Consider the following 72,089-nt stretch of genomic DNA (forward strand, 5'->3'; position numbering starts at 1 on the left):
TTGTTTTTTATTTCAAATTTTAATAATTGTACACTATTCTTGAACAATTTGACATTTCCATTTACTTAATTTTAATCTTCTTTGACGAGAATTTTACAAGTATATTCCTTTCTTTAAGGAAAATGGACGGTGGTTGCCTTAGGCTCTAGGAAAGGCACAAGAGGTTAGTAGGAGCTGATGTGGTTGCCAACCAAGACCTGCTCCTTACACTTTAATTATAGTGTGTTTTCTGAGAGTAGGCTTGAAAAATGAAGAGAACTTGAGTTTTAGTGAAGGGTTGAAGCAACCATACCATTTCATTTAGCAAAGCTTTCATTTTAAGGCAATTTGTTAAGATCAATCTAGACTATCAACCACTAATAATTGTTACAATTTGAAGAAGAAATGGCAAAAGCAATAGTTAGACTACCTAAGACTACTGGGAAGAGACAATAAAGGCAAGAGTAGTAATAAGTTGCAGAGAATGCCCAAGAGAAATAAAGCAACATAAATAGAGAATAATTTCTATAAAAGTGTTTTTTGTATGTCTTTTCATTGTATCAATGGTACAATTTATACATAAAAAATGTAATATGTAAGGAAACAAATAAATACAAATAACTACACAATCAACACATAAATGGAAACAATATTTTGTTACTAATAATATTGTGATCTTGATCACTCCAAATCTTGATGCTGATTCAACATTCCATCATCTAGTTGTCAACACTCCCCCTCAAGCTCATGGTTTATAAATGTCATAAACACTAAGCTTGCCCAATAGATGTGAATGCTGCCTTTGACATAGTAGCTTTGAAAAGATATCCGCTAGTTGGTCTGTGGTCTGGATATGTTCTGTTTTGATCACACCTTCTTGTATTTTATCTCTGACAAAATGACAGTCAATCTCTATATGCTTCGTTCATTCATGAAAGACTGAATTGATGACAATGTCATTTACTGCTTTGTTATCACAATATAGCCTGATTGATGTTTCCACTTGCAAATTTAGATCTTTTACTAAGCCAAGGATCCATGTAATCTCACATGTGGTTTTAGCCATCGCCCTATATTCTGCCTCTGGTGATGAGAGAGAAATTGTGGTTTGTTTCTTGGTTTTCCATGAGATGAGAGACTTTCCAAGCTTGATGCAAAAACCTATGGGCGATCTTCTTGTCGTAGGACATGAACCCTAATCTGAATCACATTATGCAGTGATGTTAAGATCTCATTTTCTTGGTAGAAGAAGTCCCAACCTTAGACAACCTTTTAAGTACTTAAGTACTTTTACTGCTGCATCCATGTGGGATTGCTTTGGAGCATGCATAAATTGGCTGAGAATTTGAACTGCGTAGCTGATGTCTGGTTGGGTCATTGTGAGGTATATGAGTCTTCCAACCAGTCGCTTGTAACTAGTGCTGTCTTTTAGTAAATGATCTGTCTCTGATTTCTGCATCTTTTCATCATACTCACGTGTGATGAGTTTAACATTCTGTTCTACAAGAATAACACTTGGTTTGCATGTAGCTAATTCGAAGTCTGATATGAGTTCAAATACATATTTTCGCTGATTGAGGGATATTCATTCTGGAGAACATGCAATTTTAATGCCAAGGAAGTACTTTGGTGCCTCTAGATCCTTGATATGGAATGTCTTATGAAGATACTCCTTTAGTAGTTTGATTGCATTCTCATCATTTTCTGTAATGAGGATGTCATCAACATAGACTATTAGACTAAGGAAAGACTCACCCTGATGCCTAGAGAAGAGGGCGTAATCATGTTTGGATTGAATGAATCCAATAGTTGTGAGAGCTTCAGTGAACTTTGCATTCCATTGGCAGGATGCCTATTTTAGACCATATAAGGACTTTTGCAATCTACATACAAGATTCTCCCCTTGATTGCGAAGTTCGAGTGGTAGATCGATATAAATCTCCTTATCAAGGTCTCTATTGAGGAAGACATTATGGACATCCATTTGATGTAATTGCCAGTTGCGGTGGGAGGCAACAGAGAGAAAGGCTCGAACGATAACATGTTTAGCGACTGGGGAGAAGGTTTCCTGATAATCAAAACCATGGTTGTTAGTATCCTACGATACCCGATACTTATCATACGATACGATTTGATACAAGTCACCAACGATACGTATCAGAGAGTGTATCATAAACCTTTCGATACGTTGATATCTATCCTACGATACGATACGTATTCTTAAAAATATCGATATAAATCGATACGACTTTATTAATTTGGGCTAAAGGTCCAAAGAAAATTTGGGCCGAAACCGGGTCACCCAACCCGATTCACTAAAACCTGTCCAAATTTACCCATTTTGCATGAAGAAAGTGAAGAGGAATATGTATTGCCTATTTTACATGATAATAATAATATAAGTAGAGATATAGATATTGACATTGATCTTGGAATTTTGTGATTAATTTTGATTATGTGATACCGTAATCTAAAGCCAATAATACCACAAAATTCTTTAATTAATCTTAGGGATGATATTAATTTTTAGAAAATTTTGATTATTTTATTAATATTTTTGAAAAAGGCATATCTTACGATACGATACGATACGCGATACACGATTCAAAAAATTAGGTTTTCGATACACGATACGATACACGATTTGATAACCATGATCAAAACCTTCTTGCTGGGTGAAGCCTTTAGCAACAAAACGGGCCTTATACCTCTCAATGGACCCAGCATCCCGATGCTTGATTTTGTAGACACATTTACAACCAATGAGTTTCCGGTAAGCGGGGCGAGAAACAAGGTGCAAAGTGTGATTACTGACAAGGGCATTGAGTTCAGCTTCCATTGCTTACACTAACAAGCATGTTGGATGGCATCAGAAAAGGTGGACGACTCCCGGTTAGTAGATATATTGGTCAAACAAGATTTGTGCTCAGAAGACAAACAGTTAAAACTGATATAATCAGAGATAGGGTAAGAGATATCTTCCACAGATGAACATATGTAGTCCAACGTCCAGACATGAGGTCGACTAACCCGAGAAGACTGTGGGAGGGGAGTTGGATGGGGTAATGGTCCCACATCCAAAGATGGAGAATCATCTGGAGAGAGATGATTTGTGTTGGATTATGTATGTCGATTGAGTGGAAATTGTGAACTGTCTGGAGGAGCAGGATCTGATTGATCAACATGAATTGGAACTATGGTGAGAGGAGTGTCGGATGATGGTAAATGATCCAGTGGGATGAGACGGGGAGTGTTAGAGGGAGGCTCACTTTCAGAAAAGGGAAAAACTTCCTCATGAAAAATAACATCTCTGTTGGCAAAAAATTTGTTAGTTTGTGGATTATATAATTGGTACCCTTTCTGTAGCAAGGGGTAGCCCATGAAGATACATTTGGTGGCACGAGTAGCAAATTTGTCACAGGGCCCTACAATAGTTAAGTAACAAAGGCATCCAAAAACTCGTAAATGAGAGTTATCAGGTTTCTTTTGAAATAACAATTCAAAAGGAGTTTTACCTCCAAGAACCTGTGTAGGCATGCGATTAATGAGATAAGTAGTAGTGATCACACATTTGCCCCAAAAGGTGGCAAGGATGTGGGCTTGGTGTTTGAGGGCTTGGGCCATTTCAAGGAGGTGACGATGTTTTCTTTCAACAACCCCATTTTGTTGAGGGGTATAAGTACAAGAGCTTTCATGGAGAATCCCATGGGAAAAATAGATATGTACACTGTTTATTGAAAAAATTCTAAGGCATTGTCATAACCAACTCTTTGGACTGGTTTTTGGAATTGTGTGTGGACCATTGAGAGAAAATTTTTGATGTGGGCGAAGGCTTGGGTTTTGTTTGCATGAGGAAGATCCAAGTTCCTCTAGAGAAATCATCGACTATGGTGAGGAAGAACCTGAATCCATCATTATTGGGAGTAGAATAGGGGCCCCAGATATCAAGGTGAACAAGTGAAAAAAGTTCTTTTGTGGATGATGAGCTTGTGGGAAAACTTATCCTAGATTGTTTAGCAATAGGGCAAATTGGGCAATTTTGCTAAGGGATCAAAGCACTGTGACCCAAGCAATTATGGAAAACAAGAGATTTATTATTAATACTGGCATTACAATAATAATTATTATTTTTGGTATTGAAATCTCTAAGGAAAACATCAGAAAATGGCTCCTAGTTGTAGAGCTCACGATGGGCCTTACCTAAGCATATCTGTTTGCCAGTCGAAGGGTCCTAAAATGTACACACGTTAGGAAGGAATTGTAAGGAACAATTGTTATCAATGCAAAATTTGGACATTGATATGAGGTGAAATTGGAATGTGGGAACAAATAGGACATTTCTTAGTATGATGGAATCACTGAGTTTAACTATCCTTGTATGAGTGGCTGGGGTAATATTCCCGTTTGGCAATTTAACATAAATGTGTGACGTGGATTGTGTGTGTCTGGAAATATTTAGGGTCACATATGATGCGATCACTAGCTCTTAAATTAATAATCTATAAATCACAAGAAATCGAATTGCTAAAACAAAAAGAAATACCGGCATAACTGATGGAAGCATTGTTGGTAGGAAGTTGGTTCAGCATCTGGATGAGTTGACTGATCTGTTTAGGTTTGATCATGTTTGATGTAGCTTCATTTCCTGTGGCAGTAACATTATCAATTTTGTCTTTTGGATGACCATGGAGTTTCCAACACACATCCTGGTTATGATTTCTCCGTTTACAATAGTCACAATACATTTTGTTACTTGATAATGTATTTTCTCTTCCTAATCGAAATTTGATGAGTAGATATCGTTCTATTTATTTATTTTACTACGGAACCCAAACATATAAAAGATTTCAAGCACTAATCTGATAAATATATGTCGACGACCGCCAACAAAGGCATCGAATTTGTAATCTTAATCTTCTAGAATCGAATTCAACCCATCATGGTGGGGCAAAACTTTGACTGGCAAAGCAACTTGTTAGATGACGTACCCTCCGCCGCTGTGCAACCATCAATTTCGAAGACTGATTTTATATTTGCTTTTTCCTCTTTGCTTAAGATTGGATGGTTATCCAGAGCTTAATACGTTATCCTAAATTTAAACTTACATATACATTTTACGTCATAATATTACGTCTCATAGCATTTGTTTTAAGTCGGAGCTGGAGACTGGAGTTCTCTTAAAAGTGTTCAGAATTCATACGCAAGTGATGTTTTAATTCTCATGTGATATTTGTGTTTATTTAAGGAATTGATTTTATAGATATCTGGTTGGAGCTGGTGCCTAAAAACCACCAAAAAAAAATAAAAAATAAAAAAATTCCAAACTTTTGCAAAAAATGATGTAGTAAGGTAACTACCTTTGAATGACTGAGTGGTTTGATATAGACTCTTGAGTGTATTATTCAATAGGTTGTGAGTTCGAATCCCTCTTCGATTGTTAATAGGGGTAGCTACTGAAGTTCTTATCCGATCAATAATTTCAGGATTCTGAGGATTACTTTAAGTATGCGTAAATTTATTTAGACACCCTCAATCTTTAAAAAAAAATAATAATAATAATAATAATAATGTAGCAAGACTTGTAGTCCACTAATTAGCTGCCCCTTAATCAAACTCCCAATTCAATAACTCCAATCTACAGCTTCAATTTATACCTCTTCTTTCTAGTCATTAACTATTGTACTATAATCCAAACTGCAAATGTATTTCATTCAAAACTAAATTAACAACTATTAAATATTATTAATATTGCGTAAGATGATCCATCGAATTTTCATTTGTTTCATATACAAAAGTAATAGCCATGAGGAGAAAATAAACATAGAAATCACAGTTGCTTCAACTTCTAACAGCACTCACTTTAACTACGGAGGCAAATTTTAATTTTAGAGCGACGAAGTCTCCCATATCTTCTGCAACTGCGAGCAGCTGGCCTTGGGAGATTCTTACCGCACACAATAGTCTCAAGCAAATTGGCCTGCCATGGCGGACACATTAATTCTTGCCGTCTCTTGCCACTTTTTTCTTTGGGGAGGCATGTTGAAATGGCTTTCTACTGTATGTGGATTAATCATAATGTTAAGTTAAAATGTTTACTCTAGGCAATCTATTGAATTANAGTAGGAAATATTGGATAAGTTCCCGTTTGCTTTTATTTAAAACTTGTTTAAATAAAGTCCACCCATGATGAAGGGACGTGAGAAGTGGAAACTGCCAAAGGCAGTTTCTCACGAACCGCTCCCATATAAAAGGAAAACTTTTTCCTTTTAGAAATACTTACTTACAATGTCACTCTCAAAAAACGCAAAAAGAAAATACGCTCTCTCTCTCTAGAATTTGGAAAACAGAAATACAATTCGTGGTTTTTCTTCTAGATTACTTTTGTTGCTTTAGAGATAAGGAAATGAGGTATTTATGTTGTGTTAATTCATTGTAGTTCATTTATATACAAATGTGATTGCAATGGCGACAATGATCTTGGGATTATGTTAGAATATATGTTATTCTATTTTATTTCCAACACATACTTACCTATTCAACACCCCCCGCAAGCTTTAAGCTGTATTTTTATGACTAAACCGAAGCTAGAATTCACAACAGACCCTGATGCACCTGCTGCCACCTTGACAAAGTTTGATACATTTATCATCCCCATGTTGCTTCTGAAGATCATCTTTCCTGCAAAGAATATGCCAGCAACCAGAAAGTGTAATGCCTGCAAATCCAAGGAAAAGAATATGCAGGCTAAGAAACAAAAAAGTCGTTTATAATGTCTGCAAGGATCTTCACATTGGGTTAACGTTCTTGGCGGTACATTCGTGGAATCTCGATTCATTTGTGTTCTACTTTTCTCTAGTTCATTGTACTCACACCAGTTCTCGTATTGTTGGGTTTTAGTTCTCAAGTATTTGAGTCCTTTTATACACAACGCAACCAAATTAAGTATGGTGGCTAACAAGGAGACGGTAAAGAGGAACCAGCGTCTGAGCATCTGAGAGATGTTACCCCATTGCAAATTGCTGTCAGTATAACGCCTTGAAACACAAAGTAGTAGTTTGCAAGCTGGAAAGCAGTTGATTGAAGATTTTGAAGACGCCCTTCATTCTCTTTAATTGTGGCTTTCAGTTCCTCAAGCCTCTTTTCGTTTTCTCCGCGATCCATGGCAAAAAAGAGGAAGGAAAATTTTGGAGAATTAAACGATTGTTTATGAAGTAAGTTAAAATCTGTCAAAGTGTATATAGGAATTTATAGACCAATTAAAAGAGATTTTCCTCTCAAAACGGACAATATCTTGATAATGGACCCAAATGTTACATTAAAAACTTTACAAATTGTAGTTGGACTAAAATTACTTGGTTTTAAGATTTTTTGTGGAGTAGAGCTTAGCATGGGCATGCAGTGGCTGCGCGGAAGATTGGCATACCGGTCGGTCTGATTCTTTTGTCGATTTACTAGTAGACTAGTAGAATTCCTGGATTTATTTGCTGGACGAATTTGCACCAAGGATGTTTCTTATACATATCTTGTAATCAGGATGGTCTTACGTATTGCTAGCTGTTGTAATCATGTTATCGTCAGTTGATTGAACCTCTAGTCTTAGTTTTCAAGAACCAATTTCATTAATATATATCGATTAATTGATAGGATAATGAAAAGTTAATAAAATAAGATTCCATTTTCATTCTATTCTTTTCGGACATAAGAATTAGTTACTGCATTAACCTCAACCGCATGGCCTAGCCTGTTAGCAGATATTTGTTTAATTTCTGCTTATGCATTAGCACCGTATGGAATTCTATGGAATTCTGTGTTGGATATGGGGTATACTTCCCTTAGTCTTGACGAATTGTCTGTCTACGACGACTCACTCGAGGGTTTAGAGTTAGTTTACTAATATTTAGGTTTGAATCGGGTTAGATTCCAATAAACTCAAATAGGGTTAGGGTTCTATTATGTATTCTATGTAATAGTGAAAAACCTAATGTATGAAAAGAATAGAGAATGAGAGTGAGCTGTCATGATAATTGCATCAAGTTTTGATATTTAATAAACTTCTCTTTTTTAATGTCGAATGTAGTTCTTTAATTAGAACGAATCAGGTAAATCATTGTGTTATATTATTATTTTATACTTTACTTGTGACATGTTACAACATTTTGCAGCATTATACAATATATATGCTAACTAGGGAGTCTAAAAATCATATTATTAATATTTCCTAATATTGTCGAAGATTTTGATTATTTTAATGATTGAAGATTTTATTGAAGACTTAATATATATAATGTGGAAACATGATACTAGAATATAAAATAACCAAAGTCAATAAGTAAAGTTAACCCAAGCATTTATGATGAATGGCATTAAATAGAAAATTTCCAAGCTCCGGAATTTCACGAGAGCTTCATCTACTGACTAGTTCTTAATTGACAATTCAGTAGTAGTCAACATAGCGTGTGGAATGCTAACATATCTTTACTGTTAATTCTGGCCAATATATCTTGATGATCAGTTTGCCACTTTCCTACCAAGTTCAATCGTCATTTTCTCCTCTTGATGTTACCGTTCACGACAGAGTTATAATTTAATGCCATTTGTCGGCATTCAGGTTAGATTTGACACCGGAGAAGAATAACACACTTATCTTCATTCACAGTCACAGGCATTATTGAATAATCTCGATTGGTATATCGATCGACAGTGAAAGAAAAAGAATAAAAATACACAAGATATTCCAGCACGAATGTTTTCTGTGTATATTGTTAAGAATCTAGGCTTGTAGCTGGTTGGAATAGTCAAGTGTAGGATAAAGTTTCGAGGATGCTTCCTCTTGAAAGGGCCCGAGACTGAGTTATGTATAAAGAGCTTGGTTCGGCTGCAGTGTGTGGTGTAACCAAAGCACTCTTAAGCAAACAGTGTGAGGTGTAATTCTGGCGGTTTAATTCCAGGGGCAGCCTGTTGATTTCTTCTCTGCTTCTATTTGAAGTAAGCATTTTTGAAAATAAATTTTATTAGAAATATTAATAGTCAGAGGTCAGCTGTAAAAAGTGTGCTGCTCCATGCAGTTGCTAAAACTTTTCTTCAGTTTTGTTTACTTTAATCTGAGTTAGTACAAATTCGGAGGAGGTTGTGATGGGAGAGGGAAAATCAAAGCTAGATGAACTCAGTAACAGCTATAACGAATTGAATTCCATCAATGAAAAACAAGAGAAGAGAGTTAGATATCTCGAAACAAGGGCGATAAATTTGGTAACCTCCTATTGTTTCTACCAAGCTATCATTTTCATTTCTATTTCTCACTCATCTAACGTTTTGTGCAATAAACGGTGGATTCCATTTTTCCTTTCCTTGTTGATCGCTATTATTGCTGGCCCTACCTTCATAAGCACCCTTATCAACTGGGCAGAAACTCAGTATCATTACGAGTCGAACTTAATAGAGTTGGAGATTTTACACTACCAGATGGTCATAGTCCAAAATAACCACACGCAGATTAGAGATAGATATCAGCAGCAACAGCAACAACAGGAGCTGAAACCAGATATGTTCAAAGTGTACCAGCGGTATGCTTATCTTTTTGCTATCTCATTTGCCTTGGTTGCCTATACAGTTGTGATACTACATGCCAATTGGACTATTCCATGCATTCGTTGATGCCCCAAAACGGCAGGAAGTGGTTGAGCTTTTCCAGACAATCCTATAATACATATTATATATCTAGGTTTTATGAATTTGATCGTCCACTTTTCCAGTCCTAGTTTTGTAATAGTTTGTCTACGTCTCTCAAGAGATAAGTTTCATCTTAAATCTGTTAGTTATAACAATAAGGCAATAAGGAGCCAGCGTTGGCAAGACTGATGCGCATACACATATATATAAACGATATAACTGGGCTCTAGGTCTAGGTCTTGTGTATTTTACAGCTTTGTATGAGTACTGGATGTTTGTGCCACCGCCGCCGCCGTAGTTAGAAGTCAGGAGTATTTATAATGTATTTTGCTAGTTTGATATTGTTAGTTATGCAAATAATAAAATTTCTGTAGGCTTTCGTATGACTTTGGGATTTGTTTAATTGATGGTTTTTTCGGGTCTTTCGGATTTTTTGTTTTAGCATTTGTTATTGTTAATCTCACATTGCAACTTGCAAACTAGTCATTTTCACTTGTAATTAAACTACACTCAAATATCTTCTCTTAAAAGCATCTCTAAATGATTCTTTGTATAATCTAAACTCTTTATTATAAAGAGTTTATCCATAAAAACAAGAGTTTAACATACTCTTTTTCTTTAAAATATAAATTAGAGGGTGAGTTTGACCCTCCATATTTAGAGAGTTAAATTTCACTCTCTATCCGAATTTTAATTAATAAACTACATGTTCCTATGCATTTTATTTATTAATTCTCCCTCTTAAAAATAAAGAACATCTTCATTAAATTTAAAGAGTCTATTGAATTTGAATAAAAATTATGTTATTTATATTTTAAAATTAATGAAGATACTCTTTATTTATATGAAAGATATTCTTCAAAATAAAGAGCACCATTGGAGATGCTCTAATAGCAAATTTGTGCAAGGAAAACGTCCTCTACATACCAAACGTCATCTAAGATTGTGTTAATCAATAAATTGAATTCAAAGTTTACAGCAAAGTAAGGATTAAAAAAAAAAAAAAAATACAAAATTTCAACAAAGCAGAAAATTAATACATGATAGATATATCCAATCTAGTGGCCGATCGTATTGCAACACAATTACAACAAAAACCTGCAAGATGAGTAAAAATATGTCTCAATATCCCATATGTTGGGTCATGTCTTTTGATGGAGATAATTACTGGTTCTAATTCCTTATATGCTGATCAAATACTTAGCTTGTTTGGGCCTAACTCTGATAGTATGATAGAATTTGAGGTGGGTTTAACTCTTCACCTAATAAGGTCTTTTTGAATGGAGGAGTTACACTCTCTTATAAATTAATAGGTTTGAGCGTGTCTAGACAATATAGAATTCCAACAAAGTGTATATATGATGTAGGATAAGAAAAATAGGTGCAATTACAACTTAATAAAGAAAAATATTTTTTATTAATCATGAGGTTTCTGTCAAAGAATATAACTACTAATACCTATATATATATAATGAAAGGAAGATGTAATATATACTTAGTTCGTGGTTTGGAATAGATTAATACAGGTTGTCTAATGGACTTATAATCCAATTGAATTTCATTTTTGAACAGCTAAATAAAACAAGAATTTACAGTACTTAAATTTCTCATACAGAATAGCACATATTCAGTATATACAAATACAGATTAACATATTTACACCACGTACAATAACCCTTATTCTGGCATGCCTGAATGTTTTATATAAACAATACGTATATACATGTATCTTTGTTTCGTTCCAATAGGATATCAAGGTACCGATGCAGGCTTCTTGCGTATTACCCTATATTTTTATATTTATATACAGTCCATATATACAGTACAAGTAACATGTTTTAGACAATATCTTCCCCTTGGCCGCCATGTTCATCATTTCCGATCAGAAAGCACAAGCCACTGATCAAACTACCTACAAGCCTGACAAACATATGTTAAAAAAAATTTAATATCATCCAAGAAAAGATATTCATATTCTATATAGTTATGATCATCAGTGCATTCTGATATTGTCCTCAACTCAATTGGAAAGAAAAATTAATCAAAATACCTGGTTCTGCGAAACTGATCACTCCGTGTTGCTCTAACACCTCTAACAATCACTTTTTCGTCTTCAACTGCTATAAACGATATTCGAAAATAATCAATAAAGTTTTGAGGAGTTAGAACCTTATCAAACAAATCGACACCATCAACAAATATTCTGATCACAGTCGGTCTTGCTGCTAGTTTGGTGCGTCGGTGAAACATAGTGGCACCGATCTTCTTTTGCTGAAAACGATCTAGGCGGATTGTATATGAATAAAGACCATGAGGGGCAAAACGGCGGCTCTCTTTGAGTTCTATCACGCGGTCGGTCTCATTCTTTAGCCAGACAACTCTACCGAATAAATGCCCCATTTTACTCTGTTCACTGATAAGACAACCACAAAGTTGTGCGTATATATATATATATATATATTTTTTTTTTTTGGCTATTTCATCTTGCAGTTTAATTTCTTTAATTATTCAAAATTTTGAATTCTTCTTTTACGTAGAGACAAATAATACAAATAATACAAGCACAATTTTCTTCGGGAAGTTCCAGGTCAAATTTCGTTTTCAAGAATGATAACAAGTTGAAATCAAAGATTCCAGTAGCGTTGTCCCACTAATAACAGACTCCAATGGACTCGGACAAAATAATAGACTCATAATGTCGACACTTGTGACAGTAATACCAATTTATCAAACACAAGTTAACTCGACGCCAAAAATAAGTGGCTGTTGAATGTCAGTTGATCCAAATGGATGGGATAACGTACATTTCGTTTTCTTAGTGTGTACGATTAATAAATGCGACGATGATTATTCTTTGATACGAAAGGGCATTAACGTTGTTCAACACATGAAAGGTCGTTAACGTAGTTTGTAGATGCAAAAATCTTCCTTTGTGGATAGAGGGACTGGTCTCGTGAGGTTGAGGTCATTAGCGATCTGCTGCATTTGCACACGTAAAAAAACAAGCGTGAAACAAACGGAAAACACCGGGATGGTGTTTGTTGTACGCACTCCGACGCTCAAGTCAGCAAGGCTGAGTGAGGCTAGTTTAGTAAGGGTTAGGGAGAGGAAATATTACCGGAAGTCTAGTCGGGGACTGTGACTACGGCTGTATTGCGAAGTTCTCAAGTGGGAACTCCAGGGTCTGAAAGTGCAATGTTTCTGTGCTTGGTGAGAGGGCTGACCTTTGTTTATATAGTGACTGCATGGTCTTCGAATCCTGGTGGGACTGGGAGTCCTTGCAACAGTCGTCCTCCCAAAGAGTAGAGCCTTTGACTTCTTTATCTCAATAGGAAAGGGAGTCCTAGCGTGCCTAGGATACGGACCTTAGAGGAATTGGGATAGTAATTGACTTCCTTAGTAGAGTTCAAGTAGTAGTGTAGTTCGTAGGCGACTGTGGGCTCCGAGTTGACTGTAAGCCTAGAAGGCGTTCCAGGATCAGGAGGCCTGGGTCCAGATGGTGAGGAGCTGCGAAAGCATACTGAATGGGCCTCATCTATAGAACTCTAATTTGGGCCCCATCAAAATTGGGCCTGAGCTTTCATCTTTGTTAGAGGTGTCTCCGCCTTTGGGCCTATTTGGGCCGGGAACATTTTTTGGCCCTAACAGTTTGCCCCCCACTCTTTGAGTTAAGGAATGCTTAGCTTAGATAGTAGGCATTGCTTGGAGGTGTATCTAGTCGGTCTTCACTGTTAACCGACTGAACATGTGAATGTGTTTCTCTATTGTTAGTGAGACCTTCGGTATGCCAGACCGGGCTGATGGAGGCGAAACGTGGTCATGAACGCACTCGGTGCCTTTGATCGAGTGGGAGTGTGAATTCGACTCATGAAGGTGTCGTTAGTCGGTGTATAGAGCTGAGTGGCTCGGTACTCTTCATCTTTGTCGATGCTTGTTTCGGGGCTAAAAATAGGGTTAACAGTTCTAAGCTGGCCGCTCGGTTGGGAGGACATCCTGAATGGGTGAAATATCAAAATGCGTTGGCTCTGCCATGGATAATCGGTATGCTTGAATGTGCCAGCTCGAGTAGGTAGGCCGTGCGATCCAGCTTGGCACTTGCGCTGGAGCACGATTTCCTAGCGCGTGCGGATCCACTCCACATGTGTGGTGGAGATTTTTCCTTCATTTTGGGCATAAAAAATGAAGGGTCACTCTGCCCCATAACCAGTGGAGGGCTGCCACGTGTCTCATTCTGTCAGGCTTCGTCCATAAAACCGAGGGGACGATGGTACAACTTTATTTCGCGTCCCCTTTGGTTTTCTTTGCTTTTCCTTCTTCATTTCGAGTTTTCTTCAGTGGCGATGGTTTTCTTTTGCATATTGCGGCCCTCTTCACGGTAAACACTGCATTCTTACACCGTTTTTTGTTTGTTTTGTTCTTCTTTTTGTTTGTGTCGAGTTCCTGGAGGATTTTTGAGTTGGATTCAGTTGATTTCTAAAAGATTTTGGAAAAACATTTGGAGAGGAGGTTTTGTTTTGAAGAGGCTTGAATTTCCGATTGAACGGAGAAGGTAACAAAGTCTCTTTTGTCGGCGATCAAGGATTCTGGGTTTGGGGAGAGTGGAAGATGAGTCTAGCTTATATGGGTTACCCACTCGACTCGAATCGGTCTATTTGACCGAGTCGAGTGCGGTGTTTGGCTGGGGAGTTTGATGTTTAGCAATCCTTTTAGGTCGACCGGTTTTCCAGACCAAGTGGTCGAAGGGACTAGGTTGGTTCTCGGTCATCCATACAGAGTCAAAGGTCGAATTCGAGTTGTGGACTTTGGTATTTGAGGATCAGGTGGTCGGTGGCTCAAGGCGAGTGGGTATTAGTCGGTTGTGATTGAATAGGCAATCGGTCATGGTTTCAATCGAGCAGGGAGAAGACGGTGTTTTGTTTTGGAGTGGTAATCGGTCGATAGTACGGGGCAAATAAGAATTTAAAAGGTGTAGGTTCTAAATTGGAGAGGTTGGTCGCCCGGGGCGAGTGGGTAGATTGTTCAATGTCTAGGTTAGGATCAAGCGGTTCGAGTGGCACTGAAGTAGTAGTTGGGGATGAGTACGAGAATGCCTCGACAATGGTGATAATGTCGGAAGGTGGGGGCATTTTGATCGGTATACTGATCAGGGTGAACTTGGCTACCTCTAGACTGAGTGGGGCTACCCCGAGTGATGATGAGTCGGACAGGCAAGGGGGGTGGGGAAGACTCCGATAGAGTTGATGATTCTAGGGCTTTACCTTCCACTGGTGGTGGCTCTGAGGATGGTTCGAGTTGGCCTGATGATGGGATATTGAGCCAGGATTACCTGCCCTTGCTGAAAGATAATGATGTGTGGCGGATCTGGACGATGTATCATATTCTGGATTCCGTCGAGATCAAGGCACCACAGTCGTATAAGCGGGTCGATTGGGAGGCGAAGGGGTGGGTGAGTGCTTACGAGAAATGGTTCCATGATAGGCTGAGGCTTCCCATCCCTCGCCTTGTATGGGAGGTCCTGAACCATTTGATGATCGCTTTATCCCAACTTATGTCGAATGGATAGAGGTTACTAATGGCTCTGGAGGACCTTTGTGTGCGGAACCAGGTGATGTTTGGGCTGTACGAGTTGCTGTATTCGTAATTTCTAAAAGAGAACGACTAGGACAAAGGTCAATATCGGATAAACCTTAGGCATGATCGGGCTCACCTCGTGACCAACCTCTTGCCGAGTGACAAGAATTGGAAAGATCGGTACTTTTTTATGAGAGGTGATGCGGTCTTTAGGGAGAGAGGCCAGGGCGAGATTCCGAGCACTTGGCAAGCCACTGGTGAGAAACGTTGTGTTTACCTTGGATTTTGATTACTAAAATCTTATTGTGTTTCTTCTTTGCAGATCTTGAATTCAACCGAGCCGGGTAGAGTGGGGACGGCTTGGACGTGTATACCTAGAAGATTATGGTCATTCCAAAAGCGTAGAGGGATTGGCAAGTGGTGTTGGAGGAAGCTAAACCTCAGGACGAGTCATCTTTGGGCTGAAGTAGGAGCAATCCAGCGAGGTATCCCATTCCCTTCACTAAAGCAAACCTAGAGTGTGCTGCTAACTCGTTATTACAATCATACCTTGTATGGTAAGTCGAGGCTGAACCCACTAACTGTTGAAGAGTTTGCGATTGCAAAAAAGCTAATGAAGAAGCTGACCGTCCCAAGTGCGAGAGAGTTTATCTTGAGGCGTTACGAGAAACAGAAGAGGGAATCCTTGGCTAGAGAGGAGAGGAGGGGAAAGGAGAGCAGAAGATGTGGTGGCGACTTCACCAAGTCGTCAGCCTGCGGCCGGGGCTGGGTCATCTAAGACCGTAGTCTTGGATGAGGAGATTGAGATGATTACATTTAACATCTCGGCTTACTCAGTCACGACTTCCATGAGCCAGTTGGCTGACTCTTTCTTATTCTCAGCAGACGAGACTTGTTTGAACCAGATGGGTGCGATCGCGACCGCTGACTAGAGGGTTTCTCGTGCTTTCCAGGTATGAGCCGGAGTCTTACCTTATTGTGTTTATTGTGGTTGTATACTGATCAAGTTGTTTTGTTATGCAGAGCAGTGTTAGTGTATATTAGTGTATGCCCTAGAAACCATTCTTATTGTCAGTTTCAAAGCATTTTGTCTTGTATCAATATATATCATAAATAATATAAGAAAGAGTTCTTCAATTCATATATATAAATTGCTTCCTTTATTCAATCATGCATTTAAAATAAAGTATGTATATGAATTGTCCAGATAATTCATTTAATCGGTAAATGAATTATCAAAAGGGGTTTCCTACGGAAGCAATATAATTTGGGCAATTATATTGCATAGTAGGCATACTAGATGCTTCCGAAAGTTATCATGAGTTGATATAAGTACGGATGACGATAATAGTCATGTCACTGGGGCATTAGTATGGATTAGCAGTTGGTGAACTGTTTTTCGAATGTGATCGAATAACGACAAATTACTTGGAAAAGCATATAGTCAATGATTTATCGTTTGGTTATATAAGTGCACAATGTAGTATTTTGACTTGAGATATTGTGGTTGGATCTGATACGGATGTGTGCGGTTCATACGGTGTATAAGTACAAGACTAGTCATGTTTCGTATGATAAAGTCTATTTGGTCATGCGTGGTTCATATGCAGAAACGAACAATGGTCAAGAAGGGATCCATTGACTCGAAAATATAGGATCAGGAGTACCGCCGACTCTATCCGGATTCGAGTTCCTGGATGAACATCGATAAATGTCAGAAATCAGAATCTCTGGCCAGAGTCTATTATTAGTCATACAAAAGCAAGTTCGTGATGACGAGTTTCGAACATATTGATCGACGATTCGGTAGAAGATCGAGTTTAGGTTTTTGGCATTCCATGAATCTGTACTCAATTAGGATATATCAATGGAGAGACTATACCTGCATGGTACATATGATCTTAAATGAGTTCGATGAAGTATTTCTCCATCGTGGTTTAGGGACTATGACATATTGCTAGATGTTTACCATAGTCGTTGGGCCTCCGAAAAAGTTTTCAGATTCATCCAAAACCAGCTCATGACTAATCCACGGTGGACCTACATGGTCACACCAATAGCCTTGAGAAGTTAGAGAAGAATAAGAGAGAGAAATGATTATCTAAAGAGGGTTAGCACCTTCCGAGGGTAATGACAGGATTTCCATGGTAATAGTTACATAGAAAATTATTTGTGACATTTTAAGGGTTAAAATGATCAAGTAATAATTAATTGTATTTAATTATTATATCTTAAAGCGTTAAGATAAATGAGATGAACTAAAATAACATTTTAATAGTTAAATGGCAAAAGGGTAAACAATTGGGTTGTTAATGTAAACTAGTTTAGTTTACATGGGCCCTTGAATAATATTTGATTATTCAAAGGGTAAAATAATAAATACTTGGGCTCCTTTTAAAATAAGATTTTATTGGGGCATAGAAGTGAAAAATACCTAATTACAAAATGGCCCATGTATATATAAATGCAAATGGTTGCATTTTAGGTTAAGGATTCATTTTGTTCACTCAAAAGAAAAACAATCTCTCTCTCTTAGGTTTGGTCACTCTCTCACTCTCTCAAGGTGGTGTTAAAGTATGGAGGATTCATCATTTTGAATCTTGGCTTCATCAAACTTAAGCAAAGGAGAAGGAATAATGTTTTCAAGCTTTATTTGAAAATTTTTGAATCCTACTAATCCAACTCTTTACATGCTTTCAATCAATATTTTCTGCTACCTCTTCATGGTTTTCTATCAAGCAGCCTGCATCTGAAGAAGTCCATAGTGTCGCAAGAGAAAAGGATACATGATGTATCCAAATCAAATGCCAGTCTGCGCCAGAGAGAGGCGGCGGCCCAAAAAGCTGAGCGGGAGAGCTAGCAGCTTCTGAGAGAGGTTGAGGCCGAGTTGGATCGACTGAAGAGAGAGCTTGTTGAGAAGAATGCGGAGGTTGAGTCCCTAAGGGAGTAGTGCCTTAGTATCGCCGACGATGCCATCATCAGGGCGTGGGGAGAGTTGATGCTGGAGTATAAGGCCAGGAACACCTCCCATTGAAACCTGGACGAGGACATCCAGCTCATGCAAAAGATGATGGAGGAGGTGGCAGTTGGGTTTGCGGAGGAGCGGGTCGATGAGCAGGTGTTCAACCTTGCTAGCCAGCTGGGGCACTCAGTTATAGAGGATATGGGCGACCAGGCTGCAGGGGCGAGTGCTAGGGCCGATGACAGGGTGATCAAGTCGGAGATGGGTGAGACAACTCGCACCGATGATACTTAGGTTTATTGTTGCTCATGTATTTTTGGGGCCTGCGATGCGCTTCCCTGGCGTGTGTGCCTTACTTTTGTACTTGGTATTTAGCCGCTTGAGGTTCTGTTATATTATATTTGTGATTTTGTTTTGCCGTTTTCCTTGTTGATGAATGAGTTGATTGCTTGTTTGTTTGTAGATATATTAGGGGTTGAACTGACTGCTTATGCTGTGATTTTAACAAGGCCAATTGGATGAGTCGTGTGGACAGTCTACTGGGTTTGGCCGATTGGAGGTACAAGTTTTTCATTCAGTCTGGGCCGACTGAAGATGTAAATCTATAAATTGGTTTGGGTCGATTGAAAGTGTAAATGGATAAATTGGTCTGGGCCAATCGAAGGTTTAAACTTATGAATCGGTCTGGGCCGATCGAAGGTGTAAAGTTACGAATCTGTCTGGGCCGATCGAAGGTAAACTTATGAATTGGTCTGGGCTGATCAAAGGTGTAAACTTACAAATCGATCTGGGTCGATCGAAGGTGTAAATTTATGAATCGGTTTGAGCCGATCAAAGGTGTAAACAGTTCTATTGCTGAATAGTACTTTTATTGTATTCGGGCAATGAGGCCGACTGATGGTAAATGAGGTGGATAGGCCTACTCATCCCTTTTTTTTTAAAACAGAAAAAAGAAAACAGAAATGTCAACGGAGGAGTTAAACTAAAAGTAGTAACGTTTGAGATGGACTGCATTCCAACTGTTGTTGATGTCTTTGCCTTCGGGGGTTCAGGAGTAGTAAGTATGACACCGAGCCTGCTTCCACTTACGTTGCTTGACCCAGCCACTGAGAGCGTCCACTTTGAAGGCGATCTGCTATTCATGCACAGTAACTCTCTTTCTGCTTGGACGGTGATGTTCGAGGTGAAATCAGCAATAAAGTCTGCCACTGCCTGGGATTTGACGGCGGTGTGGGAATGGAAGGATATGTCGAACTCACTAAGCTCTATTGTCAATTGTGTGAGTTGGCATGATAACTCTGGTTTATGTAGTGTCTTCTTGAGTGGGAATGAGGTGAGTACGATTATGGAATGACATTGAAAATATGGCATGAGCTTCTTGGATGCATGGATGAGGGCGAGTGCCAGTTTCTTCAGCTGACTGTATCGTGTCTCCTCGTCGAGGAGTGATTTGCTTACATAGTAAACCAGTAGTTGCTTCATATTATCCTCCCGAACTAACGCTGCTGAGATTGTTGTCTCTGAAACTGCCAGATAGGTGTAAAGCTTTTCCCCATCCATAGGCTTGGAAGGGAAGGGAAGGGAAGGGGAGGGGGGGGGGGGGGGGGGGGTGGGAAGGGGTATCTCTTCAGCTGTTGCAAGGCTTCCTCGCAGGATGGGGTTCATTCAAACTTCTTGGATTTCTTGAGCATGTGGAAGAAATGGTGGCACTTGTCGGTGGATATGGAGATGAAGCGGCTCAAGGCAGCTACTTGTCCTACTAGGCGCTGTACGTCTTTGATGGAAGTTGGTGATGATATGTTGAGGATTGCTCGGATTTGGTTAGGGTTGGCTTCTATCCCACGCTGAGTTACCATGTATCCTAGGAATTTTCCTGATGAGACCCCGAACGAGCATTTGGTCAGATTCAGCTTCATGTTATACTTTCTTAGGATGATGAATGCTTGGCTGAGGTGGTCGAGATACTGCTTGACTATGAGGGACTTGACGAGCATGTCGTCGATGTACACTTCCATGGTGTCCCTAAGGTGTTCAACGAACATTTTGTTGACTAGCCGTTAATAGGTAGTCACGGTGGATCTGGCCGGAAAAGGCCATAATGACGCACGACCGGCAAGATCCAGCTGGTCATGTGCAGATACGGCAACTCCGGCCACCCTCCGGCGGTGGTGGCCGGCTGTCCGTATTTGAGGGTGGGTTGGGGGTGTTTTTGTTAACTTTTAATGTTTTATTATAGGGGTGTTTTTGTAAATAAACAAACATAGGAGGTATTTTATTAATTTATAAATCTTACATCATAATACCCGCCCAATTCAACTTTTTTTTAACTTTTTTCAAAAGAAATTTCCCAAAAACCCAAAATTTTGAACCAAACGGAGCCTATCTATAACTTTTACTATTACCGTTGGATTAACAACGATGAATTGTTCACAAGAAGGTTAAAAAGATTAAGTTATAAATTTAACTCACAGTATTTTAACGTTACAATAATTAATATATCGCTTATTCAAGCTTCTTATAATTAATTATTATATAAATATTATAGCTATTAATATAAATAATTAGTAAAATTACGATGATGAAAATGGTATTCAATATTTTATAATTTAAAAATAAATATTAATACTGGACTGTGATCTCTTAACAAAAGCTTTAAATTAAATGAATTTTATATTTTTATTAATAACACTGGATTAATTATGACATTGAATTTGTTAAATAAAATATTGAATTACTAAACGGGCCGAAAGAGTCAGAGCCGCGAAAGCTTATTGGGCCGGGCCACATATGGCAAGCAGGACAGTTTGTGTGGTCCATATGATTCACTAAAAACATCCCATTTGTACTACTTGTACTGAAACTCCAAACTCAAATAATACCAATCTGGTACTACCATTATTTTGCTTTCTTTCTCTTCCTTATTGTACTACATAGTGTAAACCGATTTTCAGAATAATAAAAATAAATATTTCGTTATATTGATTTCATGATGTTGCCTCACCAGCCTGGGATTCCCATACGTATTGCTACTTATCATTGTGCTTGGTGGTGACAATAATCTTCTCTGCCACCAAGTAAGCTGCTGCTGAGTAGAAACCAACACCAAATTGACCAATCAAACTGACATTAAATTTATACAGTCCAATCGGTCAACAAAGGAAGCACTCGTGACACTTCAACTTGGAAATTTTCAATTTTCAATCGGTCAACTGATTTGTATACGTATGCCTCTTTGTTTTTTCTTGTACGTCATCTAATAAGTTGCTTTGCAAGTCAAAGTTTTGCCCCACCATGATGGGTTGAATTCGATTCTAGAAGATTAAGATTACAAATTCGATGCCTTTGTTGGCGGTCGTCGACATATATTTATCAGATTAGTGCTTGAAATCTTTTATATGTTTGGGTTCCGTAGTAAAATAAATAAATAGAACGATATCTACTCTTCAAATTCCGATTAGGAAGAGAAAATACATGCATTGACAGTAGAAATCAATTTTGTTCCATCAAGAGACACATTAATTTGATTCAAGAATTTTGTTCCATAAAGAAACGAAGATAACAGTATATACATATGTGCCGCAAAGGTAATCGATTTTTCAGGCGATATCTTCCTCTTGGTCCCCTTGGCGATTGCTTCCAATCAGAAAACGCAAGCCCCTTATTAGAAAAACAAATTAATTAGCCTCAATATTAAAGAAAAAGTTTAAACAAATGATGGTATAGTTAAATTCTGATATTTAATTTCTGTCAGTACCTAATCCTGCGTAGATGATCAATCCCTCTTGCTCTAACACCTCTAACAGTGACTTCTCCGTCTTCGCCAATCCTAAAGGAGATTTGAAAAAAATCAATGAACGCTTGGGGAGTCAGAACCTTGTTGACGCACTCAACACCATCAGCAAAAATTCTTATAACAGTCGGTCTCCCAGCTTGTTTGGCCCGTCTGTGGAACATGGTAGCTCCAATCTTCTTGGTGTGATTAGAGGGTTCTAGTTGGATTATGTATGAATAAAAGCCATCAGGGGCAGACCGGCGGCTCTCTTTAAGTTGTATGACACGATTGCTTAAGTTCACCAGCACGACGGCTCTAGCAAACAGTTGAGTCATGATCGTCCTTCTCATTTCAGAGAAAGAAATGTTGTTGTAACAAAAAGGATGGAGCTATTTAAAGGGGGTCAGCCCTTCGCCGCTGTGCAACCATCAATTTCGAAGACTGATTTTATATTTGCTTTTTCCTCTTTGCTTAAGATTGGATGGTTATCCAGAGCTTAATACGTTATCCTAAATTTAAACTTACATATACATTTTACGTCATAATATTACGTCTCATAGCATGCATTTGTTTTAAGTCGGAGCTGGAGACTGGAGTTCTCTTAAAAGTGTTTAGAATTCATACGCAAGTGATGTTTTAATTCGCATGTGATATTTGTGTTTATTTAAGAAATTGATTTTATAGATATCTGGCTGGTGCTGGTGCCTAAAAACCACCAAAAAAAAATAAAAAATAAAAAAATTCCAAACTTTTGCAAAAAATGATGTAGTAAGGTAACTACCTTTGAATGACTGAGTGGTTTGATATAGACTCTTGAGTGTATTATTCAATAGGTTGTGAGTTCGAATCCCTCTTCGATTGTTAATAGGGGTAGCTACTGAAGTTCTTATCCGATCAATAATTTCAGGATTCTGAGGATTACTTTAAGTATGCGTAAATTTATTTAGACACCCTCAATCTTTAAAAAAAAATAATAATAATAATAATAATAATGTAGCAAGACTTGTAGTCCACTAATTAGCTGCCCCTTAATCAAACTCCCAATTCAATAACTCCAATCTACAGCTTCAATTTATACCTCTTCTTTCTAGTCATAAACTATTGTACTATAATCCAAACTGCAAATGTATTTCATTCAAAACTAAATTAACAACTATTAAATATTATTAATATTGCGTAAGATGATCCATCGAATTTTCATTTGTTTCATATACAAAAGTAATAGCCATGAGGAGAAAATAAACATAGAAATCACAGTTGCTTCAACTTCTAACAGCACTCACTTTAACTACGGAGGCAAATTTTAATTTTAGAGCGACGAAGTCTCCCATATCTTCTGCAACTGCGAGCAGCTGGCCTTGGGAGATTCTTACCGCACACAATAGTCTCAAGCAAATTGGCCTGCCATGGCGGACACATTAATTCTTGCCGTCTCTTGCCACTTTTTTCTTTGGGGAGGCATGTTGAAATGGCTTTCTACTGTATGTGGATTAATCATAATGTTAAGTTAAAATGTTTACTCTAGGCCATCTATTGAATTAATTAATCCTCAACTGTGTTAATTTGTCACATCATAAGTTTTGATCATTAGCCGGTAGTTTGCCGTATTATAAGAACTTGTGAATTACTTATTAATTTTTTATGATCGAAGATATCTAGATCAGTTTATGCACATCTAAACTTATCTTCTGAAATTTTAAAATCATCAATCTAATAAAAACTCCAATAATCATCCCTATTAATAACCAAACAAAGACTTAAACTTAAAATTTTTAAAGTAATACACCTAAGAGTCCTCATCGAACCACTCAACCATAATTTATAAATCATAACCCACCGATTAGAAGGTGATAAAAGTAACGCTCGAAACAATTATTCATATTTTTCTATTCACAGTTGTTAGATTTTATCAAAACAAAGGTTAGAAAATAGTTAAGATTCATATTCAGCTGCTTGCTAAACCGGCCCGAATAATTAGAGCGCAGAGGCTGGTTAGCAGGGCAGGCCTATTTTAAATAGCACATTAATTAATATTTACCATTCAGTTTACAAAGTAATTGATTCAGATATATATAATTTCTTTTTACCTTTTAACGACCTTTATTGAGAATACAAATGGTCTGAGACTGAGAACATCTGATCTAGCTGCTAGCTCGTAACTCGATCGTTACATTACATACTTACCTATTGAACACCCCCCGCAAGCTTTAAGCTGTATTTTTATGACTAAACCGAAGCTAGAATTCACAACAGACCCTGATGCACCTGCTACCACCTTGACAAAGTTTGATACATTTATTATCCCCATGTTGCTTCTGAAGATCATCTTTCCTGCAAAGAATATACCAGCAACCAGAAAGTGTAATGCCTGCAAATCCAAGGAAAAGAATCATGTAGGCTAAGAAACAAAAAAGTCGTTTATAATGTCTGCAAGGATCTTCACATTGGGTTAACGTTCTTGGCGGTACATTCGTGGAATCTCGATTCATTTGTGTTCTACTTTTCTCTAGTTCATTGTACTCGCACCAGTTCTCGTCTTGTTGGGTTTTAGTTCTCAAGTATTTGAGTCCTTTTATATATAACGCAACCAAATTAAGTATGGTGGCTAACAAGGAGACGGTAAAGAGGAACCAGCGGTCTGAGCATCTGAGAGATGTTACCCCATTGCAAATTGCTGTCAGTATAACGCCTTGAAACACGAAGTAGTAGTTTGCAAGCTGGAAAGCAGTTGACTGAAGATTTTGAAGACGCCCTTCATTCTCTTTAATTGTGGCTTTCAATTCCTCAAGCCTCTTTTCGTTTTCTCCGCGATCCATGGCAAAAAAGAGGAAGGAAAATTTTGGAGAATTAAACGATTGTTTATGAAGTAAGTTAAAATCTGTGAAAGTGTATATAGGAATTTATAGACAAATTAAAGCAGATTTCCTCCCAAAACGGACAATATCTTGATAATAGACCGAAATGTTACATTAAAAACTTTACAAATTGTAGTTGGACTAAAATTACTTGGTTTTAAGATTTTTTGTGGAGTGGAGCTTAGCATGGGCATGCAGTGGCTGCGCGGAAGATGGGCATACCGGTCGGTCTGATTCTTTTGTCGATTTACTAGTAGACTACTATAATTCCTGGATTTATTTGCTGGACGAATTTGCACCGAGGATGTTTCTTATACATATCTTGTAATCAGGATGGTCTTACGTACGTATTGTTAGCTGTTGTAATCATGTTATCGTCAGCTGATTGAACCTCTAGTCTTAGTTTTCAAGAACCAATTTCATTAATATTTATCAATTAATTGATACGATAATGAAAAGTTAATAAAATAAGATTCCATTTTCTTTCTATTCTTTTCGGACATAGGAATTAGTTACTGCATTAACCTCAACCGCATAGCCTAGCCTGTTAGCAGATATTTGTTTAATTTCTGCTTATGCATTAGCATCCTCTGGAATTCTATGTTAGATATGGTGTATACTTCTCTTAGTCTTGACGAATTATCTGTCTACGACGACTCACTCAAGGATTTAGAGTTAGTTTACTAATATTTAGGTCTGGGTTGGGTTAGATTTGGATAAACCCAAATAGGGTTAGGATTCTATTATGTATTCTATATAATAATGGAAAACCTAATGTGTGGAAAGAATAGAGAATGAGAATGAGCTGCCATGATAATTGCACCAATTTTTGATATTTAATAAAATTCTCTTTTTTAATTCCTTAATTAGAATAAACCAGGTAAATCATTGTGTTATGTTATTATTTTATACTTTACTTACGATGTGTTTCAACAGCTACAACATTATACCATATATATGATAACTAGGGAGTCAAAAAATCATATTATTAATATTTCCTAATATTGTGAAGATTTTGATTATTTTGATGATTGAAGATTAATTTATTGAAGACTTAATATATATAATGTGGAAACATGATACTAGAATATAAAATAACCAAAGTCAATAAGTAAAGTTAACCTAAGCATTTATGATGAATGGCATTACATAGAAAATTTCCAAGCTCCGGAATTTCACGAGAGCTTCATCTACTGAGTAGTTCTTAATTGACAATTCAGTAGTAAACATAGCGTGTGGAATGCTAACATATCTTTCCAATATTTTGAGAATCTTTTGAGCTCGTAACTGTTAATTCTGGCCAATATATCTTGATGATCAATTTGCCACTTTCCTACCAAGTTTAATCGTCATTTTCTCCTCTTGATGTTACCGTTCACGACAGAGTTATAATTTAATGCCATTTGTCGGCCTTCAGGTTAGATTTGACACCGGAGAAGAATAATACTTATCTTCATTCACAGCCACAGGCATTATTGAATTTGCACCAAGGATGTTTCTTATACATATCTTGTAATCAGGATGGTCTTACGTTTACCTACTATTGCACCCACTGATTAATACTAGTATTGTCAAAACGATGGCCTAAATTCTAAAGCCATCAAAATACCAATTCATGTCTTTTATTAATATCGTGTTATCGTCAGTTGATTGAACCTCTAGTCTTAGTTTTCAAGAACCAATTTCATTAATATTTATCAATTAATTGATACGATAATGAAAAGTTAAGATTCCATTTTCTTTCTATTCTTTTCGGACATAGGAATTAGTTACTGCATAGCCTAGCCTGTTAGCAGATATTTGATTAATTTCAGCTTATGCATTAGCATCTTATGGAATTCGATGAAATTCTATGTTGGATATAGTGTATACTTTTTTTAGTCTTGACGAATTATTTGTCTACGACGACTCACACGAGGGTTTAGAATTAGTTTACTAATATTTGGGTCTGGGTTGGGTTAGATTCCGATAAACTCAAATAGAGTTAGGGTTCTATTATGTATTATATGTAATAGTGAAAAACCTAATGTATGAAAAGAATAGAGAGTGAGAGTGAGCTACCATGGTAAATATTGTGTCAAGTTTTGATATTTAATAAAATTCTCTTTTTTAATTCCTTAATTAGAATAAACCAGGTAAATTATTATATTATGTTATTATTTTATACTTTACTTGTGACGTGTTTCAATATTCTACAACATTATACAATATATATGATAACTAGAGAGTCAAAAAATCATATTATTAATATTTCCTAATATTGTCGAAGATTTTGATTATTTTAATGATTGAAGATTTTATTGAAGACTTAATATATATAATGTGGAAACATGATACCAGAATATGAAATAACCAAAGTCAATATGGAAAGTTAACCTAAGCATTTATGATGAATGGCATTACATAGAAAATTTCCAAGCTCCGGAATTTCACGAGAGTTTCATCTACCGACTAGTTCTTAATTGACAATTCAGTAGTAGTCAACATAGCGTGTGGAATGCTAACATATCTTGATGATCAATTTGCCACTTTCCTACCAAGTTCAATCGTCATTTTCTCCTCTTGATGTTACCGTTCACGAGTCACGACAGAGTTATAATTTAATGCCATTTGTCGGCATTCAGGTTAGATTTTACACCGGAGAAGAATAACACTTGTCTTCATTCACAGCCACAGGCATTATTGAATAATCTCGATTGGTATCGATCGACAGTGAAAGAAAAAGAATAAAAATACACAAGATATTCCAGCACGAATGTTTTTTGTGTATGTTGTTAAGAATCTAGGCTTCTAGCTGGTTGGAATAGTCAAGTGTAGGATAAGGTTTCGAGGATGCTTCCTCATGAAAGGGCCCGAGACTGAGTTTGTATAAAGAGCTTGGTTCGGCTGCAGTGTGTGGTGAAACCAAAGTAAACCATCGTATCTTAAGCAAAACGTACAGTTCGGTTTATTTTTAAAGAGTTATTTACCCTTGAGTAGCTACTTGAATGTATCTTTAATTCTGGTTGTTTAATTCCAGGGGCAGCCTGTTGATTTCTTCTCTGCTTCTATTTGAAGTAAGCGTTTTTGAAAATAAATTTTATTAGAAATATTAATAGTCAGAGGTCAGCTTTAAAGTGTGCTGCTCCATGCAGTTGCTAAAACTTTTCTTCAGTTTTGTTTACTTTAATCTGAGTTAGTACAAATTCGGAAGAGGTTGTGATGGGAGAGGGAAAATCAAAGCTAGATGAACTCAGTAACAGCTATAACGAATTGAATTCCATCAGTGAAAAACAAGAGAAGAGAGTTAGATATCTCGAAACAAGGGCGATAAATTTGGTAACCTCCTATTGTTTCTACCAAGCTATCATTTTCTTTTCTATTTCTCACTCATCTAACGTTTTGTGCAATAAACGGTGGATTCCATTTTTCCTTTCCTTGTTGATCGCTATCATTGCTGGCCCTACCTTCATAAGCACCCTTATCAACTGGGCAGGAACTCAGTATCATTACGAGTCGAACTTAATAGAGTTGGAGATTTTACACTACCAGATGGTCATAGTCCAAAATAACCACACGCAGAATAGAGATAGATATCAGCAGCAACAGCAACAACAGGATCTGAAACCAGATATGTTCAAAGTGTACCAGCGGTATGCTTATCTTTTTGCAATCTCATTTGCCTTGGTTGCCTTTACAGTTGTGATACTACATGCGAATTGGACTATCCCATGCATTCGTTGATGCCCCAAAACACCAGGAGGTGGTTGAGCTTTTCCAGACAATCCTATAATACATATTATATATCTAGGTTTTATGAATTTGATCGTCTATTTTTCCAGTTCTAGTTTTGTAATAGTTTTTCTACCTCTCTCAGACAGTCAGGAGCCAGCGTTGGCAAGACTGATGCACGGGCACACACACACACACACACACGCACATATATATAAACGATATAATTGTACTTCACGTCTAGGTCTTGTGTATTTTACAGCTTTATATGAGTACTGGTTGTGCCGCCGCCGCCGCCGCCGCCGTAGTTAGAAGTCACGAGTATTTATAATGTATTTTGTTGGTTTGATATTGGTAGTTATGCAAATAATAAAATTTCTGTGGGCTTTTGTATATATTCTTTCAGTTAATTTCTCATTGCTTTGAGAATTACCATTTGTGGTTGAACTTCCTATAGGTACAAAAACTTAATCAAGGGTCTGTTTGGTCGTATTTATTAAATAAGTTATCTTATCAATTATGGAATAAATTCAATAGTTTAATGTTAAATAATTTAAAATTAATAAATTAATATTAAAAAGCTCTTTTAACATTTTTTTAATCAAATAATTAACTAATTTTTCATAAAAGTTATTTTTTATTAGTTTTTTATTTTTTTCTATAAACTCTACTTTAATTAGCTCTTCCCTCAAACAAACTCTGCTTTAATTAGCTCTTACTCTTATAAGAAGATGATTTACAATGGTTTCTTATAAAAAGTAGCCCCCGACTTTGGGATTTGTTTAATTGATGGTTTTTTTTAGGTCTTTCGGATTTTTTGTTTTAGCATTTGTTATTGTTAATCTCACATTGTAAACTGTTAGGGCAAAAAATTGTCTTGGGCTTGACGATGCCCAACAACGAAATAAACATGTCACGGTTCAAGGTCTCAACCCAATTCCGATTGGGCCTACGCTTAAAATCACATTGTGAACTACCCACTTTATGAGTTGGGCTATCCTATAAGTTAAACTCAATTGGGTTTCAGCCCATTAGCCTACAACAGTCTATAAATAGAAAATCAGAATCCCATTCTATTTCCTCTTCTACTAAGATTCCAAATCTTACTCAAACTATCAAACTTAATACAATAAGGTCAAGAAATCATATCTCTTTCATAATAGAGATTATCTCCCAAAATAGGACTTAGTGTCCAACTAAGATTCCAAATCTTATTTAAACTATTAAACTTAATCTGATAAAGTCAAGAAATCATATTTCTTTCTTGATAGGGATTATCTCCAAAAAAAGAGGACTCAACGTCCTACTAGGATTCCAACCCCTTTGGGTTCACTATAAAAACAGAGGCTTGCCCTCTCATTAGGCTTGCAATCTCCTATAGTCAATCTACACTACTTAAAACCATCTATTTGCTCCTAAGTTCTCCTAAGTTCTTGCTCCCAAGAACTCGACGCTTTCGCCGTAGTCTTAGCCTCCTACAAGACTCCTGGTAATTCTTCATCTCCTTAATTCTTATCAAATAATCTCTTTCAGCCTTGCTGACTTGAGTGTCGGAGTGCCTACGACAAACACCACCTCGGTGTTTTTTGAAAGCTTCATGCTTGTCCTTTCATGTGTGCAGGTCTAGTGGATTGTCAGTGGTCTCAACCTCATGGGATCAGACCCAATTTTCATGACGGTAGATTTTTTTCATCTACAGTTTGGCGCCCACCGTGGGGCCTTGAAAATCATCTACCAACAACGACTTACAACATGGGAGGCGACACGGAACTCATTTTGACTAACAATGTTAATCAGAAAATCCCATCATTATAAGAATTTTTTTTCCTTTATTTTTTTTTCGTTTGTTTTATCTATTCACATGCCATATTCTATCTATTTGGCATATCGTAATTTATTTTATATTATATCCATTTAGCCGGTAGTATAAGACCTTGAAGCTCATATTATTGTTCTAAATTAATAATAGAATAATAATATGTCAGAATTTAAAGTGGTGTTCCTAAACCACTTGATTCATTGACTTTGCTTCAACAATCTCTCTTCTCTAATCCTCTGTTCTGACAAGGCTATAGCTTCTGTCTCTAACCTCTCGACACGCGCCTTTTCACTTCAATCATCAAACCACCAGGTGGTCTGCCACCGTCATCAGAGCTTTGCAATGCATTACCCGCCATAAAACCAGTCAATTTATTCATTCAAGAAGATGCCGCAATACGCCAGTATCTCCAGGACCTCCGCTCCATTAGAAGGTAACTTAAACTCGACCAACCTTGATCCAATCCCAATTCAACATCACGGAGATTTGCCACCACTTTGAAACCCAAAACCCGTCCAACTGTTCTCCTAAAATCACCCTAACAGCTTCTCCAATCACATAGTTAAATCATAAAAACACAGCAGTAATCCTCTCAAAACACCCAAAGTCATCTACTAAACACGAAGAGAAACCCCCCAAACAAAACCTACTTAAGTGACGCCACCCCACTCTTGCCTAATCTCCTTACCCCAAAACTCCAAACTCGAACCATCGCCCCTTCCCAACCAATACATATCAGCTCAAACCACTTTCACATCACAATCTCTAGCACACTTGTCACAAAAGCCCTCACGCTCCCCGCTATTTGCAAACTTTCCACTCCCCACTGCAACTCAGCACCACTAAACAACACGAGTAGTCCACTCAATGATATTTGGGTCTGCACATACAATATCAGCGTGCCCATTTAGTTCAGCCCAAAAGTGAATCACGTGCCCACTTAACTTCAACTGGTTCAGCTCTGACATAGAAAGTAACACCCCTCTCTCCACTCGGTCCAGCAAGCATAGGTGGCAGCACTTGAAGGGGTAATGTATGTGTCATTATCTCCTTTTAACTACCACTCTATTTGGTTAAATCTTTCTCTATTCGGCCCATTACTTAAATACATGCATCCCATTTTTCCATTTAGCTCACTCTTTATTCAGTCCATAATACATGCACATCATGCATATTGACTCTCCATTCGGCTCTTTGCTTAAAACAAGCATGCCATGCATGTCATTGCTCCAGCTTCAATCAAATGTTTTCAACTACAAAGTCGGTCACGCTGACTAGGCCATATAGCCCTCAAAGGTTTCAACTACAAGTCGGTCACGCCGACTCGACTGCAAGCTCCACTTGGCATACACCTTCAATCGACCCAGACCGATTTATGAGTTTACACCTTCGATCGACTCAAACCGATTCATGAGTTTACACCTTCGATTGGCCCAGACTGATTCATGAGTTTACACCTTCGATCGGCCCATACTGGTTCATGAGTTTACACCTTAGATCGGCCCAGATCGGTTCATAAGTTTACACCTTCCATCGACCCAGACCGGTTCATGAGTTTACATCTTCTATCGGTCCAGACCGGTTCATGAGTTTACACCTTCCATCGGCCCAGACCGATTCATGAGTTTACACTTTCCATCGGCTCAGACCGATTCATGAGTTTAGACCTTCCATCGGCCTAGACCGATTCATGAGTTTACACCTTTGATCGGCTCAGACCGATTCATAAGTTAACACCTTTGATTGACCTAGACCGATTCATAAGTTTACACCTTCGATCGACCCAAACTGATCCATGAGTTTACACCTTCAATCAGCCTAGACTGATCCATGAGTTTACACCTTCGATCAGTCCAAACCGATTCATGAGTTTACACCTTCGATCAGCTCAGACAGATTCATGAGTTTACACCTTCGATCGGCTCAGACCGATTCATGAGTTTACACCTTCCATTAGCGCAGACCGATTCATGAGTTTACACCTTCGATCGACCTAGACTGATTCATAAGTTTACACCTTCGATCGGCCCAAAACGATTCATAAGTTTACACATTCGATCAACCCAAACTGATTCATAAGTTTACACTTTCGATCAGCCCAGACCGATTCATAAGTATACACCTTCGATCGGGCCATTTCGATTTATAGATTCACACATTCAATCGGCCCATACCGATATATAGATTCACACATTCAATCGGCCCAGACCGATTGAAGGACTTGCACCTCAAATCGACAAGTTATCGACCTAATCCACACAACGATCATCTGATCTAACAAGCTGCTATCACTAATCCGCTTAGTCTGCACTCATTCGATTAAATCTACTCTCTAAGCTAAATATTCTTTAACTTAGGGAGTGAAGGGCTAACTGTTAAGGCCAAAAATCTTCTTGGGCTTAACGAGGCCCAATAACGAAATAAATATGTCACAGCCCAAGGCCTCAACCCAATCCCGATTGGGCCTACGCTTAAAATCACCTTGCGAACAACCCACTCTATGAGTTGGGCTATCCGATAAGTTAAGCTCAACTGGGTTTCAGCCCATTAGCCTTCAACAATCTATAAATAGGAAATCATAATCTCATTATATTTCCTCTTCTACTAAGATTCCAAATCTTACTCAAACTATCAAACTTAATACGATAAGGTCAAGAAATCATATCTCTTTCATGATAGGGATTATCTCCCAAAATAGGACTTAGTGTCCTACTAAGATTCCAATCTTATTTAAAGTATTAAACTTAATCTGATAAGGTCAAAAAATCATATCTCTTTCATGATAGGGATTATCTCCCAAAATAGGACTTAGTGTCCTACTAAGATTCCAAATCTTATTTAAACTATTAAACTTAATCTGATAAGGTCAAGAAATCATATTTCTTTCTTGATAGGGATTATCTCCCAAAAAAGATGACTCAATGTCCTACTAGGATTCCAACCCCTTGGGTTCACTATAAAAACAGAGGTTTGCCCTCTGATTAGGCATGCAATCTCCCATAGTCAATCTATACTACTCCAAATCATCTATTTGCTCTTAAGTTCTTGCTCCCAAGAACCCGACGCCTCCGCCGTAGTCCTAGCCTCCGACAAGATTCCTGGTAATTCTTCATCTCCTTAATTCTTATCAAATAATCTCTTTCAGCCTCGCTGACTTGAGCGTTCGAGTGCCTACGACAAACACCACCCCGATGTTTTCTGGAAGCTTCATGCTTGTCTTTTCATGTGTACAGGTCTAGCGGATTGTCAATGGCCTCAACCTCAGGGGATCAGACTCTATTTTCATGACGGTAGATTTTTTTGCATCTACACAAACTAGTCATTTTCAGCTGTAATTAAACTACACTCAAATACCTTAAATTTGGTCTCCTAATAGCATATTTGCACACCTAATAGCATATTTGCACAAGGAAAACGTCATCTAAGTTTGTGTTAATTAATAAATTGAATTCAAAGTTTACAGAAAAATAAGGATTTAAAAAAAAAAAAAATACAAAATTTCAACAGAAGTAGAAAATTAATACATGATAGATATATCCAATCTAGTGGCCGGTCGTATTGCAGCACAATTACTACAAAAACCTACAAGATGAGCAAAAATGTATCTCAATATCTCATATATTGGGTCATGCCTGTTGATGGAGATAATTACTGGTTCTACTTCCTCATATGTTGGTTAAACACTCAACTCGATTGGGCCTAACTCTGATAGTATAATAAAATTTGAGGTGGGCTTAACTTCTCACCTAATAAGGTCTTTTTGAATGAGAGGGTTACCCTCTTTATTAACTAGTAGATTTGAGCGTGTTTAGATAGTGTGAGATTCCAACAAAGTGTATATATGATGTAGGATAAGAAAAATAGGTGCAATTACAACGTAATAAAGAACAATATTTTTCATTAATCATGAGGTTTCTCTCAAAGAATATAACTACTAATACCCATATATATAATGAAAGGAAGATGTAATATATTCTTAGTTCGTGGTTTGGAATAGATTAATACAGGTTGTCTAATGGACTGATAATCCAATTGAATTTCATTTTTGAACAGCTCAATAAAACAAGAATTTACAGTACTTAAATTTCTCATACAGAATAGCACATATTCAGTATATACAAATACAGATTAATATATTTACACCACGTACAATAACCCTTATTCTGGAAACTCTACTTTAATTAGCTCTACCCTCAATAACTCTACTTTAATTAGCTCTTACTCTTATAAAAAGATGATTTACAATGACCGACTTGGGATTTGTTTAATTGATGTTTTTTTGGGTCTTTCGGATTTTTGTTTTAGCATTTGTTATTGTTATTCCACATTGTTTTTTCACCCCAATGGGTCGTTGAGCTGAGCTACCCCCAATATTTTCATCACTTATGTTTAGAGAATTTGACGATATGTCACAAGGCATAGATTGGGGAGACTTTGAAGTGGGAGTCTCTGATTCTTGTGATTCAAACCTATCGGTTTGCCTTTAAAATACTTCTGCGGCGTTAACATTATCTGTAAATTTTTCAATATCCTTAAGTATAGGCGACACATGATCAAATTTGAAACCTTTCTCGTAACTTTTATCTTGTGCTAGTAATGTTTTTCTATATTAAATATAATGTTTATTTGATTAAATAAATACTTAATTTTATTAAATTAGTATAATTTTCAAAATAATTATTATTTAATAAAAATATCATTTCCAATATTTAATTAATATATACAAAAATAATGAATGAAATAGATTAATTGTTGATTATTACAATAAAAGAAAAAAAAAGAATATTCTTTTTGGTGTAATATTTGGTGTTGTGGATTGGAGATGAAATAGTGTTTTACACCAAAATTTGCACCAATTTGGTGCAATTTTGCACCAAATTGGTGCAATGGGTTGGAGATGGTCTAACATATCTTTACTGTTAATTCTGGCCAATATATCTTCTTGATCAATTTGCCACTTTCCTACCAAGTTCAACCGTCACTTTCTCCTCTTGATGTTACCGTTCACGACAGAGTTATAATTTAATGCCATTTGTCGGCATTCAGGCTAGATTTGACACCGGAGAAGAATAACACTTATCTTCATTCACAGCCACAGGCATTATTGAATAATCTCGATTGGTATCGATCGACAGTGAAAGAAAAAGAATAAAAATACACAAGATATTCCAGTACGAATGTTTTTGTGTATATTGTTAAGAATCTAGGCTTCTAGCTGGTTGGAATAGTCAAGTGTAGGATAAGGTTTCGAGGATGCTTCCTCATGAAAGGGCCCGAGACTGAGTTTGTATAAAGAGCTTGGTTCGGCTGCAGTGTGTGGTGAAACCAAAGTAAACCATCGTATCTTAAGCAAAACGTACAGTTCGGTTTATTTTTAAAGAGTTATTTACCCTTGAGTCGCTACTTGAATGTATCTTTAATTCTGGCGGTTTAATTCCAGAGGCAGTCTGTTGATTTCTTCTGCTTCTATTTGAAGTAAGCGTTTTTGAAAATAAATTTTATTAGAAATATTAAAAGTCAGAGGTCAGCTGTAAAAACTGTGCTGCTCCATGCAGTAGCTAAAACTTTTTCTTCAGTTTTGTTTACTTTAATCTGAGTTAGTACGAATTCGGAGGAGGTTGTGATGGGAGAGGGAAAATCAGAGCTAGATGAACTCAGTAACAGCTATAACGAATTGAATTCCATCAAGGAAAAACAAGAGAAGAGAGTTAGATATCTCGAAACAAGGGCGATAAATTTGGTGACCTCCTATTGTTTCTACCAAGGTATCACTTTCTTTTCTATTTCTCACTCATCTAACGTTTTGTGCAATAAACGGTGGATTCCATTTTTCCTTTCCTTGTTGAGCGCTATCATTGCTGGCCCTACCTTCATAAGCACCCTTATCAACTGGGCAGGAACTCAGTATCATTACGAGTCGAACTTAATAGAGTTGGAGATTTTACACTACCAGATGGTCATAGTCCAAAATAACCACACGCAGATTAGAGATAGATATCAGCAGCAACAGCAACAACAGGAGCTGAAACCAGATATGTTCAAAGTGTACCAGCGGTATGCTTATCTTTTTGCTATCTCATTTGCCTTGGTTGCCTTTACAGTTGTGATACTACATGCCAATTGGACTATTCCATGCATTCGTTGAAGCCCCAAAACGCCAAGAAGTGGTTGAGCTCTTCCAGACAATCCTATAATACATATTATGTATCTAGGTTTTATGAATTTGATCGTCCACTTTTCCAGTCCTAGTTTTGTAATAGTTTGTCTACGTCTCTCAAGAGATAAGTTTCATCTTAAATCTGTTAGTTATAACAATAAGGCAATAAGGAGCTAGCGTTGGCAAGACTGATGCGCATATACATATATATATAAACGATATAATTGTACTCCAGGTCTAGGTCTTGTGGATTTTACAGCTTTGTATGAGTACTGGTTGTTTGTGCCACCGCCGCCGCCGCAGTTAGAAGTCACGAGTACTTATAATGTATTTTGCTGGTTTGATATTGGTAGTTATGCAAATAATAAAATTTCTGTGGGCTTTTGTATATATTCGTTCAGTTAATTTCTCATTGGTTTGAGAATTACCATTTGTGGTTGTACTTCCTATAGGTACAAAAACTTAATCAAGGGTGGTCTGTTTGGTCGTATTTATTAAACAAGTTATTTGATCAATTATGGAATAAATTCAATATTTTAATGTTAAATAATCTAAAATTAATAAATTAATATTAAAAAGCTCTTTTACATTTTTTTAATCAAATAATTAACTAATTTTTCATAAAAGTTATATTTTATTATTATTATTATTATTTTTTTTCTATAAACTCTACTTTAATTAGCTCTACCCTCAAATAAACTCTACTTTAATTAGCTCTTACTCTTATAAAAAGATGATTTACAATGACCGACTTTGGGATTTGTTTAATTGATGGTTTTTTTGGGTCTTTCGGATTTTTTGTTTTAGCATTTGTTATTGTTATTCTCACATTGCAAACTAGTCGTTTTCACTTGTAATTAAACTACACTCAAACACCTTAAATTTGGTCTCCTAATAGAAGATTTGTACAAGGAAAACGTCATCTAAGTTTGTGTTAATTAATAAACTGAATTCAAAGTTAACAGCAAAATAAGGATTTAAAAAAAAAAAAATGCAAAATTTCAACAGAAGCAGAAAATTAATAAATGATAGATATATCCAATCTAGTGGCGGATTGTATTGCAGCACAATTACAACAGAAACCTGCAAGATGAGCAAAAATGTATCTCAATATCCCATATGTTGGGTCATGTTTATTGATGGAGATAATTACTAATTCTAATTCCTTATATGCTGATCAAACACTAAACTTGATTGGGCCTAACTCTAATAGTATGATAGAATTTGAGGTGGGTCTAACTCCTCACCTAATAAGACATTTTAAATGAGAGAGTTACCCTCTCTTATAAACCAATAGGTTTGAGTGCACTTAGACGGTGTGGGATTCCAACAAAGTGTATATATGATGCAGGATAAGAAAAATGGGTGCAATTACATCGTAATAAAGAACAATATTTTTCATTAATCATGAGGTTTCTCTCGAAGAATATAACTACTAATACCTATATATATAATGAAAGGAAGATGTAATATATAATTTGTTCGTGGTTTGGAATAGATTAATACAGGTTGTCTAATGGACTGATAATCCAATTGAATTTCATTTTTGAACAGCTAAATAAAACAAGAATTTACAGTACTTAAATTTCTCATACAGAATAGCACATATTCAGTATATACAAATACAGATTAATATATTTACACCACGTACAATAACCCTTATTCTGGCATGCCTGAATGTTTTATATAAACAGTACGTATATACATGTATCTTTGTTTTTCGTTCCAATAGGATATCAAGGTACTGATACAGGCTTCTTGCGTATTACCCTATATTACTACAGTCCATATATACAGTACAAGTAACAATTTTTTAGACAATATCTTCCTCTTGGCTCCCATGTTCATCATTTCCGATCAGAAAGCGCAAGCCACTGAGCAAACTACCTACAAGCCTGACAAACATAGGTAAAAAAAATTTAATATCATCCAAGAAAAGATATTCATATTTTATATAGTTATGATCATCAGTGTATTCTGATATTGTCCTCAACTCAAATGGAAAGAAAAAATAATCAAAATACCTGGTACTGCGAAACTGATCACTCCGTGTTGCTCTAACACCTGTAACAATCACTTTTTCGTCTTCACCTGCTCTAAACGATATTCGAAAATAATCAATAAAGTTTTGAGGAGTTAGAACCTTATCAAACAAATCAACACCATCAACAAATATTCTGATCACAGTCGGTCTTGCTGCTAGTTTGGTGCGTCGGTGAAACATAGTGGCACCGATCTTCTTTTCATGAAAAGGATCTAGGCGGATTGTATATGAATAAAGACCATGAGGGGCAGACCGGCGGCTCTCTTTGAGTTCTATCACGCGGTCGGTCTCGTTCTTTAGCAAGACAACTCTACCGAATAAATGCCCCATTTTACACTGTTCACTGATAAAACAAGCTAAAAGTTGTGTGTATATATATATATATATTTTTGGCTGTTTCAACTTGCAGTTTAATTTCTTTAATTATTGAAAATTTTGAATTCTTCTTTTACGTAGAGACAAATAATACAAATTATACAAGCACAATTTTCTTCGGGAGGTTCCAGGTCAAATTTCGCTTTTAAGAATGATAACAAGTTGAAATCAAAGATTCCAGTAGCGTTGTGCTTGTGGCAGTAATACCAATTTAAGATAAGACTTCTCGTAGAGCATTATCAACGCAAGTTAACTCGACGCCAAAAATAAGTGGCTGTCGATTGGCAGTTGATCCAAATGGATGGGATAAACGCGGTGATGATTATTCTTTGATACGAAAGGGCATTATCGTTGTTCAACACAGGTGACTTGGATGATTCTTGATATGAAAGGTCGTTAACGTAGCTCACAATTGTTGATACTGGATTTTGACACCAACTATTCGCACGTGGGAAATACTCAGCGGACTCAAAAGTCACATGTGAGTATGGGGGTGTTTGATTGAATAAGGGATGAAGAACAATGTTTAAAGTGGTTCAGATGCCCAAAAAAGGAATCCTACGTTCACTAGTATTGTATTAATATATGAAGTCAGGTTGCGTTCAGTGAGTTAAATTATAGCTTGGAGAATACAAGAGGGAGAGAAAGAGAGAGAGAGAGAGAATATGTTATTTCAGAGTAAAATTAGACAATCCCACAAACGGGAGAGGAGCCCTCTACTTATAGTAGGATGAATTAAGGTAATGATTACTAAATTTGTGAATGGGGCAGATGCCGTGCAAATCCTTCTCTGCGTCCCATTACTCACTTGCCCGAGTGATTTCCTCGACTTGTGTAGGGATTGGACACGTCGACCTTTTCTAGCCTTTCGTCAACCTGGCGCATACCCACTGCACTGGCAGGAGCATGCTGCTCACATCATCACACGACGTGGCTGCATCTGAGTAGTTGTAGAACCTTCTCAAGCTGTGACCACTCTTGCTAACAAGGCAAGGCTCGACGTCAGCCCTACTCTGTCAAGCATAATAGAAGTCCCCTGATTTTTAAGGTTTGAGGATCAAACCTTGAAAACTACACAATCATGCCTTGATTTGATGTGTTGAGTGATCGCTGGTCGATTCGACCTGGTTGCAAGAAGGTCGCGAGACATTTCCATGGAGGCGATCTGAAATGATCTTTTTTTTTCGTAAGGTCTACGCTATAACAGACCTTATCCAGTGCCATAACGAGACTACGACCTTGACCAAGGTTTGCGACCTGCTTACACTTAGCATATTTTTCGTTGAAAGTGAAAGGTCACGTCGCTTCACAACTGATACATGATGAATAGTATTTTATCTAACGACCTTTTCAGATATTATCAGTTTTGGCAACTGATATATTAATGAAACACATTTTGCTTCGATAAACGTGTCATATGCGCAATAAGTGACAGCCATGTGCATTAAATGTGATGTATGCTGAAACGACATTCCCTATCAGAACATTAAATGCGGATGTGAGTGCATTTAATGTCACGCCCCCTCCCGAGTATCCCTATCCCACTGGATCCGGGCGCTCCAGGAGACTCAGGATCTCGAAAGGAAGGTGAATACTCTTTATAAAAAAAATATTCATAAAAACAATTTCGTCTACAGACGAAAGTGAAAAGTAGTGCATTTGCATGTTTAAGGTTTAGAAGGTGGAAATACACAAATAATTATTAAAAAAAAATAGGAACTGAAATCCAGTTACAAAAGAAACATAGTATCAGAGTCCACTAAAGTTTGTAAAAGATGCAAATCATCATGCGTCAAGGCCAACTAGAGCGTAGAGTATGCTCCACACAAACCTGATCTACGATCCTGGGGGAGGAAACATAAAACAGTGAGCTGGGAAGCCCAGTGAGCGGATAATATAATTTATACGAAAATAATTTTAACTTTGAAAACATGTATGAATAATTGTATGCCACACAACACTAGTGCACTTACATGATAAGGCAACAACAGTATATATATATTATTCTCGGATGCCATGAAATCACAAACCACTAACATATAAAATAAATCAATTATCACCACCCTACTAGCACTTAGGGGCCAAGATCATAACTATCTGAACCAGTCCCTAACTCAGATATGAAGCTACACCACCCGCAGTCTACCCTCGGGGTGGTGCCAACCGCAGTCTACCCTCGGGATGGTACGAACATCATTGGATAACCATGCTCAACCCACAGTCTACCCTCGGGGTGTCATGATATGGTATCAAATATAATCTCGCCCACAGTCTATCCTCGGGGCATCCAAAATCCCACACCGGCCAATAACCGCCTGGTGTAATCCTGCTTGGAGCTCGTCAGGCGTCCGTCTTGTTCTAGTAGGATATACCAATGGTTTGGTAGGACGGACCATCTCAATGCGTGCATGAGGATAAATGTCAAATACTAACTGATGTATGGAGGGAGATGGATACTAAACAAGGGTGGTTTCTAATTCGGGAGTCAAAACATATTAATAATCATGCATCCAGAATTTCATTCCAAATATGCATCATGCATGCCTTGTACATATATAAAGCATAATATGATATAAAATTTCAATAAAAAGGGCATGTAATCATAAATGCAATGCTCACCACGTCAAAAGTACAAAAGTGTGAAAAATTCTATTTACACCCTATATTTATCATCAATTTTACTGAAGTCCCAAAACTTTTAATCTTTGAAGTCAACCCCCAAACTGACTTTCGACCTTGACAATTACACACCCATAATCGAGAACACAATGCCTCACAAAATTTTCTTTTCCCACATTATCCTCTCCACCAATTATCATCAAAGCCTAAACCCAACAAAATAATAAAAATTGGGCCTCATCATTAATAATAAGCCATCCTACTAATATAAACAAATTCATCTAAAGCCTCAAACAATACTTGGGCCTCATTTTCATTTTACAACCCAATAAGGCTTCAAAAGGCCATGTCCATTTTAAAACCCAACTAACAAAATCTGGGCCTTATTATATTAGGCCCGCCACTATTATAATAAAACTCAATAATTCAAACAACTATCTTTTCCCCAAAATTTCCCAGCAGCTAAACAAAAATGTTTCTTCCAAATGACGTTAAGCACAAAGCAAAATGAACTTCCAGCCAACAAAATAAAAAAAAAATCAATTAGCAATTCTATACATACAAAGTTCAGTTCACGTTTTCATCATACCAATATTTCTTTTTAAGAAACAATTCCAGCCAACATTACAATATCAAAACAGTAAATATATGAACACTCAAGGTAACTTCCAGCAGCTCCAACTTGCAAAATTCATAAACTGAACCCATAACAATAAATCATCATTAAGAAAGTATCAAAACTCATATGCTGACTATTCTTAAATTTTATTATGCCCAACCAACGCAACCAATCAATTATCAATTTCATGCCTTCTCCTCATCACAATTCACTGCTTAGCATTCCCATAAACAAGCACAACAAAATATTAAAGAATGACATAACACCCGAATTGTCCACACCCACACATGAAATTGAAAACATGCAGTTTCATGCAATATTATTCCACTCACACTTTCTCCTTTGCTTTCAACTCAAGTGCTCAGTCCTCCTATCTTCTTCACCTATTTGATTCAAAATTGAAATAAGAATTGGGATCTAAACAATGAGGGAAATGAAAGATTGGAAATGCATGCCTAACACTTAGTACTTTACCCTTATGAAAATTCTCCCCCTACAAATCACCTCTCGGCCCTCTTCCACTTCAACTTAAAATTGCCTTTCTCTCTTTCAATTTACACAAGAGAATGAACGCAAAATGAGAAAGAGAAAAGAAAACAAGCTTCTCCTCTCTCACCCTTTTTTTTTCCCCTTTCATTCTCTCCGCTGTCTCTTTCTCCACTCCCCCATTCCTCATCTCAAAATTAATAAAATTTCACAACCATGGCAAAACAATGTGCCAAAACCGTGGGCTAATTCTCCTAAAGAAATTGCCTTTAATCCATCTTACATTGGCCAATTATGCATGCATCCCTTAGTCTTTGATTCTTACATCTTGCACCCCAAAATCCTTTAAATAAAGTTAAGTTTTATCATACTCTCACCCCTGGAGAATTATGCATGTACCCTTGCATGACACAATATTAAAAGGACCCCTCATCTTAATCAATTTCATAAAATTGTTAAAAGATTTTCACACTTCCCATCTTCTGCGAGCAGCTGGTCTTAGGATATTCTCAGGCACAATAGTCTCTAGCGAATTGAGATGCCATGGCGGACACATTCTTTTATCACTCCATCTTGGAACCTTATTGTTTTGTTTTTCTGAATCTGCAACTTCTTCAATGACTAATGGTAACCTCATGTCTTGTTGGGCAAGAGCAATACTTGTGTCTTCTAAACTTCCCATTTCTATTCCGATTATCATGCAGCACGCCATGCCCACCACACACTCCTTTCTCCACTTCTCATTCTTCACACGATGCCTGCACACATAAAATTAAAAATATTTTAACAAGTTGAAGGGGGAGATAATTTTGACAACAATGACTTACACGTGTAAAGTGGTAAGCTGGTCTTAGAAATTACACATGAATGATTATAATCAAATACAAGGACTGAATAATAAATGAGAGATATGATTTTTAAAGTGATTCAGATGCTTAAAGCAAATCATACATCTATTGTTTCTTTTATAGATGAGAAATTATAAGAGGTCACATATAGCGAACAATAAACATAGGTACAATAACTGAGTATTCAGAGAGAATATCAAGTCAGTCTTTTTCCTGTAAGTTATCTTTCCTCTGAAAATAAATATTACAATCAGAATGAGGGTTTAATATCAGAATCCCAAAAATGAGAGGGGGGGTCTTATATTTATAGTTGAGGAATTCAAGGTAATGATTATAAATCTGCAAGTGAGTAGGTGCCGTGCAAGTTATTCCTCGCCTCCCATTGGCGGATAACTTAGGAAATATCTTCGAATTATCTAGGGCTTGGACAAGTGTTCGATCCTCAACCACTCATAGACAAACCTGAATCTGCTAAGTTAGTGACAGCCATATTCTTTCTGTCATGGAACAACGTGACAACTCCTAGACGGTGCAAAATCTTTCTGAACTCTGATGGGTGCTTGTTGACGTAAGCTAACGCTAGCTTTGATTTTTTAGGCATAACAATGATGTAGAATAAACTACATGTATAGTGCTGCTATAATATATATTTACAATATAGGCATGTCTATGCTAAACAAGGTAGTCAGATTTTCAGGCAATATCTTCCTCATGGCCTCCATAGTCATCGCTTCCAATCAGAAAGTGCAAGACCCTAATCAGACAACCAATAAGCCTGATGACCATAATAATAGATATAAAAATTCAATATCATCTAAGAAGAGAATTTTATGCAAATGATTTTGTAATTAAATACCTAACCAAATGATTCTTCTTGTGATCAAAAGGGTCTAATTGGATTGTGTATGAGTAAACGCCATCAGGGGCAAACCGACGACTCTCTTTCAGTTGTATGACACGATTGGTCTTGTTCACTAGCACAACCACTCTACCCAACAGTTGAGTCATCGTGCTCCGATCGCTGATACAAGTAAGCAAGTGTTGATGGATTTGGGCAGCTTTGTTGCTCTAACAATGTGACCATTAACTAGTTCTTGTTATATTGACATTTTCAAGCATGACTTTATGTTTGCTTGCTCAACAAAAAATGTTTGTTAATTAAAGATGGTCGGGAGAGGATCAAATAATGATTTAACAGTGCGAGTTGATGATGAGTTCATCTTCCAGAACATGTATAATTATCACATGCATGCAATTTTTTTTCTTATCTATCAAAAACATATATTTGAATAATAATGTTAAAGATATGAAGTTGGGATTCCAACTTTATATCCCAAGTGATGAAGCTACTTATACGTCAGAATTGCTTTGATTATAGGATAATGAATAATTTTCTTATGTTTAATCTAGTATTGACATGTAAATTGCCACATCATTCCTAACTTTGTATATGCAACATTATTGATATTTAAATATTTTACTCAGAGTATGAGATAAGTAATTAAATATCATTTTTCATGTTTGATTCATTACTGCTTCCCCTAGATTCATCATATTTTGTTTTTTATTTCAAATTTTAATAATTGTACACTATTCTGGGACGATTTGACATTTCCATTTACTTAATTTTAATCTTCTTTGTTTAGAATTTTATAAGTATATTCCTTTCTTTGAGGAAAATGGACGGTGGTTGTCTTAGGCTCCAGGAAAGGAACAAGAGGTTAGTAGGAGCTGACGTGGGTTGCCAACCAAGACCTGCTCCTTACACTTTATTTACAGTGTGTTTTCTGAGAGTGGGCTTGAAAAATGAAGAAACTTGAGTTTTAGTGAAGGGTTGAAGCAGCTATACCATTTCATTTAGCAGAGCTTTGATTTTAAGGTAATCCGTGAAGATCAATCTAGACTATCAAGCGCTAATAATAATAGAAGGAATAACTCTTAATGGTCTACAATCTAATTATATATGTTCATACACCCAAGACTGTAAACGAGCCGAGTCGAGCCGAGCTGAGCTTTTGGCTTATCGAGCTCGGCTCGTTTACAACAGTATCAAGCTCGAACTCAAGCCTGGCGAGCCTCAGAATTGAGACTCGAGCTCAAGCTCGGTCGAGTTCGAGCCGGCTCGCCAGCTTGATCCCTAAATTTTAAAAAATAACAAAACACCCCCCTATTTTTTAAATTTTAAAAAATGACAAAACACCCCCTGAATTTTTTAATCCCTAAAACCAGTAAACCACACCTCCTAGTCGCCGTAATCCCCAAAATTTTATCAATCTCCACCACAGTTTGTCGGCAGCACCAACACACCTCCCAGTCGTCGTCAACTCTTCGCCGTGAACCACGTCTTCTTCATCGGATTTGCGTCGCAGAGCTGTCGCCAAACTTGCCATCAACTCTTCGTTGTGAACCATGTCTTCTTCATCGAATTTGCGTCGCAGATCTGTCACCGTCAGACCCATTGAAGTCTCACTTGGTTGCTTTGTTTGTATTTGGGATTTAGGACAAGTGGGACTGGGATGAAATTGATTTGGGATTTTAGTGTATCATGTTTAAGAATTCGCACTTTGGGGGGGGGGACATTTTTTACTGGAAAATATCAGTTTAATACCTAATTGTTTAAAAAATACCAAAGCACCCTGTGTAAGTGTACAGTGCTTACACGAGCCAGACTAGGCTCACGAGCCCACAAGTCGAGCTTCACTGTGTTCGAAGTTGACTCGGTTAAAAAACAGCGTTCGAGTCAAGCCTTATCGAGTCGAGCTCTAAACGAGCTTTTACCGAGTCGAGCCAAGCCGGCTCGGCTCGTTTACAGCCCTACATACTCCTAACATTCGATTAACAGCGCAATTGATAGTTACAGAGTTACGGTCTGGAGCCAATTTATGTTGGATGTTGTCAAGTAAATGGTTTGCATCTGTAGATTGGACATATCAAAGCAAACAAACCAAACCTACCTAGCTTAAGTCTCAAAAAGTGCCTTCCAGTGAGCTCAACCCCAATCTACTTATTTGGGCCTTCAATCATTCAAACACCCATCTCAGAATATTTGGTAAGGGCTCTATTAATTTGTTTGTATGTATCTACGGTTTGGTAATTAATTAACCATAATAAGAATACTGTAAAACACACACACAGCTTCGAAGGATAGAACTTGGACTTACGGGATAATTTTCCAAAACATTGAGTGATCAAATTGACTGCAGTGATAATTTTTAATCGTAATTAGCAATTTAGGCCATTAAACAAGATGAAAAAAAAGAAATATTCCCTTCGCATTTAAGATATGTCAAAACTGCGAGATAGTTCTTAAGAATTGTTGGCCAGTTACCTGTAGTACAGCATGTGTCGAAGAATACAGTGATGTGAAACTAGTTTACCATTTGATTTGTTGTCCCTTTGGAGTAGGCTAAATGAATTTCCACATTTAATATAATTAATGCTTCTTAAATTTAGTTTTTCCAATTGTGTGAACCAAGATGTTGCAGGCATTGTAGCATATTTCACCAAAGACCACTCATGGGACGCCTCCTTGATCTTCTTCTTCTTCTTCTCTTCCTTCTCCTTTTCCTCATCCACATCCTCAACCTTACCCTCCTCATCCTCATCATCAAAAATTTCCTACTCAGCGGTCTTCTCAATCCAGACAGAAATTGGATAAAGGATGAGTTCAGAGTGCTTCTCAATGAGATCCTTCAACCGGCGCTCCTCAAGGTACACAAGCTGGTCTTCCATAAGGTGGAGTGTAGTCTTTGTACCACGGCCAAGAGGCTCACCAGTGGTGTCTCTGGGGAAAGTGAATGATCCACCAGCCTGGGATTCCCATACATATTGCTACTTATCATTGTGCTTGGTGGTGACAATAATCTTCTCTGCCACCAAGTAAGCCGAGTAGAAACCAACACCAAATTGACCAATCAAACTGACATTAAATTTATACATTCCAATCGGTCAACAAAGGAAGCACTCGTGACACTCCAACTTGGAAATTTTCAATTTTCAATCGGTCAACTGATTTGTGTACGTATGCCTCTTTCTTTTTTTTTTTTTTCTTTTTTTTTTTTCCCTGGTACGTCATCTAATAAGTTGCTTTGCAAGTCAAAGTTTTGCCCCACCATGATGGGTTGAATTCGATTCTAGAAGATTAAGATTACAAATTCGATGCCTTTGTTGGCGGTCGTCGACATATATTTATCAGATTAGTGCTTGAAATCTTTTATATATTTGGGTTCCGTAGTAAAATAAATAAATAGAACGATATCTACTCATCAAATTTCGACTAGGAAGAGAAAATACATGCATTTACAGTAGAAATCAATTTTGTTTCATCAAGAGACACATTAATTTGATTCAAGAATTTTGTGCCATAAAGAAACGAAGATAACAATATATACATATGTGCCACAAAGGTAATCGATTTTTCAGGCGATATCTTCCTCTTGGTCCCTTTGGCGATTGTTTCCAATCAGAAAACGCAAACCCCTTCTTAGAAAAACAAATTAATTAGCCTCAATATTAAAGAAAAAGTTTAAACAAATGATGGTATAGTTAAATTCTGATATTTAATTTCTGTCAGTACCTAATCCTGCGTAGATGATCAATCCCTCTTGCTCTAACACCTCTAACAGTGACTTCTCCGTCTTCGCCAATCCTAAAGGAGATTCGAAAAAAATCAATGAACACTTGGGGAGTCAGAACCTTGTTGAGGCACTCAACACCATCAGCAAAAATTCTTATAACAGTCGATCTTGCTGCTAGTTTGGTGCGTCGGTGAAACATAGTGGCGCCGATCTTCTTTTGCTGAGAAGGATCTAGGCGGATTGTATATGAATAAAGACCATGAGGGGCAGACCGGCGGCACTCTTTGAGTTCTATCACGCGGTCGGTCTCGTTCTTTAGCCAGACAACTCTACCGAATAAATGCCCCATTTTACTCTGTCTATTGATAAAACAAACTAAAAGTTGCGTGTATATATATATATATATATACACGCAACTTGTCAGATTCATTCATCATTGTCTGGCTATTTCAAACTGCAGATGTCGACATCTGCAGTTCGAAATAGCCACGCAACTTTTAAGTTGGATTGTGTATGAATAAAAGCCATCAGTGGCAGACCGGCGGCTCTCTTTAAGTTGTATGACACGATTGGTTCCGTTCACCAGCACGACGGCTCTAGCAAACAGTTGAGTCATGGTCATCCGGAGCTGTATACGTCATCCTAAATTTAAACTTACATATACATTTTACGTCATCATATTACGTCTCATAGCATTTGTTTTAAGTCAGAGATGGAGACTGGAGTTCTCTTAAAAGTGTCCAGAATTCATACGCAATTGATGTTTTAATTCTCATGTGATATTTGTGTTTATTTAAGAAATTGATTTTATAGATATCTGGTTGGTGCTGGTGCCTAAAAACCAAAAAAAAAAAAAAAAAAATCCAAACTTTTTGAAAAGATGATGTAGTAAGGCAATTACCTCTGAATGACTGAGTGATTTGATATGGACTCTTGAGTGTATTATTTAATGGATTGTGAGTTCGAATCTCTCTTCGGTTGTTAATAGAGGTAGTCACTAGAGCTCTTATTCGATCAATGATTTTAGGGTTTCAAGGATTAGTTGAAGTATGCGTAAATTTACCTAGATACCCTCAATCTTAAAAAAAAAAAAAAAAAAAAAATGTAGCAAGACTTGTAGTCCACTAATCAGCTGCCCCTTAATCAAACTCCCAATTCAATAACTCACAATCTACAGCTTCAATTTATACCTCTTCTTTCTAGTCATAAACTATTGTACTATAATCCAAACTGCAAATGTATTTCATTTAAAACTAAATTAACAACTGTTAAATATTATTAATTGTGCGTAAGATGATCCATCGAATTTTCATTTGTTTCATATACAAAAGTAATAGCCAATGAGAAGAAAATAAACATAGAAATCACAGTTGCTTCAACTTCTAACAGCACTCACTTGAACTACGGAGGCAAATTTTAATTTTAGAGCGACGAGGTCTCCCATATCTTCTGCAACTGCGAGCAGCTGGCCTTGGGAGATTCTTACCGCACACAATAGTCTCAAGCGAATTGGGCTGCCATGGCGGACACATTAATTCTTGCCGTCTGTTGCCACTTTTTTCTTCGGGGAGGCATGTTGAAATGGCTTTCTACTGTATGTGGATTAATCATAATGTTAAGTTAAAATGTTTGCTCTAGACCATCTATTGAATTAATTAATCCTCAACTGTGTTAATTTGTCACATCATAAGTTTTGATCATTAGCCGGTAGTTTGCCGTATTATAAGAACTTGTAAATTACTTATTAATTTTTTTATGATCGGAGATATCCAGATCAGTTTATATGCTCTAAACTTATCATTTGGAATTTTAGAATCATCGATCGAATAAAAACTCCAATAGTCACCCCTATTAGTAATCAAAGAAATGTAAAACTTATGTTACATGAGTAACGTAAATAACGTGATTTTCATCAGTTTTAAAGTTGATGGTCCACGTTCTTTGTTCAGTTTTCAAACACTTCAGTTTTCAAACGTTTGGGATTTATGGCAGCCATTAAGCATGCCATTAAAAGCTTGATGGAAGCTTGGTTATGTATATTATTTTGGTCCCTAAGCTCAAGAACTCGAATATACAGAAAAATACAAAAAAATACAAAAAAAATACATCATCAATAGAGTGTCTTGAGAGCTTAGAAGATCCAAAATACTGCTCGTGAGTTTGTTTCAATGGCTGGAGGTAATTCTTGATTCCTGGTTTATAGTTTAAGAATATTATATTATTTGTATTTCTGTTTAGATTACAGATAAATGTCTTACAGTTGGTATCAGAGCCATATAATACCTCTGCCTTGATGTTTTGCAAAAGAATTTTTTGAAGCTCTCTGTTCATGACCGTTTTGAAATATTTTTTAAATCAAAGTTTGTTTTTTAGTTGTTTTTCAATGAAAATAAATGTTATAAATCATTAGGAAATTGGATTTATATCATTTCTGGTCTTTGAAACAATTATTTTCGAGTTTAAATAGTGAATTTCCACCCGGGTTTGGCTATTGGGTCATTTTGGGGTCGGGTATCCAATTACAGATCCGTTCAAAGGTTGAAGACGATTAGAGATGACATGTCATTTTTCCTTCAGTTTTGAAACTGACATGTCGTTTTCTTGTCAATTAAAAAAAAAATGTTTTAGATCTGGCACTCTGGGACTTGAACCCGTGATCTCATGTAAAGAGATGTGCTACTGGGCCCAACAGACCACTTTACGTTTCTGTCATGACATTGGTAAAATAATATTTATACTGTTTCTAATTCTGCTCATTTTAATTGTGCCTATTACATTAATTTTGGTTTAATTATATTCATTTTTTGGATAAGTTAAATTGTGCGGAATCCTAAATTAATTATGCTCATATTTATCTTTCATGAATTGATTATATCTTTCTACTTGCAATTTTTGAATGAGTATATATGGATAAAGACATAATATTAAATGTTATGCATAATATTATAGTTTTTATTATGCAATATTTTTTATGCTTATGAGAATATTTTGTGCATAATATAACATATTAGTATTTGATTATGTAATTCGTAATATTAGGCTAGTCTTTATGGGATTTAATGTCTAGTGATCCATATAATTTTAATTAATTAGAGAATAGCCACAGCATCTTTAATTAAATAAAATTATATATTATGATTAATTAGGATCACATAAAGAATATTAGACATTAATTGTAATTAATTATACTTAATATAATAAATTACATAATTTTAACAAATACTAATATGTTATTATTATGCACAAAATATTCTTATAATATAAGCATAAATATTGCATAATTAAACTATAATATTATGCATAACATTTAATATTATGCCTTTGACTAAATATATACTTATCCAAAAATAGCATGTATTAATATAGAGCAGAAATAATCAATTCATGCAAACTAAATATGAGCATATATAATAAATAAATTTGCACAACAATTATCCAAATTGCATATAATTAAATCAAATAAAAATTATAAGCACAACATTTTTTTCCCGCAGGAATTTTTGTTATATTTATATTATTAATTAGGATAAAATATCAAGTTATTCATAATTTATCTACAGGAATTATGAATTTAGTAAATAATTTGATAGTTTTATCATAAAGAATAAATGAATCTGCTTGAATTAGAAATTTAGCCCACATGCAATTTTTATGTCAATTAGATTCAATTTTTTAAGCATGATTTACATTGGTAAAGCATGATATTTTGTTTAGGCCTCAGTTTAAACATAAGCATGTAATATATAATTTTATGCAGTCATACAACCTACAAATTTCTCTGATATTCGTTATGATATCCCTGAACTTAAGGGAGACAACTATAAGGTCTGGAAGGAGAGAGTTCTTCTTCATTTGGGGTGGATGGACATAGACTATGCTATTAGGAAAGACGAACCACCAGTACTCACTGATACTAGCACTGCAGCGGACATCGCGCTTTATGAACGATGGGAGCGATCTAATCGTCTCAGCGTGATGTTCATTAAGACTAGAATCTCTGCTAGTATCCGTGGTTTTGTTGATCAGCATGAAAAAGTCAAAGACTTGCTAAAAGCCATTGATGATCAATTTGTCACTTCAGACAAGGCACTAGCAAGCACCCTAATCATGAAGCTTTCATCCCTAAGACTCACCGATGTGACAGGTGTGCGCGAGCACATCATACAAATGAGGGATATTATGGCTCAATTGAAGAATCTTGAGGTTGAAATGTCGGATTCCTTCTTGGTGCACTACATCCTGAATACCCTTCCGCACCAATATGGACCCTTCAAAATCTCATACAACACACATAAGGATAAATGGTCAATTAATGAACTTATGACCATATGTGTTCAAGAGGAAGGGAGACTGGTGATGGAACATGGAGAAAGTGCAATGCTGGCAACGCATGGAAAGGGAAAATATAAAGTCAATCAGAAAGGGAAAGGTAAAATGCCTCCCCAAGGTGGTATCAATAAAGATTCCAAGTGTTTCTTCTGTAAAAAGAAGGGACACATGAAGAAGGAATGCGCCAAATTTCATAAATGGCTTGCGGACAAAGGTAATCCAACCTCATTTGTTTGTTATGAATCTAATATGGTTAATGTCAATATTAACACATGGTGGATTGATTATGGATCAACAATCCACATTTCAAATTCCTTGCAGGGGTTGCAAAACCTAAGGAAGCCAGTGGGAAGTGAGCGAAGCATCTTATGAGGAAACAAGATGGGCTCGCACGTGGAAGCTGTAGGAACTTGCTATTTAATTTTAAGTAGTGGCTTTGTTTTAAAGTTAGAAAAGACCCTTTATGTTCCAAGTTTTTCTAAAAACTTGATTTTAGTTTCAAGGCTTATACCTTTTGGATAGTCCTTTAATTTTTCAGATTCATCATTCAGCTTACTTTATAAATCTGATTGTGTTGGGAATGGTACTTTGTCTGATGGTCTTTACTGCATTAATTTACAAAACAATGCCACTTATGATTCAATGCATGTTCACACTGGCGCTAAAAGATGTGTTATTAATGAGGACTCCTTTAAATTATGGCACCAAAGATTAGGTCATATTTCCATAGATAGAATTAAAAGACTAGTAAATGAAGAAGTACTTAATATTTTGGATTTTACTAATTTTGAGACTTGTGTGGACTGCATAAACGAAAAGCAGACCAACAAGTCAAAGAAAAGTGCCAATAGGAGTTTAGACACATTAGAGATCATACATACTGATATATGTAGTCCAGACATGGACTCACATGGTCAGAAATACTTCATCTCTTTTATAGATGATTACTCACAATATATGTATCTCTACATGCTTCATAACAAGTACGAAGCATTAGATGCCTTTAAAATCTTTAAGGCTGAAGTAGAGAAACAATGTAGTAAGCAAATTAAGATCTTGAGATCATAAAGAGGTGGAGAATATTATGGTAGATACACAAAGGATTGACAAGCACCTGGGCCATTTGCAATGTTTCTTCAAGAGCATGGGATTGTTGCCTAATACACCATGCCTTGTTCACTAGACCAGAATGGTGTAGCAGAAAGAAGAAACTGAACATTGTTGGACATGGTGCGGAGTATGCTTAGTAGCTCCAATCTTCCTAAATCATTGTGAGCTAAAGCACTTAATACATCAGTGTATATATTGAACCGAGTTCCAACCAAGGTTGTTCCTAAAACTCCATTTGAATTATGGAAAGGTTGGAAACCGAGTTTGTGACATATGCGCGTTTAGGGATGCCTATCTGAGGTGAGAATTTATAATCCACAAGAGAAGAAGCTGGACCCAATGACCATTACTGGGTATTTCATTGGATATGCTGAAAGGTCTAAAGGTTATATATTTTATTGTCCATCTCACAACACTAGGATTGTGGAATCAAGAAATCCAAAGTTTCTTGAAAATGACTTGATTAGTGGGAGTGATTAAACCAAGAATATAGTTTCTGAGAATGATCATTCAGAATCTCAACCTTACACCTCAAGTGATAAATTGGTTATTGTTTACAGCACCCCTCAAGTACAAACTAGTGTTGAACAACCAATCATTGAAGTTCCACAAGCTGCTGACAACATTCCAATAGATTAGGTAGTTCAAGAGTTGCCAATAACTTTTAAACAACGAGTTGAACCACATACTTCTCTGAAATATGATGATACAACATTAAGAAGATCTACTAGACCAAGGAGATCAGCAATTCCTAATGATTATGTTGTGTATCTGCAAGAATCTGACTATAACATTGGAGCCAAAAATGATCTCGAGTTCTTTTCACAAGCCATGAGTTGCCAAGAATCAGAATTATAGTACAGTGCCATGAAAGAAGAGATGAATTCTATGAAAAGTAACGAAGTCTGAGATCTTGTTGAGTTGCCTAATGGTGTAAAAGCCATTGGATGTAAATGGGTCTTTAAGACAAAAAAGGACTTATTGGGCAACATTGAGAGATACAAGGCAAGACTCCTTGCTAAGGGATTCACTCAAAAAGAAGGAATCGATTACACGGAAACTTTCTCTCCTGTATCTAAGAAAGATTCTTTGCGTTTGATTTTGGCATTAGTAGCCCATTTTGACTTAAAGTTGCAACAAATGGATGTGAAAACAGCATTTCTCAATGGAGATCTAGAGAAGGAGGTTTACATGAAACAACCCGAAGGATTCCCCTCTAGTAATGGCGAGCAATTGGTTTTAAGAAACTTATATGGTTCGAAGTGTGATTTGATTTAATTAATAATGGAATAAAAGTTTTTTTAAATATGTCATAGGAATGAATTTAGGTTATACCATATTTAGATTGATGTTTGTTTAACGTGTTTAATTTTTTGACATTCTCATCATTATTGTTGTCTAATATTCTTATTAAATATCTATTAAATATTGTTTATGTTTTATTGATCATTGTAATTTTGTAATTAAAATTTTGTTAATTCACATAAGAATATATATCGATTCATATTATTTAAATGTTGTTGTGTGTGATTTTTCCATCAAGCTTAGAGAAGTCAGAGAATTGCGAGGTTATAGCTCTATCCAGAATCAGTTCGACTCAATCGATTGTCCGACCCAACATAAACTCGTCGAGATGTAGCTCGACCTAGCACAAGCTAGTCGCGACCAATCCCTACAATTGTTCAACCAACTCACATATAACTTCAGATCCCGAATATCTCGGAAAGGATCAAATCGATAGCAATCTTGGTGCAATCTCAGCGCTCAATCACGAGAATATCATAGTTGTATTTCAGTCTTAATTGTAATCTATTTATTTTCGTTATTTCCTTTGTACAAAATTTGTATATAAAGCCCCTCCAACGATGAGAAAATGGTTAGCAAATTGTTCTAGGAATATTATTGTAAGCTCTCACATTAAATACAAAAATAGTGGACATAGGCTCAAGAGTTTAACTCGCCAAACCACTTTAAAAACTCATTGTGTCATTTATTTTACTGCTTTCAATTCATTACATTGCTAGTTTTTCATAATCATGCACACATCAGTTCAGATTCCATCAAGGTCAACCAAATCACTCTAGTTGGTGCAAAATCTTGTATCAACAAATGTGAATACGAAACAAACAGTTGGAATATGAATTTAGATATTATAATAAATAAATACGGTGATTTAATAATAATAATAAAATCTTATTGGTACAGTTTTAAAGAAAAGGGTAATAAATATTTTGTTAAATATCCAAGTCAGAGATGTCATGATGATGTCATAATATATTAGTTAAGCAGTTAATTGTGGTCCGGCAATATAGTTATAAAACATTTATATGGTTCGGCATAGGTCTTGTTCAATTAATAATGGTTCGGAAGTTTTTTTAAATTTGTAATAGAAATGGTTATTTATAGTTTTTGTTAATTAAGATTATAATATATTTACATTGATGTTTGTTGAATATGTTTAATTTTGTAATATTCTCATAAACACTTTTGTCTAACATTCTTATTAAATATCTATTAAAATATTAAACATTGTTTATGTTTTATCGAGCATTTTAGTTTTGTAATTAAAATTTTGTTAATTCACTTTAGAATATATATTGATTTGTTTTATTTAAATAGGAATAGGAAACAAACAGACAGAATATGAATAGAGATGTTATAATAAATAAACATAGCAATTTAAGAAGAATAAAATCTTATTGGCACAAGTTTAATAGAAAGGATAATAAAAATAGATTGGGGAAGGTGGTAAAGATGTATATGACATTTATGCAAAATGGTTAATCATACAATTAATAATAATATGGAAAAGTTGGTTATTGATATCACTTCAATATTATGTAAATTAATTATTTAAAATTAAAAATTATACTGATCTTTTATGCGAAAAAGTTTGTCACAGTATAAGATTCATATGCTTCCTTCGTATCTATAATCCTCATATTGATTTTGAAAACGAACGTCTTTCCATACAGTTCATTCAAAGCTTTTGGGATTATTTTCTGATCGTTGCCTTGTTTGTTCAGCAGTTGAGAACACGATAACACATTCAATTTATTGGGTGTTGTATCAAACAATATAAAAGTTGCTTCAGGAAAATGAATAGACATCTAGTAACAAATAAACATGTCAATTGAAAAAGTGTCAATTTTTTGGATAAGGGGATACGAAACGGTAGTAGAATGTTCGCACAACGTTAAAAATAAAGCATAATAAATATTTTGTTAAGTATGCAAGTTAGAAATTTCATGATGATACTATAATATATTAGTTAGGTAGTTAATAATTGTCCGGCAAGTGGGTTTTAAAAACATCTTATGGTTCGACATGAGATTTAATTTAATTAATAATGGAATGGAATTTTTTTTAGATATGTCATAAGAATGGTTATTTATAGATTTTGTTAATTTAGATTATAATATACTTAGATTGATGTTTGTCAAATGTGTTTAATTCTTTGACATTCTCATAATTACTGTTGTTTAACATTCTTATTAAATATTGTTTATGTTTTTTTTTTATCATTGCAATTTTGTAATTAATTTTTTTTATAAGTTATTAAATATTTGGATTAATTGTAGACAATCCAATGAGTTTTAACTTTTATTTTCAGATTAAATTAAAAATCATTTAAATTTTTACATGTGTAAGAAATTACATAAGAAACTTGCTAAAAATTGAATTTAATACATCCTATTTGGTAATCTACATTACATCTTTGGCATGTGATATTTCCTGGTGACGTCAATCTATCCTAGTGTATATGATTTTGATCCTCCTTGACGCAAGTCCAAAATATTCCTCTTTTAATGAGAATTGTCGCAGTTGGAGTCATGGACTTGAATACTTCCCTGCAATTTTTCAGTTTGTGGAAATGATTAGGTAGTTTTACTAATTTCATTAGAATTTTTTATACCTCTACTATCATATATAGTGAGTAGAGCAACAATAGTCTGATATATTGCTTGCATGTTATGTTGTTTGCAAACTGCAATCGGTAGGTGTAATCTTGTATCTCTATCATGTTTCACGAAGAACAAATGTGTTTCAAGCAGTAGCAAAGCATGTTTATTTTCTGCTTCTGTAAGGGTCTTCAGAATTGAAAGTCCTACTGTTGTTATTGTTGGCAGTTTGTGTTGTTGTTTGAGGATGTCTCTTCTATGTAAGACTTCCTTTACGTTTGCTTGTTTGTTGAAAAATTTGCACCTGTAAATTGTAAGGTATGGTTTAGCATAACTCATTTCAACAGTTGGCAGTCACAATACCAATACCTGTATGACTAAAGAATTAACAATGAAAAAGTGTGCAAATTACGACTCAGTTAAATATCAATTCTAACACGCATTTTGATTTTTATGTATTAGAAAACCATTAATAACTAAAGATACAAATGGTTTGGCATAACCCATTTAAATTGTTTGGGGTCTCAATATCATTTTTTGTATGACCAACAAAATAATGAAATCAACAAATTAATGAAATATGATGATATTAGTAAAACTTACGTCAACCGTATTGCTTGTAGGCGGTGTCGTTTTTCTGAGTTGCTTTTGCAATGATTTGTTGTAAAATTTCTGATGGTAATTGTAATAGATTTGTGAGTTGTATTTTTATTCTTTTGCAAGGAATCATGATGCTTTGGTGGCTTTTTTTTTGTGTAAGTATATGGAAATTATGTTGTTACTACGGTCTTTGTGGTTTATATAATTTCTGTGTGGATAGCGAACCCTTTTATTTTTTGTATTTTGACTTCTTAGATAATGTTGTGTTAGTTATTAATGAGAGTCAATATTATTATTTGAATCTAGTTTTTAGTATTTTTGTAAATTAATGATGATATTTTTAGTTTATTGAACATTAATTATTTGATTTTTTTATATCTATACGACATTGTTGTTTCATTGTAGTTTGTACTGAAAAATATTTATTATTCTATTTAAAGAATATAAAATATTTTGGTTTTAATCATTCAATGTTACGTATTAATTTAATTTAAATGTAAACAGTTCACTTTCATCTAAATTTCTATATAGGTATATTAAGTATTTGATATATTCGATTAGTACAAATTTTTTTTAAAAGAATTGGAAACAAATAGACAGAATATCCAAGTCAAAGATGTTATAATAAATAAACACAGTGATTTAATAATGATAAAATCTTATTGGCTCGGTTTTAAAGGAAATGGTAATAAATATTTTTATTAAATATCCAAGTAAGATATTTCATGATGATGTCATAATATATTAGTTAAGCAGTTAATTATGGTTCGGCAATATGGTTATAAAACATTTATATGGTTTGGCATTGGTCTTGTTTTATTAATAATGGTACGGAAGTTTTTTTTAATTTGCAATAGAAATGGTTATTTATAGTTTTGGTTAATTAAGATTATAATATATTTAGATTAATGTTTGTTGAATATGTTTAATTTTTCAACATTCTCATAAAAACTTTTGTCTAACATTCTTATTAAAAATCTATTAAAATATTAAATATTGTTTATGTTTTATCGAGTATTTTAGTTTTGTAATTAAAATTTTGTTAATTCACATTAGAATATATATTGATTTGTTTTATTTAAATAGGAATAGGAAACAAATAGATGGATTATTAATAGAGATGTTATAATAAATAAACACGAGGATTTAAAAAGAATAAAATCTCATTGGTACAAGTTTAATAGAAATGATAATAAGAATAGATTGGAGAAAGTGGTAAAGATGTATATGACATTTATGCAAAATGGTTAATTATAGACATAATAATAATATGAAAAAAGTTGGTTATTGATATCACTTCAATATTATGTATATTAATTATTTAAAATTAAAAATTATAATGATCTGTTGTGCAAAAAATTTGTCATAGTATAAGATTCATATGCTTTCTTCATATCCATAATCCTCATATTGATTTTGAAAACTAACATTTGTCCACACAGTTCATTCAAAGCTTTTGGGATTATTTTCTAATCATTGACTTGTTCGTTCAACAATTGAGAACATGATAATACATTCAATTTATGGGGCACTGTATCAAAAAATATAAAAGTTGCTTCGAGAAAATGAATAGACATCTAATAATAAATAAACACGTCGATCGAAAAAGTATTAATAATTTTTTAGATAAAAGGATACGAAATGGTAGCAGACTGTTCGCAAAACATTAAAGAAAAGTGTAATAAATATTTTGTTAAGTATACAAGTCAGAAATGTCATGATAATACTATAATATATTAGTTAGGTAGTTAATAATGGTTCGGCAAGTGGGTTTTAAAAACATCTTATGGTTTGGCATGGGATTTAATTTAATTAATAATGGAATGGAAGTTTTTTTAGATATGTCGCAAGAACGGTTATTTATAGATTTTGTTAATTTAGATTATAATATATTTAGATTGATATTTGTCAAACGTGTTTAATTGTTTGACATTCTCATAATTACTGTCGTTTAACATTTTTATTAAATATTGTTTACGTTTTATTGATCATTCAAAATTTTATAATTAATTTTTTTATAATTTATTAAATATTTGGATTAATTGTAGACAATCCAATGAGTTTTAACTTTTATTTTCAGATTAAATTAAAAAGCATTTAAATTTTTATGTGCGTAAGAAATTACATAAGAAACTTGCTAAAAATTGAATTTAATACATACTATTTGGTAATCTACATTACATCTTTGACATGTGATATTTTCTGGCGACGTCGATATGTCCTATTGTATACGATTTTGATCCTTCTTGATGCAAGTCCAAAATATTCCTCCTTTAATGAGAATTGTCGCAGTTGGAGTCATGGACTTGAATACTTCCCTGCAATTTTTCAGTTTGTGGAAATGATTGGATAGTTTTACTGACTTCATTAGAATTTTTATACCTCTACTGTCATATATAGTAAGTAAAGCAATGGTGGTCTGATACATTGCTTGCATGTTATCTTGTTTGCTAGTTGCAATAAGTAGTTGTAATCCTGTATCTCTATCATGTATCACGAAGAACAAATGTGTTCGAAGCAGTAGTGAGCATGTTTATTTTCTACTTCTGCAAGGATCTTCAAAATTTAAAGTCTTGCTGTTTTTATTGTTGGCAATTTTTGCCGTTGTTTAATGATGTTTCTTCTATGTAAGACTTCCTTTACGTTTGCTTGTTTGTTTAGAAATTTGCACCTGTACATTATAAGGTAAATAACGGTTTTGAAACACAAGATCCGCAATAATAATAAAAATAAATAAATAAATAGTTTAGCATAACTCATTTCAACGGTTGGCAATCACAATACCATTACCTGTATGATTAAGGAATTAACAATAAAAAAGTGTGCAAAATACGACTCAGTTGAATATCGATTCTAACACGCATTTTGATTTTCATGTATTAGAAAACCATTAATAACTAAAGACACAAGTGGTTCGACATAACCCATTTCGATTATTGGGAGTCTCAATACCATTTTTTGTATAATCAACAAAATAATGAAATCAACATATTAACAAAATATGATGATGTTAGTAAAACTTACTTCAATCGTATTGCTTGTAGAGCGGTGTCATTTTTCTGAGTTGCTTTTGCAATGATTCGTTGTACAATTTCTGATGGTAATTGTAATAGATTTGTGGGTTGTATTTTTGTTCTTTTGTAAGGAATCATGATGTTTTACTGTTGTTTTTTCGGTGTAAGTATATGGAAATTATGTTGTTACTATAGTCATTGTGGTTTATATAATTTTTTTGTGGATAGCGAACAGTTTTTTATGTATTTTGACTTCTTAGATAATGTTGTGTTATTTATTAATGAGAGTCAGTATTATTATTTGAATATGGTTTTTAGTATTTTTTTTAAATTAATGATTCTATTTTTAGTTTATTGAACTTTAATTATTTGATTTTTTTTATATCTATCAGATATTGTTGTTTCATTGTAGTTTGTACTGAAAAATATTTATTATTCTATTCAACGAATATAAAATACTTTGGTTTTAATCATTCAATGTTAAGTATTAATTTACTTTATATGTAAACGGTTCACATTCATCAAAATCTCTATATAGGTATATTAAGCATTTGATACATTCGATTAGTACGAATATTTTTAAATGCATGTAAAGAGAGAATGATATTTCGTAATTTTATACCACAACCATATTCAACTTAATGGTTATATAGCAAGACGTCAAATTTAAGAATACCTTGGTCTATCAAATCTTAATAGTACAATAATCGTTGGAGATGCGTATAGTTAGATTAAGTGTCTCATAGTGATATTTTGAACTTAAGGAATCCTTGGGTTATTACAATTATGAATAATTTTTTTTTTTCGCCAATTATAATTGTTGTTGAATGTTCAATGAATGGTTTCAAAGAAATACATAAATGAGTATTTTGTTCGTCATTTATGTCGTTACAATTTAATCATAAGGATTTTTCTTTTTTCAGTATATTGTACTTATATATTTACGTTTTTGTACTTTGAATTGGAAACATTGTTTCCAATTCATATTATTTTATGTATGGAACTATTATTGCTTATATTATTGAATTTGAAATTCTATTGTTTTTGTAATCGTTAGTCCCAAATTCATTTCTATTATTAGATTAAGTGTTTGATAGTGAGATTTTGAAGTTATGGAGCTTTTGGTCTATTCCAATTATAAGCATGTGTTATTGCATTTAAATTGTAGGGAATTTAATTCTTTCCTTATTTTATACTTTTATGTTAAGTTTTTATATTTTGAAGTGGAAATATTTGACTGACGTTGTTCAATTGAAATGGTAATATTATTATTGCTATATTCATTTAATGTAAAGAATGTAGTTGATTATGATTAAAGGTATTTTAGTGTGCTGTTGTTTTGGATTTGTAAAATTCATAAGTGATAAAAAACGTTGTCGTTTAATATGTTGTTGATATTTAAAGTAAATATGGGGATTTAATGTTTAGCATTTTACTTAAAGTAAATTTGGGGATTTAGGGTTTTCTCTGTCAGTTTCGGCATTAAGGGCATTTGTTACAGTCTGTTTGTCGTGTTTTCCACATCTGTCTTTCCTCGTTGAGATTAGTAAAGTAAATTATCTCTAGTTACAGTGACAATGTCTTTTTTTTTTTTTTTTTGCATTGTTTTAATTAATTTGTCATCGATTTTAGCTTTGGTTACACTACATGTTATTCTTACAGAGTTCTCACATTTGTTATCATAGTTGTAAGAAGTTGTTGTTAGATGGATGTGCTTATAATTTTCTATGCTGAGGTTGCTTATTCGTTCTTCTTATAGTCATGTTGCACATTATTATTTTTGGTAAATCTACTGCTAAAATTGTTGTCTTTCTCATTATCATTTGTTTATTATCTTGTTGTATTTAGTATAGCTTGTAATACTCTCGTTGTTTTATAAATTGATTTTATGAAATGTCAGTGGAACAAATCGTTCAGAAGTTACCAGCAAATGTCATCATTTAACTATCTATCTAGTTTGTGGAAAACTTAGATGTAGCTTGGTGCTAATTTTTTTGTTTTATTTTTGTCCGAAATTTTTTTATATTTTCGATGCATTTATTTTTCTTTGCTTTTGGAAAGTATATCAAATGTTCATAACTTGTTTACATTTTCGACATGTGATATTTTGTGGTGACGTTGATCTGTCCCAGTGTACAAGGTTTTGGTCTTCCTTGTAATAAGTCTGAGATATTGTTGTTTTAATGAGAATTGTAGCAGTTGGATTCACGGATTTGGAAACTTCCATGCAATTTAACATTTTGTGGAAACGATTCAATTGTTTTACTAATTTCATTAGAATTTTAATACATGTATTGTCATTTATGGTGAGTATATTAATAGCGGTTTGATATCATGCTTGCATGTTATTTTTTTTCAAGTAGTAATCCTGCATCTCTATCACGTTTCATGAAGAACAAATGTGTTCCAAGCAATAACGAAGTCTTACAATTTCTATTAAGCTAACTAATGAAATTTTTTCTATTTGATGAAATTTTTTTTTTTTAACTGTAGTAATGGCTCCCAAAAATCTGATGAAATTTATTCGAAGGCTTGATTCCGAAGTACTATATAAAAAGGATCAAGTAGTGTTTTCAAGTCGGAATTGTTAATGCCATTGTAGACTTCTGTTTTACCTACATCAATCTCTAATCCTGCGAAAACTGATTCTGGTTCCTGCCATGTTGAATTGATTGAAGAAGAAGATAATCAGTCAGAAGAAATTCCATTATGTAAATTGGTGAAGCGGTAGAAAACTTGTCAACAAGAGGGTCCAAATATGAATTTTGAATGGAAATGGAAAACTCTTTCTAAAAAGGATCTAGACAAGACAACATCCAGTCTAAGGAAAGAGGTAATGTCTTTTTACTTTATCACATATGTTATTGAATATATTATTTATTTAGCATGTGACATTAACGTGTTTTCATTGTTTTTGAAATAGGCTTATGAAGGTTTGTTAGAAATTAGGGAGCGTTAGCTTGTTTCAGAAGTTGTGATCTCAAATTTTAAAAAAGAAAACGAAGACATGATTTCTAAAGTTCAAAGATTGGAAGAATAGATGAAGATATCGAAGGAGGCGTTTGAAAAGGTAAAAACCAATTTGAAACACTGTCAAGAATCATTTAGTAATGCTAAATAGTCTTTTATAAATGAGCAGCAGCAAAAGGAAGTCTTTAAAAAGAAAAGTAATGAATTGTTTGATGAAAATAATAAGATCGAATCTTTACTTGCACAAGCTGAGAAAGATAGAGAAGAAGCTTTTGATTCAGTGTCAGATATGTTTTTGGCCACCAAAGAAGCTTCTGTGAAAGAATTTAAGGTAAGATTTCCAAATGAAGACTCTAGTTTTTTAGAGACGGTTGTGTTGAAGAATGAGAAGATGTCGTCTAATAGAGATTATATTGACTGCAATGTTATTGTACCTTTCTCCAGTCTACTTAATGCCACTTCTATAAATATTTAAACCATTTAATTGTACTACAAATGTTAAGTATCTTGACAATATTTGGCCCACAAGAGTTTGTAGTTGGGTTATTATTACGGATGTAGATGTGTTTAATTGATGCTAATTTTTACGTATGTAAAAAAAACATCTCCAGTTTATGTAATGCTACTTCTATAAATATTTAAACCATTTAATTGTACTATTAATGTTAAGTATCTTGACAATGTTTGCCACGCAACAATTTGTAGTTGGGTTATTATTACGGATGTGGATGTATTTAATTGATGCTAATTTTGCTTATGCAAAAAAAAAAAAAAAAAAAATGTATTTATAACACATATAATGTAGCATTCATCGTATTCGACAATGATAATGTAAAACATATCAACATCTTTGTATTGAGGAACTTATGTTTATGTATATATTTAAACATTTAATGTGACCTTTTCATATTCATATAAATATCTTTAATCTTTCACATTAATCTCTCACAAAAAATGTGTTATATTATGTAATACCCACATTCAGAAATATGGTAGGGATTATTTTATAGTCATAGTGAACATATTTAACTAGTTCTATAGAGGAATTCCATAAAAGTTTCAATAGGGGTAAAATAGTCATTTCATATAGAATCACGTGTTCAAGTGAAAAGTGAGTATGCTAAATATAATGTATTAAGTGTGCTAGCCATGAGAATAGAGTGGTAGAAAGATTATGGGAAAAACACGTGATATGATGCCAAGATAAATACGTGTTTGTAAAGTAATAGGAAGAAATTAAAGAATAAGGGTAAAATGGCCTTTTCACTCATAATTAGAGTTTATGATGGCAAGTGAAAATGACCAACAACATGTGTTAAATCCATTGAAAGTGAGGGTATATCGGTAAATGCATGTATGGCATAATTGAAATTATTATAAAAGTGCAAGGGCAAAATGGGTACACACACACACACACATATATATTTAATTATAAGACTTCAATTGACAAAACCCCAACCATTTGCACACCAAAAGCGCCAGCCACCTTCTTCCTCCATTTCTCCTCAATTTCTTCAAAGTTTTCCAAAAGAATTACATGAGAATTCATGCCTAAGTGAATATAAGTTCATTGTATGGCTTTCTAAGGTAAGAATTTTAGCAAAAGTTTGTGATTTGTGTTTTATAAGTATGAGTTCTCATGAATTTATGTGTTTTAGCATGAATTAATGGAGAAAGTGAGCAAAGGAAGCAAAGAAAAGGATTCTTGCAAGAAAAGGGTAAGTGAATCAAACTTAAGCCTTGTTTTGAGCCATAATTGTAATTGTTGATTATTGTATGGTTGTATGGTTTTATATGATGTATGGTGAGAATTGTTAGCCATTTAAATGCTTGTTTGATGGAGAATAATGTGTAGAAGTTCAGCCAAGATGAGTAGTTATGTAGATGTGATGTTTTGGTTGAACCTTGGATGAAATCTTGAAGAATTGATGTTGGAATTTGGAAGTGTTGAATTCGGCCAGAATAAGGGTTGAGTTTTTGTTGAATTTTCTTCCAACTTTAAGGTATTTGGAGAGAAGTGGAGGTGTGGCCAGCCATGTACTTGTATGTGCATGTAAAGTTTTTGGTGAAATTTCAAAAAGAAATTCATGCATGAATTTATCAAATATTGTTAAAGACATTGTTTGAGAAAGGAAAGAATGGATGTTAAAAGGTTGTATTAGACTTGACCAAGTATAAGTTTAAGTGTTTAAGAGTGCATTTTGTTATGCCAAAATTTAGAATAACACTTGGTTATGTTAGTTTAACGAAATGAATGGCCTTTAGTGCATGGTTCAAGTTGCTTGAACTTTTAGCATTAGTTTAAATGGCATATTGTATTTAGTCATTGAGTTATGAGTTTTGAAACCTATGACTTTAGAAAAGCGATGGAAGAATTGCATATTAAATTGTTGCAATAGTGTAGTATTGATGATAGTAAAAGATGGGTGATTATATTATAATATTACAATATGCCACAATAAGTTGTCAAGCTTGTATGCTTAAAATTAGAAAGATCATCCAACTAATGGCTTGGCCAATGAGTAAATTGTTGTTTTTTGTTTTGAGATTAGTTACAAACAATATGTAATAAGTGATTTTATTGTATAAAGAATAGAAAAGTTTTCCCAAGTATAGATATCAAAAGAAACATCAAAGAAATAAAAGTTTGGTTTTTGTATTAAATACATGACCATTTTAGAAATTGATTGGCATGAGTATAGTTTTCATGCCTTATTACATATTACAAGCTATAGAATTGTGCTAGAAGATCTTGAGAATATTTTGTATTGGCCACAAGGTTAGTTAAAAATGTTAGAAAGAAATTAGAATTTAGCCAAAGTATATATGTTGTGACATATGTTAGATTGAATTTACAATGATTAATATGGCAACATAGATTAATGTATAGAATGTAGTCAAAAGAAAAGAAGAAAGAAGGGCATGTATAACAATTGAAGTTGATGGTCATGTAAGAGAATGCAAATTTATGGCATTAAGATTTGTACTTAGAAAGTTGGACAAGGCATGTTTGTAACATTAGAAAAAAATATTAGAGAGTTGCTTAATGACATGGTTACGTGATATATAAATTTGAGAAATCCAGTAGCATAATTGAGCATGTTAGTAGACTTAATACCTAAGTTGTGGCATAGATTTTCATAGAAGAAATTAGATTGCCCAAAATGTAGAATTCATTCCCTAGTTGAATTGTGCCATTTTAATATCTCACTAATAGAATTATAGAAGAGTAGAATTTGTGAGAGATAATGTAATTGTGTACGTGTATATTTTTCATAGCATGATAGAATTGAAGAATTACATAATTATGTAGAAATTATAGAATCATGTACGTACACACGATGCATAGAATTCAGAAATAATAAAATAAAAAATGTTTAAGCTAAGTGTGTTATTAGAATAGGACTTTGGGCTTTCCAGAAAAATATAGAAATAAAAGCCTTAGAATTAATAGAATACATGTCAGAGTCAGACTCATATTTTGGGATCATGCATAGATAGCATATAAATACATGACATAGCATAGCATGTATTTCAAAAATTATAAAATTATTGGAAAATGTCTAGCTAGTTATTTTTCAGATTTACAAAGCATGTTTTCAGAGGGTTGTTGTGATGGGGAACTTGTGAGCATTCGTTGTAGTAGTTAGTGGCAACAGAGATGCAGAAGTGTCCCACATGCACACCGCCATCAGTGAGCAGCCTCAGAATAGAAAACAGAATTATACAGTCCGTTAGAAGTGCATGTGGATGAGGACTATACCCAGAAAGAATTTTAGAATACGTTCACACGGCCAGGGTTCCAAATCCATGCCTCAGCCTAGTCCGATCGGCAAACCAGAACAAAATACAGAAAGTAAAAAAGAAAGAAAAATATAATAAGAAATAGAAAACAGAAAGAATTTCAGAAAGAAAAGAAAAGAATTTCAAAAAGAATTAGAAAAGAATTTTCAGGAAGAATACAAACATGACCATTTGCATATGCATTAGACATTTTATGTGCATTGCATCTTATGCATTTATGCATAGATTCAAGAGTTTATTTTATTGTTGCATGTCTAACTAGCCCAAAAAAGAAAATAGAAGCCCATGAAAATAGAGAAGAAAAGAAAAATAGAAGCCCATGAAAATAGAGAAGAAAAGAAAATAGAAGCCTACGAGAATAGAAAAGAAATTAGAGATATACGAGAAAGGAACAAAAATTAGATTAATGCTAGAAAAGAATAGAAATTATAAACATGACAAATAGCAAGGAAACTTAGCGATTAGTTGAGTAGAGAAAGAAACAGAAAGATATAATCTAGCAGAGAAGAGAAATAAAATGATAAAGAATAGCACAACACTAGAAAGATTTAGAAATATTTGAGAAAAATAGAAGACTGCTAAGTAGTACACTTGAGAATAAAGAGAGAAAGCAAGCAGAAATTTAGAAGCAGTATAGCAAAAATGGGGACAGCGGAGTAAGAGCATAGTTAGATTTGATTTACTTACTGAGCATTTATAGCTCACCCCGTTGCTTTCTTTATTTTTTGCAAGTATTAGATTGTAGCAATCAGGAGACGTCAAGCTAGCGAGAGGGTTGCACACATTGTCTCAGTGAAGGAATTAATGTGGATTTATGTATGTATTTTTGGTAGTAATAATATTTGGAGAACATCTTCACACTTTCTGGTTCATTAGAAAGTAATTCTTTTTATTTTTATATATGTGAGAAATAGTCATTGTGTAATAGTATTTTATAACTGGATTAAGGATAAAAAAATTTAGACAAACACCCTTTTTAAGCTAGCAATTCTCTGGATTCTCTCTATAGGATACTTAGTGAATACTTGCCTAGTGAGAGATTACATGTTATATAAAATGTATCAATCCCTTCTATTATAAACAATGAGTTATATTATATACAACATATCAATCCCTTCAGTTAAACACTTCTTTGAAAACAATATTTGTCAGTGTGTCTGCCAGTTCATCATGTTCCAGGGCCAGCAAAATCTTGATACCTTGTCTTGAAGTTACTCTTGATAATGCAACGTACAATTGACCATGTGTAAAGACCGGATGTTTCATATACAATCCTAGCATATTGAGTGATTGACCCTAGCTTTTGTTTATTGTCATACAAAAGCTAACAGCCGCAGGTAATTGTCTCTTCTTCAACCTGAAAGGCCACTTCATATCTGCTTTCAACATTATTATTATGGGAATCGTAACGATATCACCAATATTTGACCCAGTAATAATCACTGCTTGTATAGACCACTATCCTAAATGGGTCATTATTAATCTGATTCAATTGCAAAGACCATCAGATCGATTTAAACTACGCAGTAATATAATTGGAATGTCATTTTCAGATGCAATTCATGTTTGGGCATTCCGAAGCACATCAGAGAATTAAGAAATTCAGTTGGATAGAGAATGTCATCTTCATTTGAGATACTTGCTGCTTTGCAAGTGCTGTCTAAGCTAAGATATGTCTTTCCATCTGATGGCATGCTCTGAGTGATATAGTCATTCAATATATGTACCGTCTCATTTTTGGGTGTCAATATTGCTCTCTCTCTCTCTGATATATTCAAAATAATTTATCTGAGTAGTTAAATCTGGAAAAACAGCATTTATAATTGTTTCTTCGTGACTGGTATGTTGAGCGACTTTCAAATCTTCAGGAATTAGAATGTAACTTTCATCTTCTGCAACGTCCCTTCCTTCTCCAATATCAAGTAACGATTTTTCAAAAGCATTCAAGTCATCCAATTTTGTTGGGTTAACCAAGTTTGTCTTCGACCTCATGTTCTCTGTAAGTCTCAACATTGTTACATGTTTCCAAAGGGAAGATGATGATAAACAGGTCTATATTATGTCATGTTTTTTCCCTTTTGGTATAATTGGTAGAATATGTCTGAAATCACCACCCAAGGCAACAGTGAGGCCTCTAAATATTCTATCTGCATTTGATTGATCTTTTTCAGACAAAATATCTTTTAGAGTTCTGTCAAGAGCTTCAAAGCAATACCTATTTGCCATGGGTGCTTCATCCCAAATTATCAAAGTTGTTTGCTGAAGGAGTTTTTCCAATTATGTCCCCTTTTTGATATCGCATGTACTTTCCTCAGTGATATCTAAAGGTATTCAAAAACATGAATGTGTCGTTCTTCCACCGAACAGCAGTAATGCAGCAATTCCTAATGTAGCCATAGCCAAAACAATTTTACCATTGGACCTTAATGGTGCCATGATTTTTTACCATAGGAAGGTTTTGCCTGTTCCACCATGCCCGCAAACAAAGAATGGTGTTCCTCTTTGATTGTTAACGGAATCAAGGATTGAATCAAATACGCGTCTCTGGCCATTGTTGAGACCCTTTTATAAATCATTGTGTAGTGTTTTGATGTTGTTGATGTCATATTTTAATTCCTCAACAATTAATCTATTTTGTGAATTTTCAAAAACATAACAATTTGGAATTGGCATTCTAGAGAAATCAGCCAAGGATTTTCCTCCCTTTTTAATCAGGTCTTTAATCTCAAACAACGCATGATTCTGAATCTATTCCTCAGTACATTTCAATTTTGTTATCCGCATTTTCTGTTTAAGAATGTAGGGAATGTCTTTAGATAGTCGTTCTCCATTTGCTCTCAACAAGTCTCTTGGACTTACCACCTCATTATATACAAGAATGGTTACAAATTGCTATCTCAATTGCCTTCCGGTAATCCACATTGGTGCTTCATCTAAATAATCATTCCATTCTTTATCATCATCCAGCAACCCTAATGCATAACACACATCTTTGAATATAGTGAATATTTCTCCATTGACAGTTCGAATATCTTCAAATGATGTCACTCCTCTTACTAAGTTGAGAAACATTCGCAAATAATATTTTTCACCACTACCTAGTAATGCAAAATACACGCTCCCAATACACCTTGCTTTTTGTCATGGACACCATTATCTTTCTATATTGTTCCAAACCCATTTGCTTGGAAAATCAAAATAAGTCAATGATCTTATGGAACGGTATCGTTGATTACACTTCATCCATTTAGTTAATTTCATTTGTGTAAAAACTTTGCTTTCCAAAAGTTTAACCAAACACTTATTGGGATCGAAACTAACTGTTTGTTCCATCTCTAAGTGGAATGACAATCTTTCAATAGCTAGTTCTCTGTAATACATGTCAAACCGAAATATCCTCCAGCGAGCTTCCATAGAAGAGATATATCTATAATGTTTTTGATTGAATTAATTAATATCATATTTATAACAAATATCAACAGACAACATAAAAACATTATATTTGATGCATTTTGTAGATACCTGCAATTGAGATAAGCTTTTATTTCATCTTTCTCTTGTAAAATCTTGCATTGATTATTCGATTGACCGTTGTTTTCAATTTTCATAGAAACTGTCAATCTGTCCAACCCTTTGTTGACATACTTGAATAGATACTTGATTGATCTATGTTGATTACATATTTCAATATTCATGCGCATGTGGGCATCAAACTTAACCAAAAGATTCATACTATGAGGAACAATAAAACGGTTATCTAGTTTGATACCCTTTTTCTCAACAAATGCTCCATTATTCTGTCTTCTATACATTAGGTATCTGTAGTCATCCACAGATGTTTGATTGACAAATTTCTTTGGAAAATGTTTTTTACATTTGCCTTTCTCCATGCATGGTGAATTCTTGTTAACATCACCATATGGACTGTGGATCATGTGGTTCTCAACAGATGCAAAGGCAACAGGATCAGTTTTCTTATTCAGCATTTCAGTAGAAACTATTTCATCTATTTTGGATGGCAGAGGATTCTTATATTCGGGTTTAAGAAAAACCAATATATGAGCATGTAGGAGGCCTCTCCTTTGAAACTCAATAGTGTAGATAACTAACAAAAAAATTATAACGTGTTCAGCAACAGTTGGTATAGTACAATTTCATATTATAAATTATTAATGAACCAAAACTTTTAAAGAAAGTAGAAATATTGTTCATTAGATTACTTACTTGCCACGGTTGCACCAAAATATTTATTTGTTTTTATCTCTCGCATCAGCACAAGCAATTTGATCTCAAAAAC

General features: G+C 34.9%; 3 protein-coding genes across 5 annotated transcripts; 1 reads left to right on the top strand and 2 right to left on the bottom strand.

Annotated features, from left to right (window-relative positions):
* Window positions 1-35,657: 35,657 nt before the first annotated feature.
* LOC116133136 lies at window positions 35,658-36,895 on the top strand. The gene is made up of 2 exons (XM_031418818.1): window positions 35,658-36,103; window positions 36,236-36,895. Exons 1-2 carry the CDS (start codon window positions 35,962-35,964, stop codon window positions 36,481-36,483), a joined length of 390 nt encoding a protein of 129 aa, XP_031274678.1. The 5' UTR covers window positions 35,658-35,961; the 3' UTR covers window positions 36,484-36,895.
* A 1,147-nt stretch (window positions 36,896-38,042) lies between these two features.
* Window positions 38,043-38,896, bottom strand: LOC116133135. Of its 2 annotated transcripts, XM_031418817.1 has the most exons (3): window positions 38,639-38,896; window positions 38,520-38,559; window positions 38,043-38,390 (listed from the first exon to the last, which is right to left on the bottom strand). In XM_031418817.1, exons 1-3 carry the CDS (start codon window positions 38,867-38,869, stop codon window positions 38,383-38,385), a joined length of 279 nt encoding a protein of 92 aa, XP_031274677.1. In that variant the 5' UTR covers window positions 38,870-38,896; the 3' UTR covers window positions 38,043-38,382. The 2 variants fall into 2 exon arrangements, with proteins under 2 accessions (XP_031274677.1, XP_031274676.1); XM_031418816.1 differs by having other exon boundaries at window positions 38,053-38,390; window positions 38,520-38,896.
* An 8,824-nt stretch (window positions 38,897-47,720) lies between these two features.
* LOC116133125 lies at window positions 47,721-48,449 on the bottom strand. Of its 2 annotated transcripts, none has more exons than XM_031418805.1 (2): window positions 48,063-48,449; window positions 47,721-47,965 (listed from the first exon to the last, which is right to left on the bottom strand). In XM_031418805.1, the coding sequence occupies exons 1-2, from the start codon at window positions 48,410-48,412 to the stop codon at window positions 47,905-47,907; spliced, it is 411 nt and encodes a 136-aa protein (XP_031274665.1). In that variant the 5' UTR covers window positions 48,413-48,449; the 3' UTR covers window positions 47,721-47,904. The 2 variants fall into 2 exon arrangements, with proteins under 2 accessions (XP_031274665.1, XP_031274664.1); XM_031418804.1 differs by having other exon boundaries at window positions 47,721-47,968.
* Between the last annotated feature and the right edge of the window lie 23,640 nt (window positions 48,450-72,089).

Source organism: Pistacia vera, unplaced genomic scaffold (assembly GCF_008641045.1).
Source record: "Pistacia vera cultivar Batoury unplaced genomic scaffold, PisVer_v2 Contig265, whole genome shotgun sequence".
Lineage (NCBI taxonomy): Eukaryota > Viridiplantae > Streptophyta > Magnoliopsida > Sapindales > Anacardiaceae > Pistacia > Pistacia vera.

Coding starts and splice junctions, on each gene's coding strand:
- LOC116133136 (XM_031418818.1), top strand. CDS start 35,962: ATGGGAGAGGGAAAATCAGAGCTAGATGAACTCAGTAACAGCTATAAC. Junction 36,104..36,235: donor CTCCTATTGTTTCTACCAAG/GTATCACTTTCT, acceptor TCAACTGGGCAG/GAACTCAGTATCATTACGAG.
- LOC116133135 (XM_031418816.1), bottom strand. CDS start 38,869: ATGGGGCATTTATTCGGTAGAGTTGTCTTGCTAAAGAACGAGACCGAC. Junction 38,391..38,519: donor GATCAGTTTCGCAGTACCAG/GTATTTTGATTA, acceptor TATGTTTGTCAG/GCTTGTAGGTAGTTTGCTCA.
- LOC116133125 (XM_031418804.1), bottom strand. CDS start 48,412: ATGGGGCATTTATTCGGTAGAGTTGTCTGGCTAAAGAACGAGACCGAC. Junction 47,969..48,062: donor GATCATCTACGCAGGATTAG/GTACTGACAGAA, acceptor TGTTTTTCTAAG/AAGGGGTTTGCGTTTTCTGA.